Source organism: Pomacea canaliculata, linkage group LG3 (genome assembly GCF_003073045.1).
Source record: "Pomacea canaliculata isolate SZHN2017 linkage group LG3, ASM307304v1, whole genome shotgun sequence".
NCBI classification, from domain to species: domain Eukaryota; kingdom Metazoa; phylum Mollusca; class Gastropoda; order Architaenioglossa; family Ampullariidae; genus Pomacea; species Pomacea canaliculata.
The window spans coordinates 31,784,400-31,853,694 of NC_037592.1; the positions used below are offsets into that span (position 1 = coordinate 31,784,400).

General features: G+C 40.6%; 8 protein-coding genes across 12 annotated transcripts; 4 read left to right on the forward strand and 4 right to left on the reverse strand.

The window, feature by feature from the left end:
- Positions 1-292: 292 nt before the first annotated feature.
- On the reverse strand, positions 293-7,959 carry LOC112559297 (cathepsin O-like). The gene is made up of 9 exons (XM_025230412.1): positions 7,605-7,959; positions 7,244-7,340; positions 6,501-6,615; positions 5,985-6,041; positions 4,989-5,145; positions 4,529-4,638; positions 4,178-4,344; positions 3,169-3,261; positions 293-2,791 (listed from the first exon to the last, which is right to left on the reverse strand). Exons 1-9 carry the CDS (start codon positions 7,794-7,796, stop codon positions 2,754-2,756), a joined length of 1,026 nt encoding a protein of 341 aa, XP_025086197.1. The 5' UTR covers positions 7,797-7,959; the 3' UTR covers positions 293-2,753.
- A 221-nt stretch (positions 7,960-8,180) lies between these two features.
- LOC112559299 (40S ribosomal protein S3) lies at positions 8,181-12,832 on the forward strand. The gene is made up of 6 exons (XM_025230419.1): positions 8,181-8,302; positions 8,578-8,802; positions 10,594-10,688; positions 10,918-11,105; positions 11,214-11,412; positions 12,757-12,832. Exons 1-6 carry the CDS (start codon positions 8,273-8,275, stop codon positions 12,767-12,769), a joined length of 750 nt encoding a protein of 249 aa, XP_025086204.1. The 5' UTR covers positions 8,181-8,272; the 3' UTR covers positions 12,770-12,832.
- Positions 12,833-13,968: 1,136 nt separating this feature from the next.
- Positions 13,969-16,386, reverse strand: LOC112559300 (nucleoside diphosphate kinase-like). The gene is made up of 4 exons (XM_025230420.1): positions 16,181-16,386; positions 14,712-14,813; positions 14,472-14,584; positions 13,969-14,182 (listed from the first exon to the last, which is right to left on the reverse strand). Exons 1-4 carry the CDS (start codon positions 16,349-16,351, stop codon positions 14,065-14,067), a joined length of 504 nt encoding a protein of 167 aa, XP_025086205.1. The 5' UTR covers positions 16,352-16,386; the 3' UTR covers positions 13,969-14,064.
- A 616-nt stretch (positions 16,387-17,002) lies between these two features.
- LOC112559298 (ankyrin repeat and SOCS box protein 14-like) lies at positions 17,003-21,295 on the forward strand. 5 transcript variants are annotated; one of them, XM_025230417.1, is made up of 6 exons: positions 17,003-17,210; positions 17,839-17,985; positions 18,193-18,302; positions 18,918-19,017; positions 19,947-20,149; positions 20,560-21,295. In XM_025230417.1, the coding sequence occupies exons 2-6, from the start codon at positions 17,847-17,849 to the stop codon at positions 20,773-20,775; spliced, it is 768 nt and encodes a 255-aa protein (XP_025086202.1). In that variant the 5' UTR covers positions 17,003-17,210; positions 17,839-17,846; the 3' UTR covers positions 20,776-21,295. The 5 variants fall into 5 exon arrangements, with proteins under 5 accessions (XP_025086202.1, XP_025086201.1, XP_025086200.1 ...); XM_025230416.1 differs by having other exon boundaries at positions 17,010-17,210; positions 17,820-17,985; positions 18,897-19,017; XM_025230415.1 differs by having other exon boundaries at positions 17,010-17,210; positions 17,835-17,985; positions 18,897-19,017.
- Positions 21,296-21,413: 118 nt separating this feature from the next.
- On the reverse strand, positions 21,414-26,027 carry LOC112559296. The gene is made up of 2 exons (XM_025230411.1): positions 25,439-26,027; positions 21,414-23,623 (listed from the first exon to the last, which is right to left on the reverse strand). Exons 1-2 carry the CDS (start codon positions 25,823-25,825, stop codon positions 22,589-22,591), a joined length of 1,422 nt encoding a protein of 473 aa, XP_025086196.1. The 5' UTR covers positions 25,826-26,027; the 3' UTR covers positions 21,414-22,588.
- Positions 26,028-26,672: 645 nt separating this feature from the next.
- On the forward strand, positions 26,673-31,150 carry LOC112559619. Its single transcript, XM_025230955.1, has 3 exons — positions 26,673-26,906; positions 28,857-29,027; positions 29,639-31,150. Exons 2-3 carry the CDS (start codon positions 28,868-28,870, stop codon positions 29,869-29,871), a joined length of 393 nt encoding a protein of 130 aa, XP_025086740.1. The 5' UTR covers positions 26,673-26,906; positions 28,857-28,867; the 3' UTR covers positions 29,872-31,150.
- Positions 30,991-35,730, reverse strand: LOC112560366 (N(4)-(Beta-N-acetylglucosaminyl)-L-asparaginase-like). Its single transcript, XM_025232187.1, is given in 9 exon segments — positions 30,991-32,376; positions 33,017-33,150; positions 33,485-33,592; positions 33,846-34,033; positions 34,147-34,259; positions 34,426-34,538; positions 34,687-34,717; positions 34,720-34,842; positions 35,563-35,730. Coding segments are annotated over 9 exon segments (1,026 nt in total). The 5' UTR covers positions 35,687-35,730; the 3' UTR covers positions 30,991-32,284.
- A 23,436-nt stretch (positions 35,731-59,166) lies between these two features.
- Positions 59,167-65,008, forward strand: LOC112559494 (beta-1,4-mannosyltransferase egh-like). The gene is given in 5 exon segments (XM_025230793.1): positions 59,167-59,461; positions 60,687-60,774; positions 63,025-63,129; positions 63,254-63,905; positions 63,908-65,008. Coding segments are annotated over 2 exon segments (1,434 nt in total). The 5' UTR covers positions 59,167-59,461; positions 60,687-60,774; positions 63,025-63,129; positions 63,254-63,352; the 3' UTR covers positions 64,789-65,008.
- Positions 65,009-69,295: the final 4,287 nt, after the last annotated feature.

A 69,295-nucleotide genomic window follows, 5' to 3' on the forward strand; every position in this document is an offset into this window, starting at 1 on the left:
ACAGTAGAACCCTTCCAAAATCCACAGGATGCGATTTAGCTTGCTGTGGTGGACGGTAAGACCATTACATTAACTGTTTCTAACTTAAAATCACTTCAAAGATTTGGCCCAGTGGATACATTCTCTAGATCATTTAGTTGGATCATACCATATAACTACCATAGCACGTATTTACAGTTGTGTATCACCCTGGTGATTAATGCTAGATCTTTGAACTAAAGAAAAAAATAAGACAAACATTGACATAGACTTGACGATCCATCTGTACCACATCTGTGCAAAATAAGAATACTGGCTGTTTGATACGTCTTTATTAGCCAAAATATACGATTTTATACGAACACATGTCAAATACTAGAATATTTATTAGAACAAAATGTACAAAAATATGTGAAAGTCACTTTTAGAGTAAATAGGCGAATTTGTTGTTAACCTGTAAATGTATAAAAGAGGGTGGTGATAGTCTAGCATCCATGGGGACACCACTCATCTTAGGGCCAGTTGTCTCACTCCCTACCTTTCCTTCCCAACCATCTATGGAATCAGATACCCAGTGGGTAAAGTGAGGGAAGTATGCTGTGAAACAGTTATCAACCAACCCATGTGAACACCTTATTGTTGTGATAATCTGAACACAAATGTTTATATAGCAACACAGCCATCCACATTTCTATATCAAGTACATAATAAAAGCTTTATGTTACTGGTAACAAAAAGGATAAACAGCACGTTAATGTGAATGTGTTGCACACATATGCTTGGTAGCAATTAAATCAACCAGAAAGAGGACTTTGGTTCAGGGTATGGTATAAACAAACTTAACAAAAGTGTAACGCATTTCTGTCGGATAAAAAAAATTAAATAAAAGGTTTCAGCAAAAGTTGTGATCAAGTACTTAAAACAAACCAATTACATTTTGCATTTCAATTTAAACAAAATTACGTATAGCTTTTCCTTCTTTTGGTAATTTTTCAGCTTTGCTTCTTATATTCCATTGCACACCTCATTCATACACAGCTCATAGCCTATTTTGCAACAATTTTGTAAGTCTTTCTTCCTTCTCCATTTTTTCATGTTGTCAGCAAAAGGAAATATTTTGTGTGAACAAAAAGCAAAAAAAGTTAACATCCATAAAAATCATTATCCTAAATACATATAATGTTGCCTTTTGCAAAAGGAAGAAAAGGGATCATGGACCCTCATTAAGAAGTAATGAAGGTCCGTGGCTGTGAAGATGGCAGTAAATCCACCAGTCTCCAAAATACTGATTTCATTACATTTTATAAATTACGCAAGGCAGACTCAAAAGGTTTTCTCTAGAGTCATGACTCAAATTAAGTCACTTCAGAATTTACAAATAAATTCTAAACAATCTATCGCATTCAAATATAACACTTTACTTATCCCAGAAGGCAATTTGGGGCAGCTCAATATAAAAGCACAAAACAATAATAACCTATCTATTTCTGTCAAACAGATTCATGCATTCATGGTTCAGACAGCTGCATTTATTCCCACACAGTAACGTTCAGAAGTTGAACGGCCAAAAACAAAGGATAGCCTCAGTCTATTGGTCCTGCATGTCGGTACACAGAATCGGAATTTACAGATATAAACTTAACATGATATAAACATCATAAGGCACTATGATCCTGTTTGATATGCAAATCAGCCTATCAATGTGAAGGGTTCTATTATTTAATCTGAATTTATGGAATAATACACAAGAAGTCCAGACAGGCACTAACATGTTGAAAGCATCAATAATATTAAAATAATACTTTCCCATTGCTGCTCTCCTTTACAGCAATAAGTATTTCATTCACCAAGTTACACCACTTTACAACACAAATATTCCACACACATGCATACATGGAAACCTTTTACAATGGTAGAAGGATGTGTGGTTGAAAATACAATGAAATATAGAATAAGAAATGTTCCTCTATTTACTAGCCACATGACCTAGCCACTGCCGGTTTTTAATGCAAATAATAATAAAGTATTATTATTATTGTGATGATGCATTTAACTATTTTAACATAGGCTCAATGCACCATGCAGTATTAAAAACAAACTAAAAAGGACAAATATACAAACACACACAGAGAATAATGTTCAGACCCTCATCTTGTTGAATAACAATTTGAAAAATATAATGCCTTTTATAACAAAGCTTTGACAACGCTGTTAAAACAACTGCAGCAGACTTTTTGCAAATGGTTGTTAATTTTTTATGGCAAGCCAGAAGCTGAGATAGTATCACAGAAAGCTAGTCTATACCTGTAATGTCGTCTTTATATTTCATGATTTAAATGATGATTACAAAATGTACAAATAACCAAAACTAACTAAAAACAGATAAAAAAATTGAAATCTCCAAGAAACACGAACCTTACAGTTTAAGATAAATTCCAGAACAACATTTTGATTGAAATGTCAAATTATGTGTTGCCGAAAATTCTACCAAAATAATTAGCTCTCTCTTCTCTCTCTCCACTAAAGTGGATGGAATGAGTTATAATTTGGAAATGTACAAAACCAAGATTCTCATTATATTATATAAAAACTTGGTATTTGAGCAATAAGGGGACCATGCCTTTTCTACACAGGTCAACATTCTGGTAGCAAAACACAATAGCGCATGTGTATACATTGATGCAAATGCCACTATTCATCCATTTGTGAACTTGCCACAGAAGACAACTGCTCTTCTCAATAAACTGGTAGTGACAGCCAAGGAAAGCAAGATGTTAAACAACTGTGATAGAAGAAATTTGCTCTGCAATTCCTAAAAAGAAAAACAAAATTATTATGAAAATTATAAAGCTTGTTACATAATCTGAAAATTCTCTGCCTAGAAAAAAAATCCCTGACGACATACATCCTGCAAAAAACTTACTGACATGCCTTAGACACTTATCATCACTACCTCTCTCACAATCATGATATAAAATAAAACTGACTCTTAAGTTCAACAGGAAATCTAGAAATTTATGACATCAGCAAAGTTATAAAACTATGCACTTTTGCATCTTTCTCAAAATCGTTAGCAATATACCATTTTTTTCAATATATATATATGATAAGAAAGTTTGAAGAAGACATACAAAAAATATATTTTAATAAATAAAAGGGCAAAAAATCAAATACTGCAAGTTCACATACCACAGAGATTGCTTCCTATTTTAATGTATAGGTAACCATCAAGACCAAAGTCAGGTCCCCACGAGTTTCGCACAATATAGTATGGAACTGGACCTTAAGAATACAAAATGCTGTGAGAAAAACATGCACTACTTAATTTTTTTTCAACATAATTTTTGTAAGGCATGCAAGGAGAGTGTAAAAATGAGACAAATATAGAGCTTGTGCAGTATCCAAAACAGAACATCCCCTGGTCCCACTGCAAAAAATGTGAAGTGCTTATAACAGAATATTGTAACACAACAAGAAGAAAATGTATGTATGCACAGAAATGAAACAGCATTTAAAATGATCTCCCATTTTAAGTCCATTATATTACATTTTAACTCAACAGGAGGACTTGATATGTCTTGTGCGTGCTGCAGCTGTTGATCAGGACACATCTCTCAAAGTTTTGCAATTTTTCTGTATTATATTCAAGAAATCTACTGCTACAATTGAAGTAATGGCTGCCTGTGGAGACTAAATATTGTTTCTGCAGATTACTTCACTTGTATTAAGTTTTCATCTTCCATTTTTATCCAAGTTCCTATGACATGCAGAAAAGGTTTAAAGGAATCCTCCATGTTTCTCTAAAGATTTTTTGCTCGCAAAGTCATCAGAATTACATTTCTTGGGTTTTCTTTAATTTTGGATAAACTTCATTCACCTTTAGATGATTTTAGTTTGAGTGACTTAAAATCAAAATATATTGTTTGACATTAATACAAAGTTTTCCCTGTGACTTAATCTCAGCAAAAATGAATATTCTGATATGTATGAATCTTCTACAAGAACTAAATATGTTATTGCCTAAAACAATAAAAATAATTATCTAAAAATAAGAACAGTTAATTTATTTTTGATTGTAAAAACTCATTTAAAACTATATTATTGTGACATATATTTTTCCATTGTTTTAATGGCCAAATGTGACAAACAATGAGCACTTTGATTAGAGTTACATATTCATCTGCAGATATAGCCTCACCTGTTCTGTCATATCCCACAATCTCAACAGCATGGTTGGTGTAATTTGCACAGTGGAACTGAATGATGCCACCAACATAATTGTTCCATGTTGATGCATCTACTGCTGCTGCCACGGGGCCAGTTGTTCCCAGCCTGCTTACTAAGTTCTTTTCCTCACCAACAAAGCTGGTAGAAGATAATGTCAACTACTTAAAACTATTAAGGTGATGACCCTTTAGTTTTCTGTTGACAAAAAATTCTGCAAGTAAAAACTTAAAACTTAAAACATTAATGAAATCTTTGAATTCTGTCCCAGCCTTTAAATCCAGATAAATATAAAGTTTAAAAAAGGTGAACATTAAAACCTTACTCTTCACAAGTATAACTGGACACCTTCACTAGTTTGTCAGTTGGTGACAAAGGCTTGCAGTTTCCATTTTTGTCTGTCAGTGGGTAGTTCTTCTCAAAAGTAATTCCATTCTGTGAATCAAAAGGACAATTCGGTAAAACGGCTTGCTCAAGTGCTATTAGCACATGCATTTCTGTAATGAGATTTAAAGAACAGTGTTACATGTTATGAAGGCAAAGCAAAGTAAACCCAGCAAAGAATAAAAATATTACTCAAACTAATCTATTCTCAGGCTGCAGTTTTTCTATTGTAAGCTTATCTGCATTTGCTTTGTATTGCAAGTGGATAAAATAAGAATGAAATTACTTTTGCTGAAATCATGATGGTGTTTATTTTTATTATAAATCTCACATGTGCTCCAGAATGTGTTCAATGGCTTTATCTTACATAAACATGTGTTCCCTAACAGCAGCTAGCTTACTTTCTGCACCCAGTACAAGGCTCTGCAAGTATCACCACCAGAACAGCCAAAGTTGTTAGTGTCACAGTCAATAAGCTGCTGAACAGCCAGTTGTGGAGCACTGGTGTTGTATTTGATTGCATATGAGCTTTCTATGGTTTCTATGACTGAAAATGCCCTGAAAATTTATATCACAAGAACAGAAAATAAAATTACTTTAAAAAAATTGATAACATCAATGCATTGTGTGAGTACTCTGTGGCCGATTGACCAGGAAAGCAACCAATAGGAAGATAGACAAGCAGTTTTTCTACGTTCTATCTCAAAAATGTTTTTTTTTTTTTGTGCTGTGCTAACTTTATTTTTCCCTTCCCTATCTCTATATGCCGTGCTGTTTGAATCATGTTTTGTCACATGATGCCACAAAATACCTTGATTTAGTTATTCTTCTTGTGGACCAATCTTCATATAGATAACACCATTCTCAACCATCAAAAATTTTCAAAGAGAAGGAAAAGGGAGAAAACTTTAACTGAAGCTCCATCCTGTAATCTATTCGCTCAGAAAGATGATTGCTTATAATGCAAAATACGGCAAGCGCTGAAGGATGACCAACAGACAACTTACTTATTCCAATTATTAATTTATGATTGGCAGCTTGACACCAGTCCCCACCTACAGTGCATCATGATCTATAAAGTAAAGCTACCATTTGTAAAAAATGTCTGCCACCTTCTGTACTGCAGTCTGGTCAGTCTTGCATCATGTTATTGACAACAGGTGCTAGAGCAACAATGCAATACAACGTACAAAAACATATTTCCTGCATAGCATCTACAAAATATGTTAACCTTTGCAGTCAGTAAATGAATTGTGTTGTAATAAGAGTGACATAGGTAAACAGAAAGTAAAAAGCAAAAAGCACTGACTAATGAAGAAATTTATTTGAATGAAAAAAAATGATAGTAGGGAGAATGATTCACGACAACATAATAATTATTTTGCATAAAAATATACCAGCATGCTCCACACTGTTCTTGATTCTTCACAGGGGTCACTACATCATACAACCTCCTGAAAGAAAGCATTTTCCAATTATATTTGCTTCCCAGCACTCAAAGATTGTTAAAGCATTATTTCAACTCATTCTAATTCTGGCTGCACCTTAGACATATAAATATATGTGTAACAGCCTAAGAAAACGAACCGACAGTCAACAATATAAGAAACACAACCATCACAAAATGGATGATACCATGGCAAACATGCACATGATACTCTGAGTATACTGAAGACAACTCTATATTTGAATTTTTTTCAGCTATCGATTTTTAAAAATAATTTTTGAAAATAAGGTAATTTCATGGGTAACTCGCTCAATACAGAGTCTTGTTTAATGAGTGAGTGAAATAAAATCAATAGTTCTAAGATAATTGCGAATATTTCTATGTAGGCAAGAATAGTCTGCTTTACACGTCCACGTGTACTTAAATATATATATATTTATCAAATTACTTGTCATGCATCATTTACCAGTCTATTTTTGATGGCACATCTTGTAGCTGCACTTGTGCACTACTAGGTAAACTGTAGAACAGCAATGGCTTGTTTGTTCTGGACAGCTTTCTAAAGCCTGACAGATATTTCTCTAGGATCAAAAAGAAACCTCTTATTAATTTAATATTCCAAAGCATAAATGTAGCTGCACAATCTGTAATCAGCATTAAAACAAAAGGTAAGGTTTAATAACCTGGTGAAATAAGTATTTCTATTACATGCTTGCATTAGCATTCTAATTTCCTTGAAAACATTATATCACTATGGCATAAAACAGAATCTTTGATTGATCTTAAGAAATGAATACAACTATTAAAAATGTAGTCTTTTCCTTAGGAGAATGAATGTGACATGCTACTGAAATTACACAGCAAAGCAAATATAATTGTTCTTAGATTATGACTTTCTAGCTACTTATGTCAGCTGAAGTTAATTTCTCAAACTGAAAGTACTGCTCATAAACAATGAAAATACTTAAAAAAGATTTACACTTCTGGGGATCTGATTCATGACCTGATAACTTCAGATGTAAGAGACTGACATTAAGAAAAAGAATTGTCTCTACCTTTATATTTTCATTTCCATCATTTTCCATGTCATTGACTGTTTGAATTTTATATCATAGAGTTTTCTTGAAGCAGCTATGCTCAAAAGTAAAGAAGGCAGAACATTTATTCAATGAAATGGTTTGAGATACTATTTAATGTTACAACTCTTACCTTGAAACTCTTTTTGAGTAAGATCAGAAAATTTGGTAATGCCAAACACTGAAGACGCATAGGGCTTGTTCATCTCATGAATGTGTTTGAGATTATCCTGAAGACCACACAATTTACAAATTAAAGTATATATATATACTCTTGAATACTGAGCATGACTCTCACTTCTGTGTAGTACTATCAGTTGCTTGCTGTGGATGAATAAGGAACTGAGGAACATAGTTACAGTGGATCGACACCACCCAATTGTGAAACGATGAGACTTCGATATCGCGATTTGTCTATTTTCATATTGTGAAAGAAAACAATTATTTAGACAAATGCCATTCCAAATGATCGATAATAGTCCTTATAATCTCACCTTAAATATTTCAAATCTTGTATAAAACTCTTTGGTATCGTTTTTATAAGGTTTTGTAAAATCATTAATGAACTTATGGAAAAGTGACAGGTCGTCTGTTTTGTAAGCTGCAAGCGGGACACAAGGCAAGACCACAAACAACGTTAGCAACATTTTACTCTGGAAGTGTTTTTCGTTCTGCGACTTCAGCATGTGACCTATCCGCAAGCGAAAGCGTCTAAAAATTACAATCCATTTGAGAATTACTTTACTTAGGTCACTAGGATTAGAGATTTCTTTCCGTGACAGAAATACTCTTCTGAATTACTTTATATCTATAACATTTACATACATTTTATTTTCTGAGGCATTACATCAATCAAAATATATCGTCGGCTTGAAAAATGTTGCAAACGACATCGTGTTGTATGCGTTTTTGGCCATACTAATGTATTGGTATTTATTTCAGTACAATTCTCATTGGAATGTGTGTGTATATATATATAAGAACTGTGTGAAATATACTGAGTACAAGAGTGAATCGAAAAACTATAATCATCGCAGAACTTTGTCTTCGAGTCTATATTGGTAGCTTTGACTTCCTTTCGATTTCACCTTTTATTTTGGGAATAATTACCCACAACTCCCTACTTCAGCGTCAACACTTCCTTTTCCGACGAAACTTCAGCATGGCGGTCCAAGTGTCTAAAAAGCGCAAGGTAACTTAGTAATGAATGCAGTATACTTTCAGTTTATAAGAAAAATAATAGAAGAAAATAATCGTTTAAGACACGAATATCTATTTTATCTTCTAATTCTTAGTGTTTATTCGCGGATGATGTTCAATAATAGTAGATTTCGCACTGAACTTTCTGCTTCAGAAGCTATCGGTAGTCGCTGTTACAGCAATATACGACTCGAATACTTGTTGATCGTTGATATCAAACTGTTTGCGTGGACATATAATATTTTACATATTTATTGATGCTTGCAGTTTGTCCAAGATGGCTTGTTTAAGGCTGAGTTGAACGAGTTCCTTACTAGGGAACTGGCCGAGGATGGATACAGTGGTGTAGAGGTTCGTGTAACACCCACACGCACAGAGATCATTATCCTAGCCACAAGGACACAAAATGTTCTGGGAGAAAAAGGCAGGAGGATCAGAGAGCTGACATCCGTCGTTCAAAAACGCTACAACTTCCCAGAAGGCACCGTTGAGGTTTGTTGACACAAAATAAAGAATCCTGTAATGGTGTTGGGGGTACAATGAAGTTGAGACAGGAGATGATGCTTTGTGCCCTTGCAATTGCTATACAGTCAAATCTCCCTACTATCAAAAGTGGCATAGTAGCGTGGCATAGTAGGGTTCGTAAAAACGGCTTTATTTGTTCAAGTTACCTGTCAGTCCAAAGCAGGCAATTAATTTTCCCAAGGGCCGCATGAGAAATTGGGATGGTTTTAGAAGGCCGGACTAATATAGTTAACTCAGTTTTACTAATACTGTATTGTGTATATATATACAGAGACAGGAGGCCTTTGCCCAGGTCTAAGCTCTCAAGAATCGTCGGCTTCGCTAGCTGTCTCCTCTCATTCTCCCCCTCACCTCTTCATCCTCCACCCTCCCACCACATCCGCACACCTGCATCCTGTCGCTAGTCGACCCCCTCACACCTTCCTCTGTCACGTGGCTGTGCCAGCGACCCCCCCCCCATTGCCAGCCTCCACCCTCCCTGTGTGCGTGCTATGTTCCATCCACCTAACTGCGATGTCCCACACTACCATACAGTATAATAATCGAGCACTGAATTTCACAACTTGTGTCTTTTAACAGTCACAAAAGTGGCTAAATTTTTTGTTACATTGAATTTATAGTCGGGACCGAGCAAAAGTGGCGAATAGTAGAGGGGTGGCATAGTAGGGAGATTTGACTGTAGTTAATTTTGACATGCAGAGTTTGCTTCCTGCTCAAGAAAGAAAATTTATGTCGTGACACATGTGTACATTCCTGAAATCAGAAATCTTGGTCTCGTGTTTAACTTTTATTTTTAATAAGGTGATCCTGGTTAACCAAATGCACAGTTAGTTGAAGACCAGATAATCAAGGTTCTTTCTAACCCATTTATATTAGTAAATGTTACTTTCTTTTAATTTTAGTCCCAGATTGTTTTATTTGTTAGTTCTTAAGATATGATTTTGAGTCAAGTGTCACATGACTGAATATTGTGCAAAATTGGGAAGCATTGATGAGATATTCTTTTTGGAGCAAGTACTGTCTACCAAGGTAGCTGATATTTTGGTTAGAAATATATCTAGCTCCTAAACTAATCTTAAATGTTCTTCAGACAGACCTTGTTGCTTGCCATGTGACATGTGTCTCGCATTTAGAACAAACAAATTTTTTCCTAACTGCATCACCTAGGACCTTGCAGCAAAAGGCATTAGTATAACGCTTAACACATTGCTTATAGGGCTTCTGTAGCCGGTCTCTCCCTGTCAGCATAGCAGCAAATGACTGCGGATAAAATTTCGACCGGTATTTTTAGATTATATTTAATATCCTACAATAAAACAACTATGATACTTTGTTTTAAAGATCATTTAAAATACATTTACATAGTGTAAATTTTAACAAATATATGTTTTGTTGTCTTGTAGTAAAATAAGCTGAAAGGATGCAACTCTATAGGATGGAGAACTTCACAAATTGAGAAAATACCTGATTAGTTGATTATTTTCAGCCTCTAAAGGGAAGTAATCGAAAGAGGACCTATTCCTAAAGGTTCCCGTGTTTTCCGCCTTATGTATTCATTCATTTGCGCACTGAACTAAAAGCTCCGACACTACTGTGGTTACAACTGTGTCGCTGACCGCATGCATGTCGAAAGGAACTCTTTCTGTTGCAGCCAGATTGAAGGTTTGTGGACAGAAATGTTACTGAACTTATCAGGTCGTGTTAGTACTTTTTCCATTCCATGCTTTTAAGTTAATAAATGAAACTTTTTTCCTGCAGTTGTATGCTGAAAAAGTTGCAACACGCGGTCTGTGTGCTATTGCTCAGTGTGAGTCACTGCGATACAAGCTGATTGGTGGTCTTGCAGTGAGAAGGTGAGTTTTGTGGGAAAGTGTTGACCATTGTTGGGGTATCAAAGTTTGTGTCAATGTTGATCTTACAAAAGTGACGTAACAAGGGTTTTTTGCCAAAAAAAAAAAAGGATATACTCGAGAGTGTATTTTCAATAAACTGTAACTTTGTGTACTAAAAGTGGCCATCTTCTTTTGTTAAACTGAGTTTTTGCATGACATGAATGTTTTATTCAAATTTGCTATGATTCAGGGCCTGCTATGGAGTGCTTCGTTTCATTATGGAGAGCGGTGCCAAAGGCTGTGAAGTAGTTGTGTCTGGCAAACTTCGTGGTCAGCGTGCCAAGTCAATGAAGTTTACTGATGGTCTTATGATCCACAGTGGTGAGCCCCTCAATGACTACGTTGACACAGCTGTCCGACATGTGCTTCTCAGACAGGGTACGTATCTTTTGTCTTCGTGCCTATTCCTTCTGATGCCTTTCTTCATTGTACTGCTTCAGGCCAGAAGATGTTGGATATAGTAAAGTAAATGTTATCTGTTATCAGGTGTGCTGGGCATTAAGGTAAAAATCATGTTGCCTTGGGACCCAACTGGCAAGATTGGTCCACGACGACCTCTGCCAGACCATGTGTCAATTGTGGAACCCAAAGATGAGGTGCCACCAGCACATCCCTACAGTGAGCAGAAAGGTGTGAAGCCAGCAGATGCTTCTGGTCCAGTCGCTGCAACCCCTGCATATGATCCGTAAGTGTTTGTGTGTTAAAAATCTGGATGTAGTCCTAACTCACACACATTGGGTATGAGAAAGGTGGCCAGGTTCAGTTTTGTGAAAGAAATTCCTTGGTTGTTAAGCTGACATCGATATACACAGTAAGAAATGGTCACATTACCCATTGGAGATCAGTTTTTGCAGGAAATTGACAAAACATTGTAACCTTATCTCTGTAAGAACCCTATCATATTACTACCGGAAATGTTTATTTAATATCAGTCATTACTGATGCCTTAATTAGTCCTGAGATTTATCCACAGAAGTACAAAGTGTGAAAAAAGGGGTAGTAATACAATTTTGGTGTTAACAGAATGCTCAAAACCTGTAGATTTTATAGTCTAGAGCAGTGATGCCCAACCTTTTTCGGCCTGCGGGCCATATCCATTTTGGATAGTCGTGTCGCAGGCCATATCCATTTCGGACAGCAGTGTCGTGGGCCACTTCACCGCAAAAATACAAAAAGGAAAAAAAAAAAAAATAGAGCAGATACCATTTTTTATTAGAAACAAGTTGTACTTACCATTAATTATGTAGCAATTAGTGGGATATTTGAAGTTGTTTTCCCGAAACCAACTTCTGAATGTCCGGCTGCATCGTAGAGTCACCAAGTCGGAGCACTGAATCGAAATGTTCGTCCATCGTAAAAAAGATTGGGAAACGCCCCTACGTGGGGATAAATACTTCTTCCTCCCTTTTTTCGTTTTTTTTATTATTATTATTATTACTAACATGCCGATTTCCTGCACTGTGGGCAGAAGTTTCACGGGCCAGATGGCACCGCATCGCGGGCCGTAGGTTGTGCATCCCTGGTCTAGAGAATACTCCAAAATTAACAGTGTTTTAAAAATGTTTATGGGTAATTTATTGTTGAGTAATATATTTCATAAATAACTTTAAAAAGATTTTTAGTACCTATGTAAGCCATGACTTCTGCGGCAAAAACAGCTATGTGAATTTTTCAGATTCCAGTACATTTTTTTATGAGCTTAAGTGTTAACTGTTCACATTTTAAAATCAAAGCTACATACAATTAAAGCATTCAGATCAGTTGTAGAAGAACACACCATCATCATGCTGAAAATAAGCCTCAATTATTTTGATGCAATTTCAAATTGTATTTGTGGCTACTTGTAAAAAGAAAACCTTATTGACACTTCTACTTTTTAGTCGTATTTCCATGAAATCAAGAAAATTATTGCCCTGAAAAACAAGTCCACAAAAATACTTTTTTTTAAACCACCAAAATAGTTATCAATAGAGCTCTAATAGCATCTTATTTTACACTGTCATATAATTTTATCCATTTCTTTTTTCAGGTCTTCTGCTTAGACATCACAAGGAACAGATTTCCTGCTAATACAAGAAATAAAGACTTTTGTGTCAGGAAGGAGTTGTGCTGTTTTTTGGTTTTTTTTAAGGGTGTGTGCTTGTACATTTTTGACCAGAAGACTCATGGGAAGAGAAAATCAGCTAATTTTGACACCTGTGCTCCCTACAGAGTTGTTGGTTCTCTGAAATAGATTTGGAACAGCCTTCACAGGCACTTTTCACATGCCTTTATTCTCCTTTCATTTGTAGAATACATAATTTGCTGGATTGTTCCAGCATCTACATTACTGCTGTTGCAATTCTGATGCAGACATGTTGACTGGTGACATAGCTAAACTTGTAATTTGAACAGTTGATACACTCTAAGGTTGGACCTCTGCTCTGGGAAAATATTGATTTTTGGTGCTGTGGTGTTTTTCACCAGTATTGACTTAAAATGAAACAGATTCAAAGGTGATTTTTTTTAACACCTACCCCCAAACCTCTTGCTGATAAAAAAGTATTGCTACACCAAAAAGGCTGACATTTGTTTATTCATTCCAATTCAGTTGGAATAGGTGCATAGTTTGTTAAATATTGTTTATGAGCGATAATAAATCTTGGCGTGAGGATCATTCCTTGGAGCTGAACAAGCAAAGTAACACTAGTGTTGGGAAATAGCATGTGTTGAAATGACTGCTCCCGGCAGTGTAACGACTTCTGATAGTAACATCTGTAATAGGTGGGGAAAAATTTGGCTAAAATTGACATTAGCACAGACAAGAAAAAAAAATCCATTTGCAGTGTACGGGTAGGTAATTGAGTGGTTATATCTCCTAGACATCTTGAAATAAAGTTTTTACATTTAGATCACTGTCCCCACCTTATAAAAAATACCAAAAGTCTTGTGTATGACATTGTATTGTGTGCATGCAATTTTGAAGTACTTGTATGTTTTTGATGAATAACGATTGAAAAACATTTTCCATGTATTACAAGTATGGTATTTCAACACTATGATATTTTTAAATATATATACCAAACAATTTACTCATTGGAGAAGAGGTCACACCTTTTAACACTTGACAGTGCATCTGCGTAAACTGTTAAAAATAACGGAGTGGGAAGGCCATCTTAGGGTGGTTAAAACCAACGGGACAGACTGTTGACATTGGGGCACTTGCAAACACCTGAATACCAGACACAACAAAGCACACAAGTTTAATCATGAGCTCAATTTTTATTTTCCACATGCCTAAGTTTTCAGTGTCAGATAAAATGTGGAGAATCCAGGTATTTGGTCAGTACTACTGGTCTTACTCATATACCCAAGGGGCTTCAACAGCGTCATAGGCTGCCAGCTCAGCATTAGAAAACCACAAAGCAATCTCGCGTTTAGCAGTGGCAACAGAGTCACTACCATGGCAGACATTGCTGAAAAATCAAAGTAGTTGCATCACACAAGTAATTGAGCCAACATAAAATGTTCTAACTTGAAGATGAATGGGTGTGATTTGATTTATCATTGCTGCTCCCCACCCCCCACCCTCTTGTCAAAGAAACCCATAAAATTTGGGGAAAGTGACTTCAATAAAGTAATGAAACTTTCCTACTTTTCACTCTGGTGACAGCAATAAATCAAGAAAATTTAGTCCACAATCTATGGAGACATAAGCATGACTGTGTGCTGTTCTTGTAATTATCTTCATAACCTTCAACATACCGTCCAACATCAATGGCAAAGTCCCCACGTATGGTGCCTGGTGCAGATTCTTGTGGTTTGGTTGCACCCAGCATGACACGGCCCATCTTCACAACTTCTTTTCCTTCCCACACCTTATGAAGTAAAATAGTTTTAAAATATTAGACATGTAATAGATGCTGTGCAATAATAGGTACTATCTCCTAAAATTTTAGAAGGGGATTTTTAAAAAATAAAAGGGCTAGTAGGTTCTGATCTCACCATGGCAAAAATTGGCCCAGAGTTCATGTACTCCACAAGACCCTTGAAAAAGGGCTTATCCTTAAGTTCCTCATAGTGCTTTTCAAGGTGTGCCTTTCCTGGCTAGGGAAAAAAACAAAACAGATCATTACACATTTTGATAATTGTCACAATCCAACTGAATTATAGTGTGAATAAATTAGCAAGCCAGTTACCTGAATCATTTTTTCAATGTTCATAAATAAGGTAATTTCACACTGAGCTTACCAAGTTCCTCTAAAGACTGCTTACCTAAAGCACAAAGAGCCAAGATAAAATAAGGCCCTTTGCTGACCCAACCAAACGCAAACAGAACACGGCTATCATGGTTTGTTTAGCAAATACTCCTCTGTGTGTGAGTTCCTTGTTAGAACCCAGGTCAAGATAGCTAGACAGAGGTCATCTGAAAGCAAATCTCACGTAAAAAAAATATTTTGCAAGGCCAGCCCTTTTGTCAATACATCATGCAAACTTTGCAGGTCTAGAAGAAGCCAGAAATGATGGTGACCAATCATACCAGTCCACGGCTCGCCAAATCATTACAGTCATTACAAGACAAATTGACTATGGCTGAAGCAATTGACTAGGCCAGTGGGGCAAAATGACAATCCTCGAAACAACTGTCTACAGTACTAATTATTTTAGAAATGAACTATTTAAACTTATTTACCACTTCTAGCACCTTTCTGTAAAGTTATAATGCTCTTAACTAGAATGCCTCCTATTTCAAAGGAGCATAAAGAATTCGTAAATCATAACAATGGGAACAGTTATTGGTCATGACGATTGTGTTAAGATCCATACCAGCAACTGTTAGGACTGTCATTTCTGCGCTAGCCCAGCAGTTTAATCAGTATCATGCTTACATAAAAATACAATAAATTAAAGCACTTATGATCATTGTAATCTGCCACTACTTTTTTCCAACCTCAATCAAAATGTACGAGAAACAAGGTAAACCTGGTGTCATAAGAATTTCAATGCAACCCAACGAATCGAAATTAGAATAACTATGTCGAGCATGTCTTGAAACACTACAGGATGGCTTAGAAAAAAAAAGCCAGAATTAATAAAAGACCTGACGAAAGATTTGTAAAATGGTACAAACTCGAAAAATGTTTGTCATCTTGTAGTGACCCCTAATGACTTATCGTCACACAAAACTAGTATGAAAAGGCTTGACGTGTAAAATGAAAGACAAAATCCACGTGGAACGCACGCATGCAATTTTTTTTTTTTTACTTCATCGGAGATTTAATGTAATTTATTAGCAGTAATACTAATGTGACAACTAGATACAAACGAGTGCTTGAGAACGACTCTCTTAATCTACAGTAGGGTGGACACAGCAACACGCGACCATCTGCTTTTGAAACGTGACACACCTACACAATAAACTAACGAAGAAAACCGGTGTCAATTCTATTTGGCACTTGGCTGATTTCACTTACCACGCACAACTTAGCTCCGACAAGCTTGTAGCCTCGCTGTTCAAATCTTTTAACGATCTCGCCAATAAGTCCTCGCTGGACTCCGTCTGGTTTGACAGCAATGAAGGTTCGTTCGTAGCCCTGTGCCATTTTGGTGAATGAGGAAAAGAGGGTCAGAAGGGTTGCGACCATGCGTCCTGAAGGAGAGACCGAGGCTGCGGGCAAGGTGAGAGGTCACGTGACATAATTGATGCGTGCGACCAGTCGTATCGGAAAGAAAAAGCTAGATTATTCTTTGGATTTAGATTCTAGCGAGCAATTTTAATAATTTCTTTAAAAATCATTTATCTAAAGTAGATGAGAATATTTACTATAAATAAATCGAGCGCTCCAACAATCCTCGGTAGCATAGGGGTTAGTATTCCCGCCTGTCAAGCGGGAGGCCGGAGTTCAGCTTCCCGCCGAGGAGAAAACCATGCATCCGTACTGTTTTACTTCTCCCAAAATAGCAAGTCTTTTGCAGGAACCATCTTGTTTGTTAATTTCAAATGCAATCGAAACCGTCCATTCCCATGTCTCTAATAGCCTTTAAATATATCACCCACTAATTAAATATGTTTTTTTTTCTAGCGAATTAAGGAAGGAATTTGATTTATTACGATTGTTCTACGGAGACGCAAGAGACCTGTACAAAATTTGAAGCTGCAGTTATAAGATTTAATGCGTGGAGACCGAGATGTGTTACTGTTGTAAGTGCCATACACATGCAGTTGTTTAGCTTACTGGATTAGCGCCTATCAGCAGCAACGAAATAAGAAATCACAAGTATACCTTCATAAAATAATCACCGATGCCTACATGACACGCTTTCGTCACTAAATCTTTATTTAAATTTGTTTTAAAAGTTAATCAGTTAACAGTTGCGTATGATGTTACAAAAGGTTGAATGGGAGATAAGTTATTCGATGGCAGAGAGTAGCTTCCCCGAGGACGCTAACCACGCCAGTCGTTAGAAACGCTCTCAGGAGGAATCTAATTTGTTTAAAACTGAGTAAATATTATTTTGGTGTTATTACCATAACTTTAAAGGAAGTTAAGTTGGAAGATTATTGGTATGCGCGATGTTTGCCTCTTAATAATATCTATTTTACTGTTTTTGGTTTGATGTTATGGATTAGATGCATCTTTTTGCTACCTTCTGTGTTTAGTTACTAGGAAAGTTTTCAGCTAGAGATATGTTTCAGTTCCGCGCGGCAATTAGATCAAGCTTTTGAGAAGCAATACATGAATTTCACCTTTTACAGTTCTCCAAAAGGCTTGCTCAAAATCTTTTATTAGATGACATCTGCGCCAGTATGGATACTAAATCTGGGTTTTGAGTTAGTAAAATTGACCCAATAACTTTGTTTAAATAATTATGAAGTTATTTTTTTTTAAAATTCGTTTTTAAAAAGTCACAGTATTATGGTAACGCTATATGATAAAAGCATGGCATGAAAATCAAACAGGGCAGTTGACTTAAACTTGTGACTAGATTTATGTGCAATATTTTATTTTAACATTCTACTATAATTCAAGGAGTCAATAGTTTACTTGTGTTTTATTACAGTTTCTACAGCAGTTCATTTAAGTTAATGCTTACAGAACATATTTATTTATGATTGAGAAATTTAAGCAGTTTTTTAACATGGGAAATCAAGAACAAGAACTACATATAGCTGTAAGGAAGGGCCATGCAGCAGCTGTTGAAAGGGTCTTGGCAAATGGCACTAATATCAACTGTTTGTTTTATGGATGGACTCCCCTTCAGTTGGCTATAGAAACTGGTAATAAAAGATTCTTTTGATCTGGTTATTATTTATGGTCTAGATACAGATTTTTTTGAACTGTCATTGTTTTAATTTTCAGTCCTGAAATATGCATTAACCCATAATAATGAACAATAATGCTACATCTGTTTACAACTATAGATTTAGTGTATTGAAGAGTGCAAACAAAATTAAGTTTAAACATAATTCATTCTGTTTTTGAAGGAAATCAGGACATGGCAACATTGCTGCTAGAGAAAGGATGTGACTTCCAACTCCATGACAAAAATTCAAAGTCACCATTTGAAGAGGCCATAATGAAAAAGCAAAACAAGGTAAACAACATTTTTTTAACAAATTGTAAAGAATAGTTTTAAAATGCCAGTGACAGAGAAGTCAAAGAGACTTGTGATAGCTTTTAATGATCATCCTTCAATACTTCCTTTGTTATTGTTTTGACAAGCACTGACTGCATACTACTAACCATTTTCTTTCATTTTTGTTAATTTATTCTTTTTTGTATTATTTCTTCCAATGTTAGTATCCTATTGTCAATAATAATATTTTTTGTGAGTTCCTGTGCTAAACAAAGATAAATAAATATTACCTGACATCCTCCTTAGGAGGTTCACATATATGTGTGAGAAAATGTAGGTGTGCGGGTGTGTTGAATGTCTTGTATGGTTATGTATGTCTGCCCATTATTTTGTGCATGTATATATATGCTCATATTATGTTTGTATATGTGATTGGGTTTATGAGCAAAAGAAAAATTGTTGTCTTGGTCTTCCTCGTACAGACAATGAAGTTTGATTTGATTTGATTCAAATTATGTTTATTCACTGATTCACATGGTTGCTGAGATCAGAAATGAAAAAAAGCGTAGTTTATATTTTAGAAGAAAAAGAAAAAGTTAATTTCTTTTCTAGGTCATGAAAGTTTTGCTTCAGAAAGGTATGTCAAGTAATCAAACACTATCCTGTGGCAGAACACCACTGACCTATGCAGCTGCTGAAGGTTCTGTAGAACTGCTAAATATTCTTTTGAAAGGCAAGTGAAACCCTCTGTTTTATGCAGAGATAGCGTAAGACTTCATTTATTTCTTTTTCCTTAGTAAGGTAAAGGGATGTCAATGCATAAACTTTATTTTGTGTTCTGGGTATCATTCATTTGTGGACACAGTAGCAAGAGAGTATGCAGAATACATATGCTGCTACATATATGTGTATTTATATACACTGCTGTGTGGTTTTTTCTTCTGTACGTAAACTTTTATTATATTTGTCTCTCATAATATTTTTTTCTGACAGAATTTTGTTTGGTTTGAGTAGTTGTAGGGTGAGGTAGATGATAAGGTTGTGTGGGTGAATGATGTGAGGGGTATATACCTGTTCATGTGTATAATGTTTTGCCATATTTAAAAAAAATCTAGTGGGGTGTAATATTTTTATTTCTAATCACTGCCTAAAGCTTGGTCCAAGGTACTTTTCTCTAAAATCTGTGTGGATACCTCGCTCTCATTCTTGAGATATGCATCTACGTACATCACCACACAAGAGGTCAAACTGGTGATGCAAGGTCATATGAGATGGAAGTCTAGTTAACATCTTGTCCCAGCATTTCCACTGACAGCATAAACATGTACTGATATGTGTAACGTTAATCTCTTTTGCATCTACTAAAAATTTCACACACTAAAGGACTTGAGGAGGTGTGTGTATGTGCATGTGCATGTGCATGTTGCTGCAATTTTTTAACTAGTTCATTGTTTTCATTGATACAAGTATGCTGCCATTTTTTATGTGATGTATTTTTATGCAGAATGTGGATGTTATTACTAACTTTGTGCAGCAATGAAATTGGGAAATGTTGTAAGAGAGCTCTTTTCTTTACAAGACAGCTACAACTAGTACTCATTTCACTTTAGCTTAAGTATATTCTTTGGTCAGTGTATCATTCTCAAAAGTTTTTACTTATAGGTGGAGCAGATGTAAACCTTCCAGACAGTCAAGGCCACACAGCACTGTACCTATGTGCCAAGCAGGGACAGGATGAGGCAATGAAAGTTCTGTTGTCTGCTGGAGCAGATGCCAACTATGTGTGCATGCAAGAAGGGGGCTTTACGCCCCTTATAGCAGCAGCATCTAATGAGCATCTTCAGACAGCTACTATTCTGATAAAGGTTTGTCTGTAAACTCCACATCATACAAGTCTTTGTCCACTCAATCAACCCAAACACAAACCACAAACCCTATTCACTTAAAACCACTCATTCACTCACTTAGGAATGTGCACACACACAAACAGTTTTGTATGAACATAATATGTGAAAGATTATGTGTTAAAAAACTTCCAGCATACAAGGACTTAGATACACATGTCTATGCACACATAATCTCAAAAGCATAATGTATATACATATAGGCTTAGATGGTTAAGGAAGGAATGCAAGTGTATTACCATGCCTACCCATCCCCCAACCCACCTACCCCCTACTCCCATACAGTAGGATGCACACACACACACTTTCTTTCTCTCATACACACACAATATGAATACATTTGACATCACATCCTTTGTGTGTCTGTGTAGCATGGATGTGACTTGAACATGCAAGATGATGATGGGTGGTCAGCTTTGTGGCATGCCTACAGCAACTCCAGCGACGATGTCTGCAAGGCACTTCTTAGAGCAGGGGCAGACAAATCTATTCCCAATAAGGAAGGAGTAAGCATCGTCCAGGATGCCAAGAACAACGAGGATGAAACTATGCTAGAACTGTTCCAAAAATGTAACAATCTAGTCTAAGTATTGAAGAGTGTAAAGGTAGGATTTCATGGTCAGAGTCAAATAAGCTCTTTTTGTTTGCTGGTGACATTTTGAAAAACAACCACCTTTTCAGCTTTCAAAAAGTAATGGTAACTAACACATTATAAACTGACAGCTAGCTTACAATAGATGGAAGAATGTAGCATGGCGTTGTCAGCATGTGCGACCGTGTGTGTGTGTGAGAGAGAGAGAGACAGAGAGAGAACCTGTGTTATCTGCTGTGTATGGTCGCGCTGATGTCTAAACATGTTCAGTGTGGGTTGTTATCGTGCGTGCTAGAAGGCCCTGTTCAAACAAAGATGTTGTTTTAAAAGAATAAAAGTGCCGTTATATGGTTCTGTATTTACTTAACACCACGACCATGTGTATTTATACTAACTCATGTTAATCGGCTGCTTGCTATCATCTGTTTGTGGAATATTTATTTTTGTCATTGTTGTTGTTCTGCCAGTTTCTCGTCATTGTGAGCTGACTATAAACATGTAACCCTCTTAAGAAACAAGATATTCTGTTTTCTTACCTTTGCAGTCGGCAGTCAACTGTTTGCCTCGGTTGCCTTGATGGCTTTTGCCCAGTCCTAGAACTAAGATTACTTTTTAAACATCTATCCTAATGCTAAAAGATGAAAACAAAACGAAAACTCGTCAGTCTCAAAACAAAACATATTCTAATCACCAATTGTAGGTATACGATCATGGAAAGACTTTGGTATTCCCTTTTACACTCATGCAGTCTATATTGTATCTTTCCGACCGTCACAGTTTCGATTTGACTGGAAAATTGTAGGGAGACGGGGATTGGAGAAAAGGGACGTCGCAGAATGTCTTCCTTTCAGAAGAATTTTAATGCGCGCTAGTACCATGGCGAGAAGGATACTCTAGGTGCAAATCTGTGTGTGTGCTGTACCCGCTTTCCCTAGGCCTTTATGATCTCTTCAGTGGTGCTTCGAGTAGTAGACCAGTTGAGACACTGGCTGCAACAAATTACTAACCTACTACTTCTCCGTTGTGTGGCTAGAAAAGCACCTCCAATAACATTCAAAAAAAAAAAAAAAATGTGTAGACGTGATTGGGGGCAGTCTGGTTTATATGCAGCACCTTCAGATTGATTCTGTCAATACAATCACTTACTGCGCTGTGCCCACTGCAGCTCGCTATGAAAAAAAAAAAAAACCATATAAAATCCCAGCAACAATATCATTGAAGTCATCTGCATATTCCAGTTTCTCAGACTTGTCAGTTGCAGGTCAGTTTACTTGCAGCATTTGTCGTTCTACGAGTTCAACACTTCCTAGAGACAATATTTTCTTATTTTTGCAGTTGGTCATCAGTTTCAGATTTTTCACGTAAAGAAATATTTATATTAAGTTGACATTTCCAAGGAACATTATTTGCGTCATCGTCGTCATCATCAGCTTGTCGTAGAAACATGCAGAAATCATGATCTATCCAATTAGTAATTTCTTGTAGCAAATTTCAAATGTCTTACCAGCAGCACGGTATAACGTATATTGACGTCACATCCTCTGTGTGTCTGTGTAGCATGGATGTGACTTGAACCGGATATATTTCGTATTTTAACCTCTTCGGGAATAAATGGGATCAGGAGAACCTTACTTGTACCATCTTCATTGCTTGTAATTGAAACTTGAGATCCCGACTTATTGTCAGTTGTAGGTGATATCATCATCATCACCATCGTTGGTACAGCAACCTTTCACGCCCTTAGGATAGGAGTTGAAGAGAGCGAGACTGGAGAAGGGGTATCCAACGTTGCTGACGCCATTTTGGGCTTATATTGAACTTATACTCTTTTCTGGCTTATTACCTGGTTCTTCATGCGAACAGCAGCTGTCGCACAAAGTGGTGGGGGCATATAAACAAGCGGTGATGATGACAGGTCCGAAGACAAGCCACTGCAAGTAGAAATGGATTCTGGGGTCCTGGTCGATGCCGACGGAGAAAAACACAGCGTTTAGTGACTGTGGCATGACGAAGATCATTTGCACGAGTATCAGCAAGGTGATTTCCAAGACGCCATACACTTCCCGCTGCCCCGAACTTGTCAACCATCGCAGAATCGTCGGCAGCAAGGACTGCTCGGGCCGCGTGGGCCACCTTCCTCTGGGTATACCCTGAATGGTGCCTTCGTCTGAACTCTGGCCTACTCTGAACCTGACGGGAAAGATTGATCGGATTTTTTTTTTATCAACCCCTTCCATGGAAGCCGCGGACGAAAGGGGAGTTTCCAGATCACCCTTCAAGGGAGCAACTTTACCCTTTTTCACACTCTGCGCTTTCTTGGTGTAGGGAAGCGAATTGTCAGTCTTGGTATGTTCTGCGTCGTCTACTTCGCCAGAGGGTTCATCCTCCGGAATCGTGCTCCGGAGGGGTGCGACGGTGCCTTCTCGCAACCCTCCACTGAGCCTCTGGCTTGTCGGTGACGGGGTTCCCAGCTGGACACCAGCAACCCCTGGCTGGTTTCCAAGCACGACTTGCTGCTCCTGGAGTTTCGGGCTTTTTGGCTTCTTGGGCTCATTCAGTAGATAATCATTCCAATTGATATCCTCACGGGCTTTGATGGGGAGGGAACCTTTTCGGCTACCCGATGGTTCGGACAAGGAAGAGGTCCGCAGCTTTTTGATCCTCATCCCCAGGTGGATGCTGAGCCCCAGACAGGACAGGAGGATGAAGACGATGATTATGTGCACGAAGTCGACGAGTGATTTTGGGTAGAGGCAGTATTCGTTGGACAATCTGGAACCGGTTTTGACGAGGAGGGCATCGACAATACCTAATCCAATGGAGATACACCAGGTGATGAAAACCTGTAACATAGCATGCTGGGCGCCATTAAAATCTGGAAGGAGCAGAAGATGGCCTAATGAAAAATGAGCTTCGGTATGAGAGTGGGAGGAAGAGCTATTTTGATAATGGAACAGTAAGCACTTCACCCGTATTTTCCAACTTCTTGAAAAGTTACATCTTTATTGAAAAGCCACAGAACCATTTCAAGAAATAAGAGTACACATGATGGAACATTATCATATTATGGTAAGCACACCATGTATGTATTCATATAATATACATATATGTATACAAACACATGCATTGCTACAAAACTGCTAAGCCTACACAACCAAATGGACTTCTAGTTTAAAATGCATGGAATCGGATAAGTGACATTTTCTTTGACTAATGGACTTTAGATACGCCAAGTGAAAGGCTAGAAGATATTTTAAAATATATTTCTGGTATTCTGAACAGAAGAACAGTTACAGCTCCATTCAGCCTGTACAAACTCTTCATGATATTAATAATCAGCATCGATGTGACTCAAAAAATGTAATTCTACCGTCGAAAACCATGTTTAGTATCTCAAAGGTAACTATTAAAAGAGCAAGATGATTTAAATGTTACAGAAATTAAAACAATTAGCTCGATAAGTGGTTTTTTTTTTTCGCTTTGAAAAGAAAAGGTTAAGAGGTCTTAGAGCTTCAGCGAACGTGATCCACTTTGCCTAGGGCACGGCACAGCATTTGGTAGGTAGGGCCATCATCTTTCATGGTACCCGTTGACTGTTCCTGCAGAACTGCCAGGGTGGGCAGGTGGAGTTTTCCATCCACAGGTCCGAGCAGGACTTGAACTAGCGATCTTTCTTGCTCTGCAGTCAAGGGCACTAACCACTAGGGTGTCTTGGCAAGTCACCGAGCTAATCAACTGTGAAGCTTGTGCTGATTGTGTTCGTCAACATTCTCTTGGAAAACACCCTTCTCTCTCTCTCTCTCCCCATTCCACTTTACACATAATTTAACATCCTCCACACCCAGAATTTTTTACACATACATTAAACAGATTAGAAAACTAAATAATAAATATTAGACACCCTAATCCGAGTGCTCTGACCATGACAATTCATCAACACATTATGTGCGACTTTCAGATAAACGGAAGCCGTGTGGTGAATACCAATATCGAGCCTCGAAAAGAGGAGAAAGCTGCCGTTTTCCACGTAAATCGCTGCCAACAATGTGCAAAAACTGAGTTTTAAAAGGTCTATTGAGTGCAAACAGCTGAAAACAATGCAGAGGATATTGGTAAAAGCAATGTGGATGATAATCTTGATGAAAAGAGGCACGTGGCCACCGCAGTCATTTTACTCAGAGAAAAGAAGGTGTGGGTAAAGCAGTGGATAACAAGATGAAGTCGTAGGTCACTATACGACTTTTTGCTCACGAGCAGTTTCGGTAAGAGCTTTGGCTTTAAATCCCTGCACATGCAATGAGGAGAAGCTTGATCGAAGCTTACCAATTATAAATCATCTTTCTTTTTACCCTGACGCCATTCTAGCAAAATGCGGTTTATGAGAGGCAAGTACGAACTAGCAACCACAGCTCCCAAGCCAAGAGTGTGCGCGCGTGCACACAGACACACACACAGAGGAATCGAGAGAATTGATAATAGAAAATAAACCATTAATTAAATTGCGTTACTTTATCAGCCAGATCTGCTTGTTGCTCTGCGTAGAGTGTTTCTTGTCGACAATTCTACTGAAAACGATAATATTGTTGATTTTACATCGAAAAATGCCTGATATCGACTCTTGTGAAGTGAGCTGTGAGCGTGTGTAGACGTTGGGTTACCTTGAGTTTGATCCATGGTATGGCGAGTATTTTGTGGTAAGAATTGCCTTGTTTAACGAGCACAATGCGGTCCCAGATGATGAGGAAGAGGAGAAGAGACTGTTCCAGCTGCATAGCACTCAGGCTGCTGACCACCGGCATGCACCTTGAATCGTCCCTTAACGTCGCAACGTGTAGGTGGAGGCTGAAAAGACAGATCGCCAGCAGGATGTCGCACACCGCCAGGTTAAAAATGAGGAAGCTGTGGACATATCTTAACAAATGCTTGGAGGAGTAGTAGATGATAGTGATCATATTGACCACCACTGCCACCAATGTCAGAATACCCGAGCAAGTTATTATCGCTATTTCGCTGCTTGTGAGGCCCATGGTCGCATTAAACGCCATTTGCTTTCAGACAGGTTGAGAAAATCCGTTTGTTCTCGCCTTCTATCCTGCGCCATCCTTCATCTGGGCTCTGCACGCAGAAGGCACAGGACAGTTCGGAAGACCGTTGGTTGTTGACATTGTCTTTGAGAAGTACATCAACACATACATCGATGATCGTGTCCTTTTTTTTTCCACCCCCATGAGTTTAAATGGCGTCAAATATTTGTGCGTCACTGTTACGTGGCAACACGATCCATATGTCGCGTGAAATGATGACGTCACTTCCTAGTACAATTTTCGAAAGTATTCGATGGAAGGCGAGGGCTGCGGCAACGAAGTCATGAGTCTTTCTCAGTCTTTGTACTTTCCCAGTTGACCAGAACATCGAGAAATTCTATTAGCTTTATTTAAAATGTTCCTTAGTGATATCATGAATCAAACGTTTCAGTAGACAACAGGAGTTCTCCTGCAAATGTTGGTGACAATAGGCTAAACGATGTCAACTTGCACAGGGCACTTCAAAAAAACACACACACACACGTAACAACATATATTCGATTAAATTAACCCTTTATTATGACTTGAGTTTGAAACTGTTGTTGCACAACTTCTCGATTCTAGATTGTCTCGTGATCATTATACATCCTCTCGACCGACGCTTTGCACCGCTGATGCGTACTAAAGCGGAACCGACAAAGAAAATGTCAGAGCGACAGATCAAGCGTTAACAAACAGACAGGTAACATGATCTCTACTTGTCTGTGCTATCCTCCTAAACAAGAGATGGAAGTTGGGTCCGGGAGGAAGTGCGGGGGTGGGTGGGGTGGGGAGGAGTGCAGTCAGTCGATTGACCACACACGAGGCATTGTTTACCACCTACCGGTGTGCTATCGCGAGATCTCGTTCCTGAGCCACGGGACTACGTCGTAGCGGAGTTCATGTTCCCGGATTAGACTACAGGGTGGAGCGTTTAATTGACTGTCGGGATTTCTTCATGAAGGCCTAAGTCGGTCAGGAGCTATGAGAAAGACTGTCCCGAAAGATTGCACGTTGCATAGTTGTGTTTATTACGTCCCTTCTTTGTCGCTTTGAAGCCAAGGTGAGAACGTTTGAATTACTTCTTTGTACTCATTGTGCCCCGGTGTTTATTGCTGCATTGTGTACAATATTTCTGTTAGTGATGAGTATTTGTTTATGGACATCTTTCGTCTTCCAGTCATTGCCCGTAATGTACAGTGTATCCTTAACCATATAGTGACAAGCTTTAACTAAGTGTACACGCTGAAGCCATAAATAAGTTGACAGTTTTGATTCAGCGGCCAGTAGAAACATTGGCAGGCAGTATTTACCTAAATAGCATTCCCTCTATTACAGTAGATTATCAATAAAGAAAAGTTAAGCTCTAATATTTAAGTCGGTTTTCATAGGTCTGGAAAATTGAAATGGTGAGTCAAAGGCTAGAGGGCAAAATCATGAACCAGAGGTAACCTTACCTCAGGGTTCGCTCTAGACCGGAAGCACTGCGGCGTTCTGTAACTAAAAATAAATAAATAAATAACAGGTACAGTCGACCGTAGGTCTTGCGTTCACAATTCAAACTGCGAAGACCTTTGCCAGGATTGTAGGTTTTGAATGGAAGCTGATAAAACCCGGATGGTACGGTACGTTCTATCTCTGGTTCATGAGTACGGTCTTGGATAAGGTAATACTGATAACGACAAGTGAAATAATAATTAATACAATATAGTGAAGAATCTGGAGCAGGGATAAAATGCTAACATCTGTACTACTGAGGAAACACATCTGCATGCTTATTGGGCTGAGAAGGCAAACCCTTCAACTGTCCTAACAATGCTACTCTTCACTCTGCTGGTTGCCTGATTTTCTCGAAACAAAACTGGTCTTCAGGCGCAGTGGTCATGGTTGACTGGCATTTTGGCGGTCTGACCCCCAGACCCCTAGAATGATTTCTAGATTAATATTTCTTGTGTTTGGCAAGATATGATGCAGTGACCTTTTCCATGCAGGTCTAGCAGTGTGTGACGCGGTGATCTTCCCCAGACACGTCGGAGCTTAACAAGCAATTAAAGGTAGATTAGTATGAGTTATCTCTGCTGAAGGTGTCACATTCTACTTCGTGTGGTTCGTGAAATTCGTCTCCTCCTCCACCTCCAGTCATAAGTGGCTCGAGGCTCGATTGATTTGACAACTGTGAGCTTTGACGGGTGGTGACGAGATATGTGAAAGAAATTTGTGAGGGATATGTTGACTATAGTCTAAGGACAATTGGTATGTGCTAAACTGATAACAGGTTCAACGGGTACACCGAGCAGCGGGAGTCAGGTTTTTCTTCGGAAACACGGATATTTATTCTCGGGTCGGAGGCTTGAGCTCAGTATCTGTCTCGGAGTTCTCATGGTGCTTGTTAAACACAAGAAGCATACACGACAAAAACACTGTGTTTTAATAAATAATTACTCATATCTTTATCATCATCTTAGTTCAGTATACAAGCACAACATTTATCACAGTGGCTGTTTACTATTAAGGTTCCCTACCTATTTGCAATTAACATTGTCCGACTGATTTTTAAAGCCTCCAAATCATATTACTGACGTATGGAACACCTGACTGGAGACACATACAATATAAAAAAAATATATAAGTAGCAGCTAAGAAAGTCAAAGTACTAGCAGTGGTACCCGGCTTTGTCTGGGATAGACGAAGAACAATTCATAAAAAATATTTGTTGACCAGAACATCGAGAAATTCTGTTAGCTCTATTTTCTGAGGGCTTACAAACGTTACCACAGATCGACATTTTTTTTTAATCTATAGACTCAAACTTGTACTTACTTACACCATGTCTGACACGTCAGGGTATGGGTGTTGGTGGTGGAGGTCTGAATACACGTCAGCTTCAGCACTCTTTCACTCTGTCCACATGCCCTCCTTCGTCTCTACAGTAACACTCATACAATCCTCTTTCTTTCTCTCTCTCACACACACTCGTTTAGTGATATTTGTACTATTACATTTATAACTTTAGAACCCAGTGCTATGGACCCGACCGCGAGGTGGCTTTCCCGTCGACCATGCACCAGCGCCGTTCCCAGGCCGCTCCGAACATCGTTGAACTTCGAGGTGGAGAACTTCCGCTTGTTCGGTTCTCTGAGGAGGACAGCGACGACAGTGCACAACAGCTTGCCCTCTCTCAGAAGTGAGTCGTGTCATCCTTCATTGCTGTCGTCGTCTAGTAGCAGCAAGAGCAACGAGACTTAGCAGCAGCCTTTGCTGTACAGTTCTTTGTGTATTAACTCTGTATATTACATATTAGCAAATAAAAATATTAAATATGAAAAGCTACCAGGCCAGCCATGATCTCTGTCTCTGTCTCAGACTCGTGTACTTTATACATTGTAAAGGTCGGACCTGAATGCCTTACCTTGTTATTCTATTTTCATATTACGTTCTTGTGTTGATTTTACGTTGAGGTAATAGAAACTTCTTTTTTTGGTGGTGGTGGTGGTGGTGTTGTGTGTGTGGGGTAGATTTATATATGTAATCATAATTGTGTTACAGCTGTAAAATCTGTAAAAGAGTTTTTGCGTATGGTCTTGACGGTTATATGGTTCTAATGTAGGCGAGTGCTTCTGCCTAGAAAAAGTCACATCTTTATTCGTTTTTGTACACTAACATATAAACCATACTTTGCTAACACTGGTATGGACGGTTTCTAGACAAGGACGTGTGCATGGATTAACTCGTACCATCAATATTGTCACGATTCTAATTTCTTTGTTTCATTTGACAGCGATAGAGACTGAAAAGACATGTTGGACTTTGAGCAAGTACGTCGGTGTATGCCTGATGACGCAAACTACGTCAGCTTCTACCGCAGGCTGACGTCATCAATCAGGCCAGCGACACCCCGGAGCCACGTTAGTATCAGCCTGTCATCTACCGTCAACCATGAACTTGAAAATCACTCGCTTTCAGAGCTTCGACCCAGAAGTGACCCACAGAATAAGAGTTTACAAACAACGGAAATGACGTCAGTCTAGTGGTTTTCTGTAGGGATGCTCTCTGTTGGTAACATCAGCAGGAAGCCTAATTCTCAAGCTGTCGTTGCAAGTGACTGCGAAAAGGAAACAACAGCAGATGTGAAGTGCACGACAGACAAAAGGAGTAATAAACTAAACCTATGATGTCGGACGATTGATGGGTGGATGTTGATGTCCTAAGAGGCTGGCTGGTTCAGCCAGGAATACAACAATTTCCCATGATTAATTATTAGACTGCAAAGCCATCAGGTCTACTTCAAAGTACCAGGTGGACTAATTTCATTCCTGGAAAACAAGACCGAGGAATATGTGCGGTTCTGATGTGCCAAGAACCTGTTCCGGCAATAGTAAAACTGTGCAGGCTTCTCAGATTCGGTCATGTGAGCCAACGAAAACTATCCTTCGCGGTACTCTTTAGGCCGTTTAGGGGTAGAAGGAAATTTGTGTTTTACGCCGAGCCAGCAAATAAGGCTACATGTATATCACGGCCAGACTTATAAACAGATGTCACATGCAGAGAAAGAACAGCATGCCCGAGACGAACCCAGGACAGCCAATCTTTATTGTTTTGCGGTTACTCAATGAGAGGCCAATGCCAAGGTAAACAGAAGACGTGGCTGAGAGCGCAAATGAGTGGAATAACATTACCATGCAGAATCTTTATACAATCACTCAAGAAAGCCTTCTGAAGTGAATGAATTAATGAAACTGACGACTGTTCACTATACACAATTATGTGTTGCGTAAACAGGAAGAGCTACCCATCTGACAAGTCCTAAGCAGTCTGTGCAGCTCAAAGAAATAATACGCCTTGTTCTTTTTATGCATTTTAATTCAAAGCACCAGCATGCAGTTGAGACTCAGGGTACAGTTGGACTTAAGCTGAAGTAACTTGCATTCAAAGGAAATTATAGCTAAATGTGTTAAAGGAAAAGATTAACAGAAGAAAAATTGTATTGGTATAGGTAGGTTTGAAGCAGAAATGCCTTATTTTTCACTACCATCCTCACAGCTTATAGTAAATCATCATTCAATAACCCCACAAATTTTAGTAGCTCATTTATTGTTAGCTGTCAGGGTAATGTGTATAATAAAAAATGTCATCCTCAGCAAAAGTTAAAATGTTTAAAAAATACTTTACTTTATGATATGTATTTGCTGGATGAATGACCATGAAGTTCACTTTGTGAAAAACAATGGACCTTACATCTTGTGCACATTTAAATCATAACCAGGTGCTGATCACACTGTACAGACAAAAAATATCAGAATTATGAGTTTCATCCAAGAAATAAAAAACAGCACCTGGAAATCTGAGAACACAAGGAATGGAAATTCATGCTGAAAACATACAATTTTGACACAGTGCATTATTATTGCAGTTGCATCCCTTTATCCACATTTACACCTCATTTATAGCAAAACTTGTATGTGTTTGAAATTCCTGCTCAACCCTATGTACACACATCATGTAGAATTATAACCACTAATCTGAAAGTACTGGATAGACTCTGGCTCACTCTACTTGAAACAGACTAGTGGCCATACTGGAACTCATAAAGTGTGCTTTCTTGATACTTGAGAATCCTATCACTATTTTTATATTCTTCATAAACTTTCAACATGCAAACTTTTTGTTCGTGAACAGCTTACATTCTTGATTTCAAAACTGAATATGTATGTGTTAATCTGTTCATGTTCAGTGCTGGTTTGTATGACATTACGAATGGTAGGATTTGTGGTGGCTTTAGCAAGTTCTATCACAGTGTATGCATAGTTACTATCCATCATCAGTTTGAAAAATATAGACATATCTTTACTAATGTTTCTGAGGGGCTATGTCCAGATCACTTAGGTGATAAAACAATTTATTAATAATAATAATTATAGGACCAAAATTGCATTACTAAAACAAAGTTATGTGTTAAGACACTGCTTTACAATGGGTTAATGCTCACAAAGTCATGACTGCTCTCTCCTCACAACCTCTTTTCAAGTTTCAATTGTAGTCTAATTCATATTTGAAAAACATTTGGTCAAATGGGATAAATGCAAATGTCTACTGGCCAGTTTGACATGAAGTCAAATGTAACATTCATGCTTGAGAAAAAAAAAACAACATTCATTTTAATGTGCATATAGTCACTTAAATTGTTTCTTGTGTTTCAGTGAAAATATTTGGTGAGACTGTAGAAGACTACAAAGCACAGTTACGCATGCTGGTAAAGCTGACATTTTTAAAGTAAGGTAGTCAGGGAAAGTAAGAGGAAGTCAAAGATTGAAAATGAAAAGACACAAGATCAATAAAGAACGAGAAAAAAAGCAGACATCCTAGAAGTAGTAAATGAAGATTCTTTCAGAAATCACAGCTGTGTTTGTGTATAAAATATATTCAGTTACTTCATGCCTCTGATTATATACAGGAAGTCTCCATAACTAAAACTTTTCCTGTTGAGGGTGAAGCAACGGAAAAATGAAATTTATCCAGTCCATGGCATGCAGCACCTGTCAAAACCAAATCATGACCAAAATTAACTAATTTTGCCAAATACATTTAGCAGCTTTTATAATTACCCTAATTATTAGATCTTTAAGAATCTTGACTAGCTGCAATTTTACCTCTTAAAATTAACTGTATTCAACTCATAGACATATTTCCTAACAATTACCAAAATAAAAATTATAAATGCATAGCTATTCAACAATTACATCTGGTGAATCTTAATCTTCTTTTTTGATTTCATGGGAGCAGAAGTGGTGTATAGCTTGATTTGTAATAAAATTAAATTAAAAAGAAGCCATAAATTTTTATGAGGTGTAATGAAATGAACCTTGAGGAACTCTCGGAACACAAAGTAGTGTCTTCCAATTAACCACAAGGCATTGTCTCTCAGTTAATCATAAAACAGTGACTTCCAGCTGGCAAATGATATATGTGCACATGCAAACTATTTCTGTATGAACATGTTTTAATTTTCTTTAAATTCTTTCAGTCAGCGAAGTCAAAAAAACTAAAGAACTGAAGCAGCAAAACCTTCGCTATTGGTCATCCTTGACAAAAGCAAATTTTACCTAGTTTTTGAGTATCCAACAATTAGTGTACAAAGATTCACAATTTATGAAGCAAGTAAAGATACCCACTTACCAAAAGCTCCTTTGGTATCAGCAACAATAATAGCTCCAGTAAAATTTGGGTAATATCGTACTATAGGCTCAATAGCCTTTTGTGCTGCAACATCTGGTGTCATGCCTTGACCCAACATCATGACTGCATTAAAACTAAAATGAAAAAAAAAAACCAGATGCAAACTGGAGTATTTCTCTTAACTAATGCAGTAAATTTCTGTAAATGACCAGTCATCCATATGAGACCACATTTAACTGTTACTGTACTGAGGTAACCAGCAACTCCACTACTGGTACCTGTAAGTACAAAATTATCTCAGAAGCCTAACCAAACCACACTTACAGCTAACCTCAACCAGATGGTCATTAAGCAATTGAATAAAGAAAGAATTTACAATGCTACTTCATAAGGTGACACATGCAGACAATGTCACACATCTGCTTGTAACTCCAAATGAAGAATCACAAACATGATTGTTAAATTTACCTGGGCAAAAACCTCATCATAATATCACCATCTCCTGTAGCCGCTGCACCACCCAGGCCATTGCCTGCATAGGCGCCCGCACCAACGATAGGAGAATCTCCCACTCGGCTATTTAAAAAAAATTTATATATCTCAAGGCACAGGGGTTAAAAAAATAATTGTTCCCTTTAAAAATAATGCTTGTCCTAGACATGGATTATTTTTGGTTCTTGTTACCAACTTGTTCTCAAAGACATGCTAGTCTAACTAGCGTTGCTGACCAGTGATTTGTCTTTCATAAGTTAGAGAAACAGTACTATCCATGGTTCACTCTTACATTTTCTCTTTTTACCTTTTAATGCCATTGAAAAAAGCAGCTTACCCAGGTATTTTATGATTAAGACCATTGGTTGATGTGCCTGCTGCCACATTTCCTCTTGAGTCAACCACAACCATACCAATTGTGTCATGATTGTATTTGCCAACAAATTCTGACGACTTTTGTCTTTTAAGACTATGAGAAGTTGGTTTATATGGGCCACAGTTATTTCTGGGATCTGGCGATACATTCTGAAACAGGAAATGTGATAAACAAACAGATAAGTAGGATAATAACAGACTTTTCTAATATTTGATTGATACAATCTCAAATAGCTAAAAGTTTTTAAATAATCTGTAACAACCTTTCTGTAGTTTGGTTGACAACGTCCATTTTCCCAGTCCTTCCACATTTGTAGGGAAGAGTTGGTGGAAAGATTTTCCTCCTTAAAACCCATTTCTATTGCAAATCTGGTGGCTGTAATCAAAAAGAGTTCTCAATAAGCAGAAATATGTGAAGTGATTTCAAGATTTGCAATGATTGTGATTGTAAGCATAGCAACAATCAACAATTTTGAGTTTTTTTGGTTTGTTTTTCCACTTTAGAATGGAAGTTACTATTAAAGAAAGAAAATGTCACGCACCTGCATCACCAACTAAAAGCGTATGCTGTGAATAGTCCATTACAGCCCTTGCCACACCGATTACATCTTTCACTCTTCGCAGACTTCCCACTGAGCCCACTTCATATGTTCTTCTGCAATATAATGAAAGTGAATAAAAAACTATTTAGGAAAAGAAAAGAAAAATAATTATGTGTGAATTGCATGTTTAAACTGAACACAAACAGCTTCTACAGGAATATCAAAAGTGTACTTTAATAAGTTACACAGCAAGCTTATTACCCATCCATAATCATGGCGTCAAGTGTTGTCTCCCATACTCATCAGGGCTGCCTCCATATCCAACACTTCCATCACAGCGCTGGGTCTGACACTCCCTGCAGCCTGCCACAATTGCATCAAGGTTGCTGCCTCCCTCATTTCCGATCACCTTCCATGCTGCAGCATTCACATTAAGTAAATACATTAAAAAAAACCCACAAAGTATGAATTTTTTTCTCCATGATCAACAGGAACTTTTTTCACACTTTTAATTATATTATGAAAAACAAGTAACAATACTTGTGCCATTTCCACTCTCAGACACTATTTTAAGTTTTAAAGTGTAAGTCCACCTTTGACTTATGTAAAGTTCAAAGTCATAAATGTATTTCCACGAACTTTCAGTCATTTATTGGCATTGTAAACCCTACTAAAGTAAAGTTGTACTGGAACATGCTGTGGCACGTACGTTTCAAACCTGCCATGCAGCACCCACCCACAGCCAGTGATTTAGCCACTGTATATCAACTTTCTTGAACAAGGAATCAATCTTTTTATTATTATATGAATACACATAAATTGATTAAATAAATTTTTATTACTTTGATTATTCCACCACGGGGTAAAAAACTTTGCAAATTTGTAGCTTATAAATTACTTATATCTAATCTGTACAAAATAATACAAAATAAATCGTAAATAAATGTTATCAGTCATCCTCATTAAACTAATGGCAACATATTTTGAAGATTTGTTTTTCTGGTGTTGAAAATATGCGTCCAACATGTTAAATCACTTTGGTCACAGATCGAGCTTGACAGTCGATCGCGACGGTCATTATTTATGGATTTTAAACAAAATTCCAACTAATTATTAGAAAGAAACAAAAATACTTGCCACTCGCTGTTGCATTTGTAAAAGGCCACGTATTTATGACAAGAGGAAGCTGAAGATTCTGTAACGTAGCATACTTAAAAAAGGCGAACAGATAGCAGCAAGCACACAGCCAGCGCGCCGCCATTTTCTTATCATGTGATTGAGGAAACCTCGTGACCGCCCCTTGTGACCCACATGATAGTTTCCGGTTAAACTGAACAGGATTTTTTTTGAAACAATTATCTTAAACACACAAAAATAAAATAATATTGAGAAAACTAAATTTTCTTATTTTGTCAACGACAATTGTAATTATGAAAAGAATTTTGCTTGTACCTTTGGGGAATAAGGTCGATCGAGGGTACGTGGTGTTGTGGGCGCTGTTCGGAATTATGACTTTCGTTCAAACCACGGACGAAATACAAATTCGTGGTTCAAACACTAAAAGGTGTGCAAATCTGACACGAGGAAAATAAACGAGACAAAAAGAATAGAACGGGAATGAAAATTGCTGAAGTTTAAACGAGTGGTGGAGAAGGGTATAGTGTGAGCGATTAATTTCTTTAAATGCACTCCGGCAGAGGCAGGCAGAGAGCCAACAATTTAAATGTACCCCTTTATTTGAAGGGCTTAAACAAATGTCACGGATGTTTCCTGCACAGCCAAGTTTCGGCGTCGAGGTGAAGTGGTGGCAAAACGCTGAAGCTCCTCTATCTCTTTATGTGCATCGCTGGCCAGCATCTCGCAGACGTCTGCCGTCTCTTTTGCTGCTGAGGTTGGATGGAAGAAGTGCTTCCGGACTATGTGGAAGGAGACGAAAGACTAGAGGTTGGCGGGAAGAGGTGCAAGGGTAGGTGCAAAGGGAAGGTCGTAGCTCTGTCATGCCCTTTCCATTTGCTGGTCTTTGCTTCTGGGTCCAAGAAGCCGGCCGTCTGTTTGGTGACGTTCAATCATGGTTGCCAGATTCCTATGTTGCACTCCCCCGCTCCAATAATGAGAAGAAACGGGATGCTTCTATCTTCTTTTTAATTTCATTTTTGAGAGACAGTGTTTCGTATAGTATGTCTGCTCACTATATTAGTGCCCTCTAAAACATCCCAATTTCTCATGCGGCCCTTGGGAAAAATAATTGCCCGCCCCTGTCTAGGGATTCGCGTGCTGATATGTCTGATATACGTTTTTGTCGGTATGGCGATCGTGTTTTACTGTTGTTTAGCTCTACTGGGAATATAGAAATATTCATCGAGAGTCTGGTGGTGATGGTCAAAGATTAGTTGAGTTTTGAGCAGGAAACGTGCTTCCACCTAAAAGCAATTGCACTACTGGGGGTGGGTGGTGGGTGGGGTGATGGGGTTGAGAGAGATGGAAGGGACAATGAGGAATAGGGGGTAGGGTACGCGTGGGAGGATGGTCACTATTCCATGATGCTGCAGGTGTTGGTTACTGTTGTTAGTGCCATCTTTCAGTTGTTCCTTGCTCTGAGGATCCAGGAGGCTCGCCAACTTTTCGCTCCAGTCAGTATGCTGAGAACCCAATCTCCTTCAGCACAACCCTCTCGATCTTATATCGACCGGGCTTCCGGGTACACTCTTACATCAGAGAATCTGATCGATGGGAGAAAAAATCGTATCAAGCAGCTGCAAAGTTACCAGACAAGAAACTGAGAGTAGTCACCTAGATGGGTTCTTCAAGACCTTGTTCATGCTGGGAAGAGTATAGCGGACAGGCATGAAAGAAAACTTGTGTGAAGCCCCAGCGCTGGATTCTTGAAAATCGAAAGAAGAAGGAAGTGATAAAGCCTCTGCTTTCTCGAGACGTTCATGCAAAGCTTCGCTGCAAGTAGCTGGAAAAAAAAAAAATCGAGCGTGATAAAGAGCAGCTCACATCAGTCGGCAAGACTCCGAAGAAAAAAGCCAGGGAGGGAAGTTGATAAAGAAACGATTTTAATTAACGAATTTAACGTGTAGTGAGCAGGCTTCCCGGCATGTTTTCTTAAAAAGAGGGACTAAGCTGTCGTTATTCTTAAAGTGTTAGGTTTTATTTAATTTGGGAGTGTCTGCCTGAAAGCTTCTGAGAAGACAGTGATAAAGACTCGAAAATCAAATTTATTGTGTCCATGGCACCTATACTCGCAGCAAAAGAAGATATGCACTGGCATAATATAACCCATACAAACTGAAAACAATGGTGAACACTTGCAAACATACATGACCGGCATACAGATCCTTCACTTTCATCTGCATTCATTGTTTTTTACGTGACATAAAAATTAATCTCGCACAATATCGCTGTTGTTGCTTCTTTATCTCCTTTGATCTCTGTGCCTTTTGTCTCCTCTCCTTCTTGATTCACTTTCTCTGTGTGTGTGTCGCCAGTGTAAGATCTGGTCTCTCGCATGGCCGTCCTCGTTTTATTGTCATTGTTTATGTCGATTTTCATACATACAGCCCAAAATAGTCAAACACGCTTGTACAAAATCAAACATCTTTTCAGTTTGTCCCACGATGTTTGGAAAACATATACAGAGCGTATAAATCCACAAGGTAGATACTGCGAGTATCTGTAACTATCCTTTCCACTGGTACGTGTACAAGCATGCAACTGCTTTTGGAGCAGGAAATTTTTCTTTTTCAGGAAAATATACCAATTTCTAGAAAGTATTTGATAAGCGTTAATCAGAAAGTTTCACGAAATAACTCAAATCTCTCTTCTCGTGAAAGATAAACCAAATTTCTTTGGACATCATGCAGTTCCCAAGATTTTATACTCAGCAAAGCGAAGACTGCCAGGAAGTCAGAATATCGACTATCCAGTAGTTTCCATAGAAACACTTTTGTCTCCCTCCTTCCCACCAACACATCCAACAGCGGGTAGCTCCATGGTTCACGAAGAGTTCAAGGGTCATCACTCCAGGAACCGGCACGTGTTAACGTGGTCTTCGGCGCAGCGAGAGAAACTCGGCTAGAAAATAAATATAATGTTTATATTCGTCACGTGCGGTTGAAAACAGAAACCGCGTGACTACAATCAAGACTTTTTTTTCAGTTCATGCTGTGTGGCATGCAGCAGTCGCAGTTTTGTACAAAAGCAAATCATGTCAACCGGAAGTGGAATGCAGACGCCCTTTGAGGCGCTGCGGCCCTTGGTCATGCGCACTCAGCCAGCCGGCGTGCCCGCTTGCAAGACAACAGACAGGGTCGTTAATCAGTGACGCCGTTCAGGTGCGGTGTACCCCTCCCACCACCACCTCCTCCTCTCCTCCTCCTCCTCTATGTCTCAAACGCGGAGCTCGAGTCCAGCTGTCAGCGGAGTAGAGGCTGGGCGGTGGGGGGAGGGAGAGAGAGAAGAGAGATGAAGTGAAGCAAGAGACGCGCTCGTGCTTTCCCCGCGAATAGCGAAAGCTTTTGTACACTCAGCCTGCTCGCCTGTCGGTCGTAGCGCCAGCTTCATCTTGTAACGGCAATCGGGGCAGCTTGTAGTGCAGATGTATAGTGATGGAGACAAGGTTTTGCTCGTTCGGTTTTTCCGAAAGAACTGTGGCAACTTGATGCTAGGCACGTGGCTGACGAACGCCAGGTATGTACAATTTTCTTTATATCCTCCCACAACGATATGAGTGTGTTGTTCCCGTTCCAATTAACTGTGTGCATCGCCGGTGCATCGCCGAGGAGTACGAGGGCAGAGCGAGGATAAAAGCTGGACGGCTGTTTCTTTTTTTTTTTTCTTCTTTTTTTTAAATTTAAGTCAAGAGAAAGTGGAAAATCTTATAAATTTAGTTGTTAACGAAGCACCACATCCAGTGTTTGCCGGTAGGGCATTGAACCTGGCTACAGAAGACCGTTACAGCAGTCTTAAGGAACACGAAAAGGAATGATGGTGATGGGAGTTGGGGATGGGGGCAAACGGCGTGCTGGTAGACGTGCCACGTCATCCTTTACCTGCTTCATCCAGGTGCGCAGACAGCCGGTGAAACTAAACTCCTCTTCGACGGGCTGGTTAATGTGTGACTGAGATTTCTGACAGCTGGAATTCCACAGGAAGGTTAAAACTAGTTGGAATGCGACCAGGGTATTTATTGTCATTTGTTAAAGCTACATCGGTGACTGTGTGAGAGAGAGAGAAAGGAAGAAAAGAGTGTTCTTAATGAAGGTGATGATTACTGATTTTTAAAAATTATTTTCTTAGTTGTGTTGCTGCAGATATCTTCACAGATATTGCTCAGATATTAGCAATATCTGTTTGTAAGGTGATTGTTAAAAAAATTAACATAGACCTCTATCCAGGGTTTTTCTTCCTACCTCTTTAGGTGCCAGCATGTCTGGGCTCGCTGCCTCTTAGCCTTGAGGGTTACCTCTCTCTTCCTCGTTGGATTACCATCCTTACCCCACTTTTTTTTTTTGTTGAAAAAAAAGAGTGTATAAACCGCCCTCACGTGTTGTGAGCTCTTCCCGTGAACAGGCATATGATTCGTGTTTGTTCTCCTTCCTCGTGACGTTTCTTGTTGAGGGAATAAGGGATCGAGACACGTGGCCTTGGAGTGGCTGTGATAGTAGTGGTGGAGGGGAAAGCAGAAAGCCAGTCCTTGGAAACTTTCCCACCTCAACGCCACCTTCCCCGACCCCTCTCCGACTCTCAAGGAAGGGACCGTTAGAGGTTTAGCGCGAGAAGGCCGTTGTCTTCACTTTGTTTATTTCATTAGTGTGAGATGTAGTCGTGGTGCATGGCATTTACGCATCATTTCACTGCACCCATCCCTTCTTCGATACCCACACACGCACGCACTCCCCCTCCCCCCAGAGAGTGATATTTTAAAGCAAATCCCCTTGACGAACTTTGCTTCCTGATCGTGACACCCTACCCTAACCATCGAAAAGTCCAGAAAATTTTTTTCTTCGCCCCTCCCCCCAAAAAAAACAAAACAAAACACACACACTCACTTTGGACGTTAATACACCAAACCGTTTTTATAATGTTTTCTCACATCACTGCCTCAGTCGCGTTTGATGTCAGGAACTGTCTCTCCTGGAGTGCCTGCAAGATAAGCGTGACCACAGCGTTCGTGACTTCCTGTAGCCGTGTAGCTCTTTTGGTTTTCCGTACGCACCGTTTCCGTTTATACTTGGGAGTTACATCCTCTTGGGAGAGAAGGGGAAGATTTCCAGACCAGAAAAAAAAAAAACCTGGTCGTTTGAAATTCAGCGCATTCACACCCGTCCCTCCTAGCACCTGATGATTGGAGTTGGACTTCAGTGGAGACGGCCACCTGGTGCAGACAGACGCCAGAGTTTTCTCTGTAGTTGGTTAACTAGTTTAGAACGAGTTTGTGGTCCATCCCAAAATGATGGGAGAGGGTGTTAATCAAGGAAAAGTCCATTGTCACTGAACTCGCGGCAGGCACTCTCTGATTTGGTCGCTGCCGCCACCGCGTGCCGTGCCGCCATGGCTGCCGCTTGCCGCTTGACGCTGATCATTCTTGGAGGTATGCGTAGTGCATGCTGATCTACACATGGCGCTGGCAACGACAGTGGTGGAGTGCAGCACTTCGGTAGTTGAGGCTGTTGTCATTGTGACAGTGAAAAAGATTTGTCTTTATCATCATTCATCATTGTCAACCATCTTTTTGTTCTCATTGTCAGCATCCAGGAAATGGAGGTTGCCGCCATAGGGTAAGACACTCGATATTGGAAGACCATTGCATTACAAAAAGGAGGCGACATTCCAGTGATGAAGCAGTATTACCATAAAAAATATTCGCAGCGTACAATGAAATCGAAAAGAGTTAAATATGCAGTTACTTTTCAGTTTCGTAGTATTTTTACATTTTCACCATCATTGTTTATTTGGATAAACGCAGACCCACGAGAAACTAATTTTGTTTTGTTATACAAGGCAGTCTTTTTTTACTCATTCTAGTGAGTTTTAACCAGGGCTTGCATATTAGTGAATTCACTGGTATTGGCTATCAGTGAAGTTCATTTAACTAATTGAGGAGATGTGTCCTTCTACGCCTAAAAACTAAATGGTAAAAAAAAAGGGATGAATTATTATTTTTTTTGCAAGATTTTGCCTCATTGTCTACCCTAGAATTCAGCACCATTATTTGGATTGGCACTTCAAACAGTTTTTAAAACACTTCAGACTAGCATTATTGCAGCCTCTAGGATTTTACATGATAATGTTAAAAACTCTTCCATTTGCTTCTCAAGTTCTAAGAAAATCGAATTTTTCAACATTTCAAGATATTTTTTTCATGAAATGCCTCCCTTATAAAGAAATCCTACATTACCTTTATCAAAGTTTAGTTTTAAATCCATATTAGAGAGTAAATTTTGAGTAATGTGGCTTTTTAGTCCAATACTGTTTTGCATAGAATATTATCATTAACAAGAAGTTAAGATAAAAAAGTTAAGATAAAGAATTTGAAAAATTCACAATAGTATTGTTTTCTATTTTGAATTACATTTACAACTATTTTATTAATAAAAATGGAAAATAGTAAGGGCTGCACAAAAGCAATGTGACCAGAGAACATAAAGCAAGTAGGTGACAGGCAGATGTTTGCTGCGCTTGTAAACCTCTAATATATGGGGATGTCTGATGACGCGTTGTCACCTGCACAGGTGAGGGTCGGCTTTTGCTCTAAAAGTAAGTGGCTTGATCAGTGAGGCAAGCATTATGTTGCTGTGTGTTTTACTCGCAGTGAGGCTTCTTACTGCAGGCAGTTTGCGCAAAAGCAAGAGCATAGTACTGAAGTATTTAGTGTATAAAATATCACTAAAGAGTATGGAGGGCAAGGGCAGAGCGATCGCTGACAGCTGTGCCACCTACCGGCTGTGTCAAACGGTAGATTTGTGGTGCCGTTGCACGGTTACCATAGTGATGCACGATTAATGACAAGCATGTGTTTACGGGAATCGTTGACTGCACATTAGTTCTCATTGGTGATCAGTTGAGGACAACAAGCGGCAAACAAGCCAAGCTGGCGATGAAAGAAGACAGGTGGGGCAAGGTGCCTGCTGACAAAAGTCGTGTAATGATGTGATTCTAAGTTAATTCGAAATTAATCGTTCTCTTTGGTCAAATATAGTTTCGGCGTGGGCTTTGAAGTCTGGATGCAAGTGCTGGTCTGGTCACGACCTTTATTCCAGCAGTCTTTGTATGAAATCCTGAGCACGCGAAAAAAAAAGTCTGTCTGAACGTTCAGTCTAGGGACCTTCAAAATGCGAAAGTCCATCTGTAGGTTGAGAAAACCCCAGAAAGTTTATTATCGGCAAACAGATGTTGCGTTACTATCTATCCACTGTGTGGCTTCCCCTACAATTTTCAAGTGCACTCGAGAGTGTGACTTTTTAAAGAGGGAAAGAAAAAGATGGGTTTGCTGTTATTGGAGGTCTCACTCTGCGGTCTGGGGGTTGTCCAGCACGGACCTACATTCAGATCACGCGCAACTCCAAATCAGCAGCTCTAAGGGTTCGGCTTTCATCAGTCCACTCGGTTGTGAAGAATGTTCAGGAGCATGGTCTTTTGGTGAGCGATTCCTTCTTTGTATCGCATGCAATCACAGTTTTTTTTCGCAGCTTTTGTTCATCTGGAAGGTAGAAATACTACAATTTTTAAATCTAACATTACAGCAAGGAATAACACAACAGTAATTTCTTCCACCCATCCCATGCGTTCGTACATCTCGGCAAGGCAAATACCGGGTACTGCCCTTTCTCTCGACTTTTATTCGCTGAATATTTTACGAAGTAGATTCATTGGAATAGCAAATATTCGCCTTTTCGTAAGATTATGTGATGATGGTGCATGCGTGTTGGCTGTCCCCACGAGTGAAGCCGTTATTCGTCGGTGTATCTGGCTACCCAACCTTCTGTGATCACGACTGTCCCATAATAAAGGGCAAAATTTCCCCTTGGGAAAACACAGCTCTGTCTATCTTTACTATTTGCATACACATACATGTCTTGAACTGCAACATCACAATGTGCCCATGTAATGGTCAGCAGTTCTACTTACTAAATACTCACTTTGAATAGGTCACGATCCGTGTTACATTTGCATTCTCTAATGTCAGCGTGTGGCAGTCCTGGTGTAAAGGCATAAATCACACCTTGACATCGCAGTTCTGTACAGGACTGCAATACGATTATGTTGACATTGGCTTCTGCAGAGTAAAGTCAACAAATTAAATATAAATTATTCAGAAAGTAACAAATGTTTGCAATAGTTTCATGTTTATTAGTTTATGTTGACATGGAATGCTGCAGGCAAAGTGTTTAACATAAATTCAGCAATAAACTTTTTTTTTCTCAGTTTGTTTCACTTTTATTCGCAATTTTTTTGGAATATTGCTCATTCATTGCCTGGTGTATAACTATTGGTGAAGCAACACACTTAAATATCCTAATCAACTAAGGTGATGAAAGATGATTATAAAGCATTATCTTCGAGAGTAAGACATCGTGTGGAGTGTTCAGTCGCATAAACACAGCTTAGCAACCGCACAGCTTCCGTGTAGTTCATTGTTCAGTGCCCTGTACTCACCTCTTGAACTGTTGAATTATTTAGTATGGACAGATGAGGCCTGTCACTCGTAGGTCGACAGGCCATGGCGTTGTGTGACAGAGGGTCAAGGGTCATTGTAACCTTTCGAAAAGATTCAAAATGTGTAAACTTGTGTTGCGTGTGCCATGCTTGTGCAAAATCCTGCCTTTTGTACACAAATAACAGGGAGACCACCAAATAACATATTTATTGTCGAACTCACTGATGGATGGACGATGATGGATTGAATTGAACGATGACACTGTCCTCTCGCGGTGAGGAACATGAACTGGAAAACACCTTTGCGGGGTTGTTGTCACTTAGCTTCTCGAATTTTCTTCTATTTTGATGTCAACAAACATGTCACTGTTGACGGTGGTCTTAAACAGTCAGCACAATAATAAACGTAGACTTAGTATAAACAAACAAATAACAGACAAACACTTGGTCTGTACTTAAAAGTGAGATGGACAAGCCTCCCCATGGCATGCACGCGCACTTATTGTGTCACATCTCACTTCGTAACATTCTTAAGTGGAGCAACAAATATCACTTGTTCTTCAACGGTTATGTTTTCCAACCTTTTGCATATCTTCTTATTATTATGATTATTTTATTATAAATTGGTCATCATGTCTTGACTGACAACATTTGAAATAGTAGCAATCTTGCTATGAATCACTACTTTCCAGTGATTTCTTTAGCACAGTCGTGCGCTATTTATTTCATTACATTCCAACGCGCTAAATTTTACGAATGCGAGCTAAATCAAATTTAAATTTATTAAAACAAATATTAATTAGTAGAATGATCAAGTATCTACGGATTGACTTTTTGTAGAATAAAGATCTCTCAAAGTAAAAGCAATGTTGATGCCGACAAAGTATCAGCGCTTCACTGAAACTACACCCGCTGCTAGTTTTCGCGCCCATAATATTTTTGTTTATTGTAGTTAGAAAAAAATGACAAGATACTAGTATGGGCAATTTAAACTAGCTGAGGTTGCATAGAGTCTGCCAGCAATGTTTCCACGACAGTCAGCGCAAGCGTTGTTAAACCCACTTTAAAAACCGGAAGAACGCAAACTCTGCATTAGGGGGTGAAGTTCACATGCATGCATAATTTTTCCAAATCGTCCATGGCGTGAACGACAAGGTAACCTCGTTGTATCCATAAACCCGCTGATAGGTGAAGGAATGAAGGTAGGATGATGATAATGTTTCTTTTATTTTAAAAACCAACCAAACAAAACATCCAACTGCTATATTCTCTCCTATAAAGGCAATAAGCCTACCAATAACCCTATTCAGGTCGGTGACCTCTCATCTTCTACCCAAAGGTAGCAAATCTCGTACAGCGAACGGTAAAACACAGTTATTCCCAGGTCTGATCGCACATCGAAGATTTTTCTCTGAATGCAGGTGTTTCATTGGGAAGCCGCTACTTACCTAACCTAAACATCTTCCAAGTACCGGTGAATGGGGGTTCTCTACCCTAACCTAAGTATATACTTGCCGATGGACACAACTAAGCACAGTGAAGTCGACATGGAGTTTGCGGATATCCTTTTTTAAGTTTTTCCATCTCTCACTACAATCCACAAATATACAATGTACATGAGTACAATGATGTCTGTTTAGTAGGACTATACGACTCTTGACCTACTTGGCGCGTGTAGTTGTGATGCCTAATCACGCACAGCCATTGATGGTCATTAAGCCACGTTCGTGACACATGAGCAGTTTGTCAACACCAGCAAAACTATTTTTTTTTTTTTTTTTTTGTGAAGGTTGTGTTATATTAGTTTTCTGTACAAATGACTTAGGAGAGCACATGTAATTATTCACAAGTATTCGTTGTCTGCGTTCAAAACACTGCAAATACCAAACATGTATGGAAATCTCTAATTGCCCTTGTGGATGAATAAAGTTGTATTTAATTGAATTGAATTGAATTGAAAACACGGAAGGATGAGCTCAGTCGTATGGGTGGGGCCGGGGAATGACAAAAAAATACAAGGACTCGATTGAAAATTGTAAACACTTTTATCTCCAGACTAAATAACGTCTCAGTCAATCAGTCCAATAAGTTCAATAATATCGATACGTGAACAACTTTTCAAGACGAGCGAGGCTCTGGGTGGGTTGGCAGGGTACAGACATGTTCACGCTTCCGTGCGTAGTGGTCGCTCTGCTAGAGGATGTTCTTTTCAACCCTGTGCACCCACCTATGATAGTAAGTATTCCCTCCACCCTATTTTTGTAAACAACACCTAACACGTCCAGTTCTGACACGTACAGGTCCGGGACATGTAGTCTACAGTAGTTTGTGTCATACAGTCACGTGACTCCCTGCAGGTCTAAAGAGATGCTAATAACACTTCCTCCAAAACAGATAATTTCGACGCTGAAACATTTGAGGCGCGAGATGTTGCCATTAGGTCACAGTGATGTCAGACGACAGGCCATGACTGTGTCAGACAGAGAGTCAAGTGGCACTGATGTCAGACGACAGCCCATGACATTATGTCAGACAGAGACTTTCACGTGGCACTGATGTCTAGACGACAGCCATGCCTGTGTCATGCAGAACGTTAGCAAAGGTCATCGGATGGAGGGGTCAGAGGGGATGGGGAGGCAGAGGCTCGGGCACCGTACTGCCATCAATGGCCAGAAAGCGTCCTGGGAAAAGGCTAGACGGTCGGAGCGACTGAGGGTAAAGGAAAGATCGATCGAGTGCTTAAAGGTCATTCTTTCATCGCCTGATGAGCGACAGGCCTGTGGCGTCGACCACGTTCACAAACGAGACAGCTGCGTGTTAAAAGCAGATGACTCTATCGTTCTTTCGTTCTCTCACTCACTCTTCCATCCTTTCAGCTTCAGTGTGCACACGCGCTTCATATGCGGAAGTGTCTGTATTCGTTGAGCTGTTTGTCACCAGGCAGTAAACAAACATCCAACACACAGCAGAGTCACAACAACACACTGTCAAGTCACAGGCAGGGGGGAAAGGGTAGAGAACACTAAACTGTACATGAGTTCGTTTCTCTCTTCCCTTCTAAAAAACTCCAGGCAGATATAAAGGGATGGTATCATTTAATAATAAGCTGGAGTTCAATGATAGATACTCTAAATTAAAATACTCTGATTAAAATTTCAGAATACAAAACGATCGTTTACTTCAAAATCCCGTCTAAAACAGCGTTGGGCCGACTGGTGAAATCCATCTTGTTTGCTGATTTAATGGAGAAAGAAAACAGAGTAGAGTCCATGAATTATTGCCTGCACATTAATTAGAGTGGTGTGAGGGGTAGGGCAGTGTCCGCAGTCTAAACCCGTCAACGTCTGGAGAGAAAAGAGTCCGCGGAAGGAGCACAAGTACGTGAACCAGAGCTTTGCTTTTGTTTGCACTGGACATTGAAAGCAGAACTTGTTTGCAGTTCGGTTAAAGTTCTCCGCCATCATTTTCTACAGACTGCCGGACTGTGTCCAAGACAAGAAAGATCATGCTTACAGATTATTTATAGCCAGATAAACACTTTGAGTAAGTAGTTGAACCAGAAACTCTGAAATATAAGTGTTGATAAGATGCGGTATTGGACGAGCACACGCCAAACTTTTTTCGCCAACAGCAAAGATTCTCTGTGGTTCGGAAGCTTTGTTTTGACTGTCACAGCTGCAGGACTCCATCAGAAGGTGAGTCTTCATCGAGAAGTTCACGTCCAGATTTTCATAAACTATCTCTTTCACACATAATTTAACATATAATATTAACATGACTACATCGAGCAGGATGAGTAGTTTTGATACTTTAACTTTTGGCACAATCTTGAAGCAATATACTTTTGGGGAAATGATACAGTTGTTTTGCACCGTTTATTGAAGCGACTGCCATATTTAAGTGACGTTTCTCGTAGTAGCGAGGGTAGGAAGAAAGGTGACGTGCACATAGAAGGTTGGGGAAAGTAACGTACTCTGCTGCTAAGCGCCACCTATCGTCTGGCCGCTTATTGTGTAAACCGGAAATGGATTTCCCGCAGATGGAAATAAAGATAAGTTTTGGTTTGAAATAACTTCGCACACCCGGATATTTTATTGGGCACGAACCGAAGAGCAGGACCGTTGTCTGAAATAAATAAATGAGTCATTAAAAGAAGGGGAGGGTATCTACTCCCTCTTTCTCTCCCTTTTCGCACCCTCCCTGTCTTACCACTAATAAACAGGTCTTAGTTTAAGCTTCAGATTATCCAGCTATTCATGATTGAAAATACACCAACCACACTGAAGCTTCGTACGTCCATTTTACTTACACCGCTAGAGTGAGAAGGTAGATTGTCTGTGCCCGCCGGGCCCTTTGTTTACCTGTCCACGTCGTTCTCACCTCCACGATCTGTCCTTAAATTGAGTGGCTGTCACCAGAATTGTGTGCTAGTGTTCCGTGCAGCTCAAGTTTAATATCCTCCCATTGCATTCAGACTCGAAGAAGCAAAGTGTTTATGACCTCAAGACGTGCGGGTCAACAGTGACAGCTTTTGTCCCAACATAGTCGCCATTGTTTACCTGTTGACTTCTCCTACATATAAATTACGCATGGCCGGTGATCGAGGAGACTTGGGTGTTGGACGAGCTAAAGACAGCTATTAACAGGTTATAAAAGGAGGAGATTTTATTTTTTAAATGACTTGGTTGATTTTGATGTCAGATACTGTTCCCCTGATGCTGAATCGACAAAACGCGTTATTTTTCAAATGTCGCCAAAAAGACACTCGTGAAGCCAGAAAAATTCTAAGGACCTAGTTAAAATATATCTCTCAGCTCTCTGATTGGCTGTAGCCTTGACAACCACACACGTTCCTGATGCCAATGCGTGGTGATGCTTGTAGGCCTGCCTGTACCTTCGAGACTGGATGGTGGAAAGGGGAGGAGCTGGAACACTTGTTTTTTTCAAATGCCCTTTTGTTTACTGTTTATCAACAATTTTAACTGCGAGCGCTTGTGAAGGACAGTGGGATATTGTTACTGGAACAAGGAGTTGTATTTATGAAGCACCTGTAATCAGCCTTTTGGGTAGACTACCTAGGTAGAGGCTAAAATTTCGTCTTCATGTCCTATGGCTAGAATCTACCCACACCGTTTTTCCAGCAGGTAATATATATATAAATTAATATTTTTGTTATCTAATACTCGCTCGAGAGCACATTTGGTCACAGTAAATATACTTTTCAAGCTTATTTTTTCCGAGTTGTTTTTTTTTATGCTCTCCTTCTTTTATTATTATTATTTTTGTGGGCCACTCCTTGAAACATGTGCAACCTCTTTACCTGTGAATTCCTGATTAGTCAGCTACCTTCAACTGCGCAGTCGCGTGAGTCAACCCTCGCTGTCAAATCAGTTCTATTCGTGGGTAAACGGTCAGCGCCTGTCACCAATACATTGAAGGTTGGTTGTCCTGGGTTCAGCTCTCGTCTCGGGCACTGTGTTCTTTCTCTGCATGTAGCATCTGTTCACATGACTGCCTTGATATAGCCTCAGTGTCTGGCTCGGCGTAAAGCAAAAATGTCCCCTCCCCTCCCCTTGTGGGTAAACTGCCTGTGGCCACGATTACCACGGCTTTGACATAAGGTAGCGGCGAACGTTTATGGAGGGCGATGCGGGGCTATGTGTTCCGTTGCAACAAGGTCGTGACAGAAGCTGACGGTGATGAGCTGCACGTGACGAATCATCTCGTTCGTCATGGGTGGGTAGGAAGTTGTTAGACGTTAAACGTAATAACACTTCCACACGCTCAGGGCAGAGGGATGTTTACCACAAACAAGACAGCGTGGGTCGTTGCCAACTGTTGGACGCCAGACTCATTCCAACTACATACACCACGCACCACACGATTACATTCCCGGGTTTGTAGCTGGCGGAAATAAGGGGATGATCATACGTGCGAGAATCGTGTGCGTGCAATCACCATGCCATTAGAATCGCGCCCAAGTGGATAGAGGAGAGGAGGGTGTATGTCCAACGATGTGCTTGAGAATTTATATTTTTACAGCTGTGTTGAACTTTTGATACATTATCATCTCGAAATTATGGGGCGTTCGTACGTTTTTGTCGTTAGAGGTTAGCGTCCCAAGCCTTTTCCACGTGGCAACGTTTTTTCAAACTTGTGAAAGCGAGGCCATAAATGCCGCAAGAAAGGAAAAATAAAAATAAAAATCTGGGCAGGCTTCACGAAGCGAAGGTAAGACGTCGTCCCGGATAGTTAAAAGCTTACATCTTGTCTTCGTAATGATCCACTGACCTCCAGACTCCGCAAATGTGTTTATCCTGGGAACATAGTGGCGTAAAGATGCTTTAGAGGTAACATTTAACAACATCCGGGTGATTTAGGCTGTGCGTCCTAAAGACATTTTCCTTTAATTCTCCCATTTTTTTGCCCAAGGGTAACGATTTATCCTCGCTTCAAGGATGCGGTCCTAGATATTTTGTCACAGGTAACCCAGTTTTCTCGGTCCCTCGTCGCGCTCACCAGGCAGTCAGTCTGGCCAGTGCGTCAGACCGATCGATGCAATCGAAGATCATACATGGGCTGATGCTGGTGCTGACGGTGGTGTTGATGTGGCATTGGAGGACCCTCTGTCCCACGGGTCTGCTATCGGTTCGCGCGAAATCATTGTCTCCCTGTGTGGAGGGAGGCACTGTACCCTGCGATCGTCCCCACGTGTGTAGATGAAGTTCTGGGAGTATATCGTGTCGTTCGGTGCAAAGGTCTTCTGTCAGTTTACAAAATCATTGTCATCATTCATCAATCTAGTTTGCATGGATACTATGTAATACACTGCAACAGTTTGAGCGTGTGTAGGCGACATCAGGAGAGACAAGTGAGGTTGGACGTGGAGAGGTGTCCGCCATCGTTACCCTACTCCTGACTCGCTCTCACTCTGAAAATATTTGGGTTCCTTCAGTGTAACATTGGTAGCAGCACAAATTTACACAGGTCGGATTGTTGAGTAAAACAAGTCACGTGTCCCAACATGCCCTTCTCAGTTCCCCGACCCTTTCCCGCACATTGATGCAGAGGTTTAGACGTGTTTGCTCGTCTACACAATGGCGGGTTCAACGTCCCCCAGGAGCGCATGCGCTTGCTCTCCCATTTTCTTGTAACAGGAACCTTAATTTTCATTTTTACGTTTTAATTAATGGTTGTGGTCGATGTTACTTATGTTGACGACACAAAGGGCCATTCTTTTTACGGACGCCCGGTAGGGTAGTGGTTAAAACATTCGCTTGTAAGCACTCGACCTACTTACAAGGGCAAGATCGAGATCCGCGTTCGCCATAGCGAACGTCAGCATGTGAAGGCATGCAGTCCTCTTCCCTCTATTCCAGATACACCATCTCCTCTTACCACGACCATTGCAAAACCTTCCTTCCTCCTTCTGCAAAACGCATGTTGGATGGGACGTCCTGGTGGCATGTGGAGGTCACGTAGATGACGGGTCTGTGGATGAAAACAATGTCTGGTATGTCTTTAACCCACGGACCTGTATAGGTGGATTGCTGTCTGTCTACCAAGACCAACGCTTAGCTTCTTGCGAAGTTCTCCACTTTTAGTCTCGGCGAGCCTAAACAATGTGACTAAACCGGAAGCTTTGTAGTCTCCTGCCTCGTTTTCGCAGTTAACTGGAAAAAAATCGTGCCAGCATTTCAGTAATAAGTTCGTGCTTTAACCCTCGCAGGCCCATGTTCAGCTCTTCGATGCTCCGACTGACCTGGGAATCCGTGCGCCACACCAACATTGAGTTCATCATTCTAGCTTCCTGCATTCGTGTCTGTTCTGTGGCGGGAGCGCGGGGCTGCGGTGACCTTTTGCACGACAGATGTCAACATGGCGGAGAGTGGACTGACTTGTGCCGGGGCAACTGGCCTTAACATCTCTTGCAGCTACGCTTCTCTAGAGATGACAACTGACATTTCGTGGTAAATGTCACACGTGCGAAGTCGCCCCCCTAAGAATTGACCGTCACAAGGAGCGACTGTCATTATTTATAAAATGTGCATTAATGACTGTCCTTGCTCTCCATAAGCTCCGACAACTCGGGGTCGCGACCTGCAAATATTGACCTTTTAAGAGGATTATGTATGTACCTAGCCCACAATAAGGTCACTTCCGGTTTTGTTTCAGGCTAATTGTCGTGTGTGCATGAACGAAGACCTGAAAACAAAGAATAGCAGTTTGTGTAAAAAGTCCGTTGTTAAAACGCGAACTTAGTTTCAAATGCCCGATTAATCTTCTTTCTCATAAATTTTCTAAATACGAGCGCACAAAAATTCAGTGACAAACGTGAAAATTCACACCAGACGACGAGGGCCTGTACTCTAAGCAAAGTGTGATAATTCGTTGAAACCATTATTGCCTTTCACTGTCAGACATCTTTATTCCACGAAATTTTGTTTAGCTCGTATTCTTAAAGTACAGTGCGTGGGAACCTTCGAAGTCTTGATGAAAAAGAATATCACGTGATTTCGATACGATTATTGGGAATTAATTACTGAGACGTAGAAAATAAATACCATGCATTTTGCTAATGTTTTTGATGTCCAGACTCTAAAGATGTTGTTTTTCTCCAGAAGACGCCTTGAAGTAAAGAAACATGTAGTAGTGTCCGAGGGGTGTGGACATCATTGCAACTACAAAAGCAAAACCATTTTCCTTGAGTTCCCAGATTTTGCCATCTCAGAGTGAAGAGCCAGGATTTCTCACACACGACATAGTGATGGCTCCGGTTGTTTCGGACGTTGGCCTCAACAAGCCGGCAACTGCTCATCACATGAGACTTCACTAGACAATAGTCATTTTCTGATGGTTGTCTTAGTTTCGGGCAAACCATGGACCCATGCATACTTTCTTACTTCCTGATGTAATTGTTGTTCTTTGTGATCTATACAAACGCCATTTCCTTGTGAAATGCAGATAAAAAAAAAAGGTCAGGAGGGAGTTTTTCTCTCCATTCTGCCAGCTGTGTGATAAAGCGACCAAGAACTCGGCAAGCAAGAGGAAAGACATTAATTACATTGATGCCAACACTTTCACAAGGTCTTAAACATAATTGCAGGGAAGGAAGAAAGATTAATCGGTTTGAAAACTGTTTTGTCTGACATGGGTGAGATATTAATGTTGATATTCTCCGAGTCTGGGTACTGGTGAACAGCGACTAGCGAGATGTGGATGTGAGTACAAAGTGCTGAAGGTAGACCGAGCCCTCGTCCATGGCCCTGCACAGACGAGGAGATTGAGGGAAGGAATCCCTCCAGGCATCATGGGTAAGATGACGTCTGTGGAATCTCTCCCCCACAGTGCTGACTGCATGTTGTTTAATCTGTCGGCGCATCCTTGGAATGCTGAAGGGAGAAAAGGGAAAAAAAAGTTGCATCTTCTGACTCGCAGCCAGAATGTAGGTCGTGCACGAGTTACAACTTTTTAAAGTATGTTTCCTCCCCTGGCAGACGAGAGGCGTTGTGTGTTGGCAGTTCTTACCCCTCATCTATTGTCTGCACCCGCGGTATTCAGGGAAATCAGGTGAGTGGATCAGTCGGATACTGCAACCGCTGCAAAGAGGGAGAATAGAAAGACAAAAAAAAAAAAAAAAAAAAAAAAAAGGAAAGGAAGACAAAAGAAATAATGTCTGCAGACTGCTGTTTACCAAGAAGGCAATGCACCACGTTTTCTTGAAAAGACGGTCTGCGCGTTCCGTTGGAAACTGTTGACACACTGTGCTGACGTCACCAGAGTATTCGGGCTTCGCGCATTGTTTAGAAAAGTAGCATTCGATTTTTTTTTTTGTTTTTTGTTTAAGGAAGAGCAGTCAGGGCATGCGTACTACTCAGTGAGATGACGAGGATACCACTTCCACTGGCCTTAACGATGTCTAGGGTCGACGAGATAGGCATATACTCACCTAGTGTTGCTATGGCAAAGACCAAGAGGTCAAGCGCAGCCAAAACTAACATGGACGTGCACAGATTCATGGTCATACGCCGCCATTGTACGTTTTACAGGGTCTACGGCGCCTAATTGACAGATGATAGAATCCAGATGGTCTCTCGGCGAAGAGAACCACGAATCGTGCACCAGTTCTTGTCCGCCTGGAGCTTGTAGACATGAGAGGTTCGTCTGGTTGTCTGTGGTTGTCTTTAGGTTGCCCCTGTTCTCAACCCGCCTAGCCACATGGAATAACATGGCGAGTGATTGTTTCTCTCTTCATGTTAGTGGTACCGTCACGGCTGGTTGGCCTGAGCAGCATCCAAGGTTGGTCAGTCTGGTCAGTGTCGCAGGTGGTGAACTTGGGGACAAATGTCAAGGTTCTGGTTGACGAACTCGCTTTCAGAGTGAGGTCAGGGCCGTTTGTTATCACAGCCATGTGGGTGGGGAACCTCGCGTATATGTAGACCCGGTAACGTGATACACTTAGCATCGGATAACTGATCTGTAAAAGCAGGCTCCATACATTCACTTCAAGGGAAAAGATAACCATGATCATGCAGTGAATGTTTGCAGTGTTACTTAATTAGGTGTTGTCACACATGCCAGCCCACACACAACAAAAGAGTTAAAAGAAGGGCTGAGATGAAGAGGAAATTTAAGAAGCAAAAGAGAGAGTGATGACGGAGAAAGGGAGGGGAGTACTACTCTGGGGAGTGTTTGACACGATTAGCGAAACCTAGCATGAATTCTTGAAGGGTGTGCTTGAGTGCACTGCCTGGCCGCCTTCCAGCCAATTTTTTTTTCTTTTGTCATATTCAGATATATTTGTGTCGCTTCCATTTTAGTCGTGTTGTTTTCCTATGCCAAGTCATCTATCACACGTACCTTCTAGGATATTATTTTGACATCATGTTTGTTTTTGTCAGGCGTTGTCTTTTAATTTAGGTGACCAATTACATCGCAATTCACAAACACTTAAAAGAAACCAACAACAGACGATCGTCTTGTTCAAGGCGGTTAAATGGTTTGGACAAGAATTGTGAACTTCATCAGACATTCAAAGCTGTGATGTGGGGTGGGTGAGACTTTCCGACGACCAGCACCTGCTCTTTCCCTGGGAGGCTAGAGGTGAGAGGGGTGGGAGGCTGGAGAAAATTTAAAACAAAGGAGACATAACTATCCAGAGCAGAAGAAAGCTAGGAGCAACACACACTGCCAGACCAGACTCACCTGGTCAGAAGACTGTTGACAAAGAGTGTCACCTCTCGATTCGTCAGTGCTACACAGACACATGCTACAGGATGCGTGGCTTTGATCCACCCCTACACACACATAGGACTTTTGCCCCAAGACACGCCACTTGCAGAACAGACTGCTCATATTCAGTGTCCAATACTTTCTGAATGTTCAAGGAGCTAACAACATGTCCCCTGTGTGAAACCCTGTCACCCGAATCCATGGAGTCAACATTTTTGCCCTCTGCATTTGACGGTTGTTTTCGGGTCATCGTGACATCGTTTTTTTTCCCCTGTGTACTGGCGTTTCGTGCCTTTTCACTGATTAGAGCACGTCTGCAATGTTCTTATCATCGAGTCCCTCCACGCGGCCTGCATCAAGCTATTGTGTCGCTGACAGCGATGTCACGAAGTCACGAAATCACGGAGTTTGGAAGTTGTCCTCCGTTGTTCGTCACAGCTGGAAGGGATAATGTGCTAGAGGACAAAATATGGACAGGTGCCAACGTATTTTTTACAAATAAGAGTGGGTACCCGGCATCTGTTTATTGTCCTGAAACGGATCCATAAACAATATTTCAAAAAGAAACAAACGCCGTTGAAAGCTGAAACATTATTTATTGGAGAACACCTGCGTTCTTGAAATATCGCCACACGAGACATAATTCACCGTCGTTGACTCGTGACTGGTGACGTATAACACACCGGTGGGAAGAGAAGAGAATTTATGTAAAAGTATAGAAAAAGAGTTGCTACACCAAACCATTGACCGTGAAAGACGTGGGTTTCATCCGGATACTAGTAATGTACGTCCTTTCTAAGACCTTATCTTTCCTGTGGGGTCTGACTCCACCTATGATTAGTTAATTACGCACGAGACATCCGTGTCACGTAGATATATTAAACATATTTGTGACATAGCTAGGAAAGTAGTTACGTCTAGATGAAAGCGGTTTTACGTCAATGGTTACCCTAGGTGTGGCGCATCGCGTCGCGAACGTGTCTTTCACGTGGCACCAACGTCACCATAAAGGTAGGGCAGAGCGTCGACGCAAGAGGTTGTGTATTATTTTTATTTTGCTTCTAAGCCGATTCGTTCGACAGAAAAATATCTCGCACCTGACAGTCCAGAAACTGGTTGAGGAACGTCACAAAAAAAAACGGGAGACGTTTTCTGAAAAACATTTTTATCATAGTCAAGTGCACGCGATCTTGTCTGCAGTTGTATGCTGGCAATTCGTTTGTTAACAACAGGTATTTTTTTTTTTGTTTTCTTTTTGTTTGGATTTTTTTTTGGAAGGGCTTGCCTTCAGACATAATTTGGCCATGGGAACAATAAAGCCTGAGGTCATAGATTACCTCACAGTGTCTGCTCATGACAGTCAAAACCAAACACTCGGTTACCATTAGCTCGCGTGACCAAACAACGAAACTTGGGAAATCAGCCACCCGTACCCCAAAAAACTAGTGAAGAGGAAATTAAATCGAAACCATAACTAACCTTAGTTCCCACTGTTAATTGTAGCATGTGTAGAACAAGGAGGCGAGCTGAGCGAAATCTTTTAAAAACTCTGCTGAAATTTGCGTTGGGAACGAAATAAATGTTAATCCTGGGAGGACGAGTGTTGTTGCGCATATTTATTATATTTGTTTGTCGACCACGCTTGCAGTAAATTCCACCACAACCAACTCCTGAATACCGGCACATAACACCATTGTAGAGACCGGCCTTGATCCACATTTTGGCCACGTGAGCGGGTATGACAACATATAAAACATAATAGACCTAGGTCACGTGCACTTTGTAGGTCGTTCGTGAAGGACGAGGGGAGAGAATGATTATTAATTAAAGCAATAAATCATCTAGAATATAATGACTCAAACGTTTTCGACTGGGCTTGTAGGTGTTTCCCCATAAATTATCGTTTGTAATGACATCGTGCTCTGTCCCCAAACACAGAGACTTTTTTTCTTGTCTCGACAGCGGGGTAAGTCGTGGTGTGAGTGGTGGAGTGGGGTCTGTCGCGTTGTCTCTGTTAAAAGACAAACTACATACCGTTCCCACGGCAACCCGGCGTTGAAGTCGAGAGAAATGCTTGCAGGCCTTCTGGGGTTGGCAGATGTGAAGGGGTGGACTGGGTGCGTGAAAGGGAGGGAAGATAGGAGTGTAATCCGGAGGTAGAGGGATGGAAGGTGCAGGCGATGACAGTAGGAGCAGGGAGATGACGCAGGGGAAGAACATCGTGACAGGGGGTCCTTCTCACTTGATGACATAGATGACTGTTGGGGTGTGGCTGTGTGTATGTATTAATTCTGCGATGTACTTGTCGCCCACGAAAGCGCGCACACCCATGCACAAGGTCTAGGCCGCACACAAACATATTTAATTTCAAGCAAGTTATGTGTCAAGTTCTTCCTTTTGTGTGAAGCGACGCATCACACTCGCAGCATCTGTACTGCAACAGCTGCCAAGCAGGAGTCACCTTTCTGCGACAGAGACTACATGTGCAGCCACGTGCAGTAGAGTGCAGCCCAGGGATCGATGCTGGCCCCCGTGGGCATCGAACAGGTCAGACTGCCCCCCTCGCCTCCTTGCGCTATTTCATCATTAACATGTCACGTGAAATCACCAGCACCAGAACCAGGAAAGGATGCTACCGACGAATTTTTACTGGTAAAAAAAAAATTTCGCTTTTTTTTTTGATGATGAACTACATCGACATATTTTAAAGGCTTTGGTGCGAGTGGGGACGTTCGCAGAATGTGAAGTCGAGAGGGCTTGACGACAGCCTTCATCTCAACACCTCCACCCACTACTTCCCTCTTTCCCTCGTTTGGGAGGTGAATGCGTGTGTGGTGGTCGTGGTGGGGATGAGTCTGCTCAGCCAGCGTTCCAACAGATGAAATCGTCGGCAGCTACTTGCTAGGTCGAGGAAAACTGTTCCCTGGGTTCAGTTCCCCTTTCTCCCCTCCACCCCCTATCCCACATCCCCTAACGTAGCCGAAATGGTTTGTTGATACAGTCATTACAGCTGTGTGTAGAGAGCACAGTGTTGCCAGTCGTCACACAGTCACACAAGGCCACAGCTTGTCACGTGGGTATTATTTTCAAAGTTTAGCAAAACAAAGTTCATTTCCCCAAAAGGGGGTTGACAGGCTCCGTAACCTGTTATCAGTGCTCTCGACTGTGAAAGAGCAGGTCGCTGGATGATGGTTCGAGGCCAGCCCGACCTGTGGGTATTTATCGGGTGAGGTGAAAACGGTGGAAGGACAGAGTTAAAATGATCGTGACACTTAACCTCCACCACAACGCCATTACTGTAGTTATCCGAGCTTTTTGCCTTTACAATATCTTACTTGTGCATTGAGAATACATTAAATGCAGAACTCAAAACTAATTTTTAAAACTAATAAATTATTAAGAGTAGAAATGTTAAGTCAACGAAAACGAAATCAAAGAAAAAAAAATAGGAAGAGAAGAAAAATGATCGTCAAGACAGGAGACGAGGAAAGGAGAAGGAAAACAAACTAGTTGCTGGTAGCACATTAAACGTTTCAGTCATTGTTCATTGAAAAAATAGATGTTCATGGCTGAAGTTTCCCCTTGCCTCCCTATTCTCACATTTGTTGTAGTGCACAGACCATTTCAAGGAAGAACATCATTATATTTATAACCATCCTTACAACAATGTTCACAGCTGGAAAGTGAGTAGAGGTTATCTTGCTAAGTGTTAAAGGTCAAAGGCCACAATGCACATGAATCACTATATCCTGTTTTTTTTTCCCGGACATGTATGATTGTGTGCCGCCTTTTTGAAGTACATTATTAAAATAAAAATTAAAAAAGACCAGTTGGTTAATTTGTTTCACGAAGTCTCGCGGTCCCGTGATCTCGGAGGTTGGTAGAGAGTTAATATCGTGATCGTAGCCACAGCATCCTGTCGGCTCTATTTTCAGTTAGATCTATTCCCACCGGATCTAACTGTAGTTAGTAGCCACCGATAGCTTAGCTGTGACACAAGTGTCAGAAACTAAAAGCAAATCATATTTTATTCGGTAAACGCAAGTTTTGAAATAGTTCCAGTGAAAATTTGAGAGGAAGCGGCCAGGACGGGGAAGGAAGAAATGGTGCATGTACGTTTGGCCTGTGTTCAAACTTCAGCTAAGTGTGTTCACATCGACGTTAACTCTTGAAATATTTCATTACATATTTTTTTTCTTTAGTCTGATTGTCTTGTAGAGAGAGGGAGATATACAGGGGAGGGTGTGATATTGGAGCATTAATTCTGTCGAACTTTTGCTGTCAGTTGTAAACTTGTTTGGAATGGTTCTCGGGATGAGATGAAAGCTCTAGCGTCACTCGCTTCTGTTGATGGATTTTAATTAATTTTCTCCGTGCTTTACTCGTATAAAATCTCTTTCCCCCTTTTTTCATTCTGTCTTCTCCTCTTTTTCTGTAGTTTTTATTTTTGCTCTTGTTGTTCCTAAAGGTAATTCAATAAAATCTGTGAGTTTATTGAATTTCCACTACTGGGCAGATCAGCTTTTCGATCTGTAATAGAGTTGGGTTGCAGCGTATGGTGTCGATGCCCTAGAGAGCTGTTGTGTTGAGGTATTGATGAAAGGATGGGTGCTGGATAATAGCAAGAAGACTGAAGCTATACAGTTTGGTTCAACGCCGGCTGTAAATAAGGTTTCTCTTGATTTCATCTTTAGCTAGTAATCGTCACATTCTTTATTCTATTCCAACTGGAAATGTTGAAAAAAAAATTTTTTGTAGTCTTTTTATGGTCATGTCCACGGAAATGACATCTGCTCTATGAGCACTACTCCTCACATCAATCTACATAATGCTAGTCCATTTTGTAATCATTTCTTTTTTCTTTGTTTCGTCTGTTGACTAGTCTGGCTGCTAGCCATCCTCTGCAGATTTACGAAACTCTCAATCTTTGCAGTTTGTTCTCTGATTCCTCTTTGTGTCTTTCATGTCAGTCTTTTATTGTCTGCACGGTTGTTTATCCATCCATCCGTCTTTCGTGCGCTGTCCATGACTCGTTCTTGTCTCAAGCGCTAAGAACATGCTTCTTGGTGAGCGTGGTTATACCATTATCACATGCATGGGATACGTCTTTAACATTTCAACTTAATGTTAATCACAACACGCACACGAATGTTTGCATGCGCGTCCACACACACACGGTCAACTTTAGTTGATGATCGAGCCTAATGGGTGTTTGTGTGTGAGAGGGTAGGGCGGGGGCAATGGTTGGGAAATCAAGACAGCAGAATGCTTTTCAAGTTTATGTGTCCGCATTCAGTTTTGCGGTCCACAACAATCCGCGAGCGTTGTGTGGAAGAAATGCGCTGAGTGTTGGTGACGTCTACTTACAGGTGCCGCACGCACTGGAGTCCATGAAGACAAGGCAGTGAACAGGTGTGGCCCGCCATTCGTCCTGCAAACGCCAGTCCCTTCAGATAGGTAATCTTTGTTTGACTCTTCTTTTTCCATCGTTGTTGATTATTATAGTTTTCCTCTCCCTCTTTACGTCGCTGCATGATACGTAAACGCCATCTAACCTTTACGAGTTTCGATGTTTTACCTTCATGACGTGAAGCAGTAGGTTTGACAGACCGGTAAACCAAACAGAAGGGAAAAACAAGTCAAATGATAAGTTGGGCTTTAATGATTGATATCGACCTTCTGAATCATGTCCAAGCAAAATTTGGGGCAGTAAAACCACCGTTTACTTAGTCACGTTTAAAACACAAGTCTGAGGCCGTTAAAGTAAGCCGCCAGGTTGTGTTGTCACCTCAGTGGGGAGGAGGAGTCGTTAAAACGCTGCAGTCCTGATTTGGAGATTTTGCAGTGAGGAGGAGAAAACAATGATGAAAATCTGAATGAATTGGAGAAAACTGGAGGGGAAGAGGATAATATTACAAACAGTAACACAGAGTTTGAATGCAGCTACCGATCTCAGAGTGACAGATAGAAAAATACATTGAAAAACTGAAGGAAATTCTTTCGGCATGACTAGCACTATGACCAGTTGTATCACGTAAGATTTTGTACACCTCATTGCACATAAACGAAGCCAGCAAACCTCCCAACCCCTATTTTTAATGGAACGAAACCAAGACAAGTCGGTTTGCCCTCCCCTTAAAGTAAACAGTTGAATCCGGAATCTGTGTTTTAGATACGATTGCAAATAAACAATCGTTTTGCAATCCAAAATTTTGATCGATTTTGATTCTGAACGTCAGTATTTATCATTTAAACCTAACTTAACATTTGACCTGCCTTGAAAATATTGTTAGATTTTTTGGCGCAGAATGAATGAGAGAACAAGTAAATAAAGACAGAGATATTGATCGTGACGCCATGTAGAGGAACTTTTCTCGTTTCTTCTGGACTGCTTATTCCCTAAGAGCAATCACTAGTAAGATTTGTGTGAGACCTGAGAAAAAATTGCAGGAAAGTGAGTTATAGAAATTAGGGGCTTCAACAGAGGTATCATTAACATTCCCGGTGAACAGAGAGGTGGATCTGAGTAGAGTGAATAAAGGGGATCAAGTGTGGCTTGGAGTTGTATGCTGCTAATCAACTGCCTTCACTGAACCGGATAGCTCAGTTGTTTTGTTTCAAGTTAGGCCTGGGCTTTATAAAGTCACATCACTTAGGATTTAGTAACGTTTTAGGGCATCAACTGGGTGAAGCAGACGACATGACGTCATACTGAGTCCATAGCTACGCCGCCATGATTGTAAGTGGCCGGCGACAGTGAAGATCTTGTCATTTTGGCAAACCCCCAACTTCCTGTCCTTTGCCAAAGAGTTAATGCCCCTTGCATTCTTGTCCGTTTGTTTGCTGTTGCAGACATGAGCTATTGATTCATTCTTTAATAATAATAATTAGAAGAAGAAGACGGCACCCGTGTGTAGCACTAATTACACACAAGAGAAGAGATTCTGTTTGTGTCGTTGTCCAGTAAATCACAAGTCAATAACATTGCCCAATCATCATATATTTCGATGCGTGATAAGATCTTTAAATTGTATAATTAAATTTTCATTTAATATAAGCACTTCAACAGAATAGGTGTTTGAGACAATTGACCACGATCTTCATGTTTATGATACTGTTTTTGGATTTGATAAATTTTTAACCCTAGTAGACGCAGTGAGTCATTAGTAATTTAAGTGGAAGTTTAATCGACATTACTGTGAAGTAAAAAATGTTCAACAGGAACGTGATGCAAATCCTGCTTTGGACTATATCGTGGATTAATTTTCATGATATTTTGACGTACTTATAGCTCATTATAAGAAGTGATTTATCTGATGTCATACTAACCATCCATTTTCTTTCTGTAATTTAGGCAATAATAAATAACAGTAAAGAAATTAGTAACAGTTGGTCTTTAGAAAAAAAGGCGTGTAAAAGAGTTTTTCTTAGAAAGTCATCTCTCCTGGTCCTCTGCTTGTATCTATTAATAACAAACCCGCCATAAATTTGATAATCAATTACTTGAGTACTTATTTAGCGTCCGACGAAATATTTGTAGTTGCTGGGTTTCTGCATAATGAGAGAGCATGTAAAGGCTGTATAAACTGAGCAGGAGTGTTTCCATGTTGCTACTGATAAAGCATTAAATGCATTGGAAAGTCAAATTGATTAAGGATCCAGTGTTTTCGCTTTAAAATACAGCTGAGAATATATTTTTCCTTGCAGATTACGGTTGGAGGCTATCCAATTGATGCAACACTAATTGTCACTGATTGCTCGTCATCACAGAAAGACGGTCTGGCATGCACAAAGCTGTGTCATGAGATCAGGGTTAGTCCATTTAGCAGTTTCTCTCGTCAGAATTTTCAAGGTACCCGACCTAGGAAAGTAAGACCTAGGAAAGTTAGACTATATGTGTATGAGATGTTACAAATTCGTCGTTGGTTTGTTTCAGTGTCCGTCCTGAGACAGGAGGTTTGTGATTAACGAGCGAGCATTTTGGCATCCATCCCATCCCTCAGCCAGATTCTCGATAAAGAACCCAGAGGTGAAAATGGCGCCATCGTCTGCCCACAGCAACGAGAGCGATGTACACTCCAGGGAGGAGGGCGACGAGGGTTCGGTGACCTGCAACAAGATTAAGCACGTACTGTGCGTGGTTCTCCTCGCTGCCATAATATATATCAATATATCTGCCTTGACTTACAGCTCACCCGACGCCGCCTCCTTCAACGTGGAGGAGCATCTCTGGCAGGTGGTGGTCGTGCACTTCATTCGCCTGCTGGTTCTCTTCACCGTGCCCTTCAGCCTGTTTAACTTCTTCGGCATCGTCGGCTTGAACACTTTCCCACGCCGGCCGCGCCTGCAGCGCTCGCCGCTCCTAGCACCTTTCTTGTGCTTCAGGGTGGTGACGCGCGGCCTCTTTCCCAAGCTGGTCCACGAAAACATCCAGCGCAACCTCGGCGTGTGCAGCCACCTGGAGCTGCAGAACTTCATCTTCGAGGTCGTGACCGACGAGCCCCTGCAGTTGCCCAGGAGCAGCCGCGTGCGGGAAGTGGTGGTGCCGCGCGACTACCGCACACGACACGGTTCGCTCTTTAAGGCGCGGCCCTGCAGTACAGTCTGGAGCCCGAGGTGGACATTCTGGCCGAGGACGACTGGATCGTACACCTCGACGAGGAGACGGTACTGACGGAGGAAGCCCTGGTGGGCATCATTAACTTTGTGGCCGAAGGCCGGCATGACTTCGGACAGGGCGTCATCACCTACAGCAAGGACCACATCGTCAACTGGGTAACGACGCTGGCCGACAGCGTGCGGGTGGGCGTGGACTACGGGTCTCTGCGCTTCACGCTGAAGGTCCTGCACCGGCCCATCTTCAGCTGGAAGGGATCTTTCATTGTAGCCAACTCCGCTGCCGAGAAGAGAGTCTCCTTTGACCATGGGCCAGAGTCTTCCATCGCCGAGGACTGCTTCTTCGCCATGGTCGCCTTCAAGCTGGGATACAGTTTCGGCTTTGTGGACGGGGAGATGCTGGAGAAGAGCACCTTCACCTTCCGGGACTACGTGCATCAGCGCAAGCGCTGGATGCAGGGTATCTACCTGACGGCCCTCAGTTGCCAGCTGCCCCTGCGGTACAAGCTGGGGCCCGTGCTCATGACGGTGTGCAGCCTGTGCCTGCCGCTGACTACCCTCAACATGCTGCTGACCATCCTGTACCCGGTGCCCGTGTGGCTTTGGCTCAACTGCAGCGTGGGCTTCTGCTCCAGCATGATCGTTTTTCTCTTTGTGCTGGGCACGATGAAGTCTTTCAGCATCCGTCGCTATGGCGTTCTCCGCTGTTCACTCTTCGTGCTGTCCACCTTGGCCTGCTCTATTTTAATCATTGTCTTCGAGAATGTGGCCTCCATTTTGGCCTTCTGGACGCCTTCGAAACACGAGTTCTACGTTGTGAAGAAGGAGGTTCGCAGTAGGGATATCGTCCTGTAGAAAAAGCAAGGAGGCTGCTCATGGAGTAAAGCGAGGGCAGCGGTTTACAATTATAAACACGAAGATATTTAATACTGAAGTAAACTGGGTTCACATTAAAATTGTTTTGATAGGTGGATGAGTACTGTTTAATGAAAAACTTTCTGCTGGAGGGAGTCGCCCTGCTAAGACAGTCGACCGGTTTTTATGTCTTCCGTGAATAAAAACCCGTCTATTCTTACAAAACGTATGCTCATTTATATATATATTCAGTTAAATCAGGACTGATTTCTTTTAAGGTTCCAAGTTACTGCAATTACAAAGGTTAAATATTGCGATTAATTGGGACCTTTACGCAAAGCAAAAATGTCCAAATATGCCCATAACCTTCAGAAGCCCTAATTTTCTTTAAAAGGTTGGTGTTACCTCCATTGTCTAGAAGAGACAAAGCGTTGCTTCCATGCCTTTGCAGTTTTAGACATTTATATTCATTTTAAGACCGACATTTTTAAGTAATTTATTGTACATTTTTAAAGGGAGAGATATCTGTTTACATCTGTCTCTTTTTTCTCTCCCACTCTCTCTCTCTGGTATTAACTTCACCAGCGACGTGATCGTCATGAAACACGTGGCACAAAATGTCCTCGGCTAGACATCATCACTGAGTTCGCTTACAAGGCGTGCCGCTCGCGTCCGAAAATTGATGGAGGACGAAATCCAGAGGGAAAGTCTGAGTTGACAGCAAGTTTTTTCTGCTCAAATGACGTACGAAAGATGCGATGCCTCTCACAATGAGGACGAGTCTTTGGTCTCGCACGGTCGCTTGCAGACATCGTAGTCTAGGTGCCCTTCTCTGGCTCCTGCTACAGTAGTTAAGAATGTTTCCGGTTCGTATCCCTTCTGGGGTTAGGGAAGCCTTTTTATATATATATAAAGTTGCGGGAATTTACAGTGACTGCGTGCCGCTAGACTGTTAAACAGTTTGAAGCATCTAAGTCACTGAAAAAACAACAATTGTCTAAAGGCTGATTCCGACATCCTTGCAGGTAGAGGTAATGGACGCGAGCCCATCATGTCGAGGGCATGGAATGTGGAAGGCGGAGCACAGCATTCTATTTCCCCCAGAGTTACCTCTACTTTCCAGATTTGGTGAAATGGTTTAGGACTGGGGAAAGGCTGATGGAATCATGGAGTCTCTGGTAACAGAACGACCGCCTCTAACCACCGGGTCATGGAACCTTCCTGTATACCAACCCTCAGCTCCTAGGTCACTCTCTCTTACATGCCCACACACTCAAAACGCATCACTACAGCAAACGTTTTACCAAAACACTGGTACGGGAATCAGGCACTTGTGAACATTCTTGACGCCGCTGACAGATGCTGTAAAATCTACTTTCATGTTCAGGCTGAGGCGTGTGTGGGCACTTCCACGTCAGCTTTTTTCTTGAGTGCGCACGGGTCCATCTACAGTACCCCTTCTCCATCCCTGTTTCCATCGGTTCATTTGTACTCGCTGGTCAGTACATTTTAAATTATCATTATTATTTTACGTGCGTGAGAGAGAGAGAGAGATCGCCTTGTGAACAAGAGATTGATTTGCGTGTTGCAAAAGATAGCGTTTTCCATTTTCTGATCGAACATTTAAATTTTCTAACCCCAGAACACTTTTCTTTCGTTGTAAGCAAAGTTCAAAACTCGCTTGTAAACCAATCCACTTCGTTCAGTACCTACCTGATTTTACTCCCCTCGCCGTTGGGCAGAGTGGAACCTTTTTTTTCGTCCAGGTAAAATGAATTACTGACTGAGCATCTTTTGGATATTTTCAGAGCAGAAAATGCGGCCATACACAGAAATCCTTCATTCCGCGAGCTTTTTGTTTTTCTTTTTAATGTATGAAGTAATAATTACTCGCTTTATTAATGCAGTAGTATACAAACATTTTTCTGAAACAAAAATTTTTTCATTTAAAACCCTAAAGACAAATTATTACCTACATTTGCTGCAGCTCTCTGTATCTCCTCCGTTTAATGTCATGCTGCGATGTATTTAAAGTGTGTGCATGTGTATTTTATATGTACGCTGATGTTTCATTTGTAAGTACACGTTTGTAATATACTGCTTGTCGGCGAGATTAACTTCCAGCAAAGACAAGTTGAAGCAAAGATGTCATTTCAGTCTTCACAGGTTGTGGGTATCAACGAAGGCTAAGCAGCCCCGGGGGTTGCTGCTGTAACCGCTGGGTGTTTGATGATACAAGTATTTCTTTTTTGATGATGGTCTGTGTTTTTGAAGTTAGGACACGTGATGTTGACAGAGGCATGCATGTTGTTGTTTTGTTTTTAGCTTTTTTTTAAAGATTACACGGTTACCAAATCCTGATGCGACCTTGTGACGTGCTTAGTCGACAGATGCTAGCCTTCGTCCACGTGTCACTACTTTTTTTTCCCCTTTTCTTTCCTTCGTGACTTTTTCTTAGCTTCATGACTCAACATATAAAGGTTCTGCTCTGACCAATTGCGTGTGAATGTATTGTTCTGACCTGAACCTGACCTTGTGTCACACCCTAAGAATATGCAGCTCCGGGTTTGTTGGCGTGACCGCCTAACTTGCTCAAAATTTGTGACCATCGTGACGTAAGAATATGTTCGCAACATCTCCATAAAGAAGATACCTGCTTCGGCCTGAGCTTCAGGCACTCACTACACCCTGCATTTTCTTCTGGATTCTCTAGCGAACAGTAAGGAGGCATTGTTGCTTGATACTGCTTCATGATGATGACCATGCTAATTAGTTTATTTGTGTAATAACACCGTATCTGACTAACGTGCTTTATTTTGTGCTTTCTGACTTCCTCGCAAGATTTTTTTAATCTTTTTTTTTTTTTTTTGAAAGTGGCCCTTCAACGTTGTGCTCTGGTCTGATAATATTCACTTGTAAAATCCGTCTTCTTTTAATGCGACAACAAAATGTTGCTGCCGTGTTAATCACCAGCTCAAGCTTGAAAGCCAGTGTTTGATGACATTCAGGGGCTGTAAAATGATGTCTAGTCTCACACCCATTCACAGCATCCTGCTGTAAAACAATAAAGAAAACAGAGTTGACATGGTAGGGGTGTCAGCTTACTTTATCCCTTGACCCCCTTGTCTTCCCGCCATCGTCGTGAACAACCACATGGAAATGGAGCGGTGCTGGCACCAGAACTTTTCTCTGAGGTTTGCAGTCGCTCACAAAATCCCCTACCCATCCCCTCAATGAATTATAAAATACGAGACTTATATAAAATAAAAGATTTTTTTTGGAGGGTGGGGGATAAATTTTACCCCCCCCATATTGTAGCGTTATGTCACCAGTAACTGTTTTATGTAGCATTAAAACGATTTTTTAAAGGTAATTAATGGCAGTTAAAATAATATTTTTATAAATTTGTTTTCTCGACATCTCATCACGAAAACTATTGACATTCTGTGCACAGGTGCTATCTAGTAAATCTGTGACAACTACCGGTGTCTTGTACATCGCTTGTGTGGGCGGAATGGTGTTGAGATGGAGCGCCCTCGGTGTACAAGCTAAGATCTTCACTTGTTCGTCTTATTTTCATCGATTGAGCTCCTTCCTTCCTTTCTTTGACGCATGTAGCGATTGTTGTGTAGACCTCGGTATCTTTAATCAGTGTTGCCTTCTTTGCGACACGGGGATTTTCTTCAAAGCTGGTTTTGTATACTGCAGGCTGTGGGGGAGACAGGGATAGGAAGTCGTGTAAGATGTTCTGGAAGGAAACGTGGATCACAGTTGTAAAACCTCCATGAAGTCGTATCGAGGAGACGAGCGCGAAGAAAGAAGTCAAGAAGCAGCTGTTAGCAAACCGAAGTGAAGGAGTGTCAAGTGCGGTGCTCGTCTCTTGAGATGGAAAAGTAAAGGGTGTTCGATACCTTCATGGGATGTTGTAGATCGAACAGTCGATGTCTTTACTTACATCAAGGCAAGGTTGAAAGTAAACATTTTTTTGCTGTTCCCCTTTCTCGGAATTATATTGCTCATTAGTTCAATTCACCCCCACCCCACCCCGAAACACCGTTTTTCTTTTAGTTTCAGAAGGAATTTCGGTTGATTGTTTTTTGCTTGTACATTCTTGAGAGGTGCGGCTGATCTCGTCTGCTTGATGCTTGACCTCAGGTCACTGACCTGTTGCGGCTAATCAAAAGACCCTGAAGTCAGTCTGTTTACAAGGCCTACTTTCATGTTCTGCCGCCTTGACGACACGAAACCTGTGATATCTCGGAGTCATATCGTAGCTTTTTTTTCATGTTTGTGAGTGAAAGAGAATAAAAAGGCCAAAGACCATCATGCCCAGAAAACAATTTTCATTTCATCGGCATATCGAAGGCGACAGACGGTATTCAGGGCAGTAAGTGAAACACTTACCATTTTTATCACTGCCCTCGTTCCCAGTTGCCTGTCGCCACATCCTGTACAGCTGACATGCGAATGAGTTAATCATGATGACTATAGAGCAGAACTTCAATTA

What these genes read in the sequence shown, in the direction of transcription:
- LOC112559297 (XM_025230412.1), bottom strand. Translation starts at nt 7,796, where the DNA reads ATGCTGAAGTCGCAGAACGAAAAACACTTCCAGAGTAAAATGTTGCTA. An exon ending in TACTCAAAAAGAGTTTCAAG is followed by an intron (nt 6,616 to 7,243) that starts GTAAGAGTTGTA and finishes TTTTGATCCTAG; the next exon opens with AGAAATATCTGTCAGGCTTT. An exon ending in CCTTGTACTGGGTGCAGAAA is followed by an intron (nt 4,639 to 4,988) that starts GTAAGCTAGCTG and finishes TTTGATTCACAG; the next exon opens with AATGGAATTACTTTTGAGAA.
- LOC112559300 (XM_025230420.1), bottom strand. Translation starts at nt 16,351, where the DNA reads ATGGTCGCAACCCTTCTGACCCTCTTTTCCTCATTCACCAAAATGGCA. An exon ending in TCGGAGCTAAGTTGTGCGTG is followed by an intron (nt 14,814 to 16,180) that starts GTAAGTGAAATC and finishes TTTTTTCCCTAG; the next exon opens with CCAGGAAAGGCACACCTTGA. An exon ending in TTTGCCATTGATGTTGGACG is followed by an intron (nt 14,183 to 14,471) that starts GTATGTTGAAGG and finishes TTGATTTTTCAG; the next exon opens with CAATGTCTGCCATGGTAGTG.
- LOC112559298 (XM_025230416.1), top strand. Translation starts at nt 17,847, where the DNA reads ATGGGAAATCAAGAACAAGAACTACATATAGCTGTAAGGAAGGGCCAT. An exon ending in TCAGTTGGCTATAGAAACTG is followed by an intron (nt 17,986 to 18,192) that starts GTAATAAAAGAT and finishes CTGTTTTTGAAG; the next exon opens with GAAATCAGGACATGGCAACA. An exon ending in TAATGAAAAAGCAAAACAAG is followed by an intron (nt 18,303 to 18,896) that starts GTAAACAACATT and finishes TTTCTTTTCTAG; the next exon opens with GTCATGAAAGTTTTGCTTCA.
- LOC112559619 (XM_025230955.1), top strand. Translation starts at nt 28,868, where the DNA reads ATGGACCCGACCGCGAGGTGGCTTTCCCGTCGACCATGCACCAGCGCC. An exon ending in CAGCTTGCCCTCTCTCAGAA is followed by an intron (nt 29,028 to 29,638) that starts GTGAGTCGTGTC and finishes GAGACTGAAAAG; the next exon opens with ACATGTTGGACTTTGAGCAA.
- LOC112559299 (XM_025230419.1), top strand. Translation starts at nt 8,273, where the DNA reads ATGGCGGTCCAAGTGTCTAAAAAGCGCAAG. An exon ending in TCCCAGAAGGCACCGTTGAG is followed by an intron (nt 8,803 to 10,593) that starts GTTTGTTGACAC and finishes TTTTTCCTGCAG; the next exon opens with TTGTATGCTGAAAAAGTTGC. An exon ending in GGTGGTCTTGCAGTGAGAAG is followed by an intron (nt 10,689 to 10,917) that starts GTGAGTTTTGTG and finishes GCTATGATTCAG; the next exon opens with GGCCTGCTATGGAGTGCTTC.
- LOC112559296 (XM_025230411.1), bottom strand. Translation starts at nt 25,825, where the DNA reads ATGGCGTTTAATGCGACCATGGGCCTCACAAGCAGCGAAATAGCGATA. An exon ending in TACCATGGATCAAACTCAAG is followed by an intron (nt 23,624 to 25,438) that starts GTAACCCAACGT and finishes GCTATGTTACAG; the next exon opens with GTTTTCATCACCTGGTGTAT.